General features: G+C 43.2%; 2 protein-coding genes, 1 non-coding gene and 2 pseudogenes across 4 annotated transcripts; 4 read left to right on the top strand and 1 right to left on the bottom strand.

Moving 5' to 3' along the window:
• Positions 5–1631, top strand: Gm19091 (predicted gene, 19091; annotated as a pseudogene).
• A 10198-nt stretch (positions 1632–11829) lies between these two features.
• Psg27 (pregnancy-specific glycoprotein 27) lies at positions 11830–22621 on the top strand. The gene is made up of 5 exons (NM_001037168.1): positions 11830–12072; positions 13805–14161; positions 17038–17397; positions 18436–18795; positions 22000–22621. Exons 1-5 carry the CDS (start codon positions 12009–12011, stop codon positions 22281–22283), a joined length of 1425 nt encoding a protein of 474 aa, NP_001032245.1. The 5' UTR covers positions 11830–12008; the 3' UTR covers positions 22284–22621.
• Positions 22622–29943: 7322 nt separating this feature from the next.
• On the bottom strand, positions 29944–30050 carry Gm26062. Its single transcript, XR_003946916.1, has one exon. It is a non-coding gene; the product is annotated as a U6 spliceosomal RNA (small nuclear RNA).
• A 16818-nt stretch (positions 30051–46868) lies between these two features.
• Positions 46869–59433, top strand: Psg25 (pregnancy-specific glycoprotein 25). 2 transcript variants are annotated; one of them, XR_881643.3, is made up of 6 exons: positions 46869–47150; positions 49303–49662; positions 52588–52947; positions 54170–54529; positions 57240–57416; positions 57690–57779. XR_881643.3 is itself a non-coding variant. In NM_054060.1 (5 exons), the coding sequence occupies exons 1-5, from the start codon at positions 47087–47089 to the stop codon at positions 57971–57973; spliced, it is 1428 nt and encodes a 475-aa protein (NP_473401.1). In that variant the 5' UTR covers positions 46908–47086; the 3' UTR covers positions 57974–59433. The 2 variants fall into 2 exon arrangements, 1 of the variants encoding a protein (NP_473401.1); NM_054060.1 differs by lacking the exon at positions 57240–57416 and having other exon boundaries at positions 46908–47150; positions 57690–59433.
• On the top strand, positions 67396–70225 carry Gm4880 (predicted pseudogene 4880; annotated as a pseudogene).

Below are 71573 nucleotides of genomic sequence, written 5' to 3'. Positions count from 1 at the left end.
GTGTAACCACCGCCTCTGCCTCTGGGGGTTGAAGTTTCTGAAGGAGGACTAATGCACTAAGGAGCCAAGAGCACTTCAGAAAGGGTTTCTGACTGCACTCCAGTGTTCCCCATCTGAAATGCTGCCAGCATCCAGTGAGTCTCCTAATGTGGAAAAAAAGCTGGGGGCGAGTGATGGTGAAGAGGAGAGACAGAAGCTGAGAGTGGATGCAAGGGCTGAGCCAGTATCTAAATGGCAACTGAAGAAGTGGATGAAACAAAAATAGTGGGACAAGCAAAGGGAACAGGACAAGGAAAAATGAAAAGAAAAACGCAAGAGAAAGGAATTAGAACAACGTCAGCTGGAGTCCAACTCAGATGGAAACGACAGAAAGTGTATTGGGAGCGATGTTGCTCGTAGCAGCCTCAGCCTGGTCATCGACTGTAGCTTTGATGACTTGATGGTGTTAAAGGATATTAAGAAACTTCATAAACAGATTCAATGATGTTATGCAGAAAACCACCAGGCATCTCATCCTGTGCAGTTTTACTTGACAAGCTGTGGAGGTCAATTGAAGAAGAACATGGATGAGAATGACCAATGATGGGCAACTGGAAGAATATTCACATCAAATCTGAGCACTATAGTGAACTCATAAAAAAAGAAGACCTGGTTTATCTGACATCAGACTCACCTAATGTACTGAAGGACTTAGATGAGTCAAAGGCCTACATGATTGGAGGACTAGTGGACCACAACCATCACAAGGAACTCACATTTAAACAAGCATCCAGTTACTGAATCGAACATGCCCAGCTCCTGCCTGGCTCCTGCCCAGCTCCTGTCACATCTGCTCTCGACCAGCAAGACCAGCAAGAATGACATGATCACCAGTTCTTCTAACAGCAGTTTATTCAGCAAGCTTCAGTCTTCATCTCTTTCCCCTGAACCCCGGGCCTCTCACTCTTATATACTCTCAGCCCCCATCCACTCACGGCAGGCCACGTCACCTCACCAGGCACACGGCTTCAGCCAATCAGGGCGGCAGGGGCGAGTCTCCACCAAATATAGACTTTTTTACACCACCATCTGCATCTGGCAGGCGCCATCTTTAAGGTGCGGCTCAGGCAGCCTAAGGGGGAGGCTACAGCCTCCTACAAGCTCCCTCTTGCAGATTTTGTGAAGATGAATAGTTGAAAAGTCCTGGCGGTTAACCATGTGTTTGAAATTATCCTGGAGTTCTTGGAAACAAGAGACTGGCAAGAGGCATTTTTTACAATCTTACCCCAACAGAAAGGGGCTGTTCCTGCACATAAGGCTTGCGAAAGTTCTTCTCAGGACCACCAGTCCCTGTCAGAAGGATGGGGCAGTGCCAGCGAGGAAGAGCACTGCAGGGCTGATCCTGACTCACTACACAAGGAGGAGCAGGGCCAGCAAAGCAGCCTGGTTCTGCAGTGAGCCATGTCCTACAGTAACTTCCCTTGTTCTCCTCTCACTTAAGAGAAACCAGACAGTGTGTTCAGTGCTTTGCAGAATGCTCAGACTGTGAGAACATTTTCTCTAGTCTATGTTGTGGAATTTTAAATCTATTTTAAGAGTTAAATAATAATGAAAAAAAAAACCCCTTTAAACGCTAAGAAAGGATAGTTTGGTTTCGTGTAAGAAGACTTAAAGATATGATTTCAAAATTGCTTTAAGCCTCAAATCAGTCATGGAGGATGTGGTATGCAAGTCTGCCTCTGTTCGTCATTCACTGGAACATATCCTTCAGGACGTGCCTTCTGACCCTTGAGCTTGGTTCTTTTATATTCCCACCTGTGTCTTTTAGTCTGATGTCTGTTTGGTGGAGCAGATATTCATAACTGTTCTCTGTGTCTTCTAGAATGTTGAACTTTGGAAGCTACACTTTTTTTCTGTAGTTTTGGCGTTTTTTCTAAGAAATACATTAATTCTAGGAGAACTACCAGTTATTTTCTGGGCTCAACAATTCATTCCTTTTGGACAATGGAGTCCATTCCTGTGCCTCCCTTGTGATACCTTCTTATGCTTCTGAAATAGTCACAAGAATAATCTTAAATCCTGTAATGACAATAACTTATTCAATTACACAATTAAGTTTTGCTGTCTAGATTATTATATAAGCTTTTTAATTGAAGGATCAATTTATCTTTACCTCAGTTTAAAACAAAACAAAAAAGTTATCCTTTTCATATATTTTCCATATGTATAACATATATTTCCATAATGTTATCTTTTAATGTGAATATTATACATCTGCCTCCAGCTAATATAAATGTGTTTCTGTAAATAACATATGCATGTAGGAAAATGTGCATGTAATAATATTTACAACTGTCCAAATCACATTTAGCCTTCGTGTCTTAATCCACAATGACAGGGCTGATATATTCTTTGTGGAATGGTTGTTTTGAATTCATTAGTTTGAATTCGTTAAATGGGAATTGAACACTGGTTTGGAAACTGATGGAGACAGAGCAGAGGGACACTACACTGTTAGGCTTCTGCACAGTATTTGCAGAGAAGTATTCAGATCACAAGCTCCTCACACATGTGCAGTGGAACTCCAGGGGCTCTCACTGGATTGCGACAAAATCAGTTTCTGGTCTTTTCTCTTTATGATATAATGTATGTGCTGTGTTAGCATCACACTTAGACAGAAGCTCATGACATTTGGTATTGATGGTCACTGCCTATTTTTGTTGCTTTATTCTTAGTTACCTATTGTAGCTATCTCTTTCAAAGTCAATAAATGAAATATGTAAATACTCATAGTATAGTTCTAAATGAACAAAGTTCATGTTGTTACTGTAAAAAACCAAAGGGGGGAAATACAACAAAAAAAAGTCAGTATTGAGCTTTGTTATGAAGCCTTGAATTTATGAATAGATACAGACATCACTTTCGAGGACAAGCCCACGGCACAAACAGTTCCCAATTGTCTCATGAGGTCTAGCTCTGTCTCTTCCATTTCTTCCTGCAGCTCTGATTTCCCCTGGATGACCCTGAATTGGTATTGGAGTGAGAGAAAGAGAAGGGGAGAGAGAGAGAGAGAGAGAGAGAGAGAGAGAGAGAGAGAGAGAGAGAGAGAGAGAGAGAGATATTTTCTTTCAGGTAAGAGAAAAATTCCAGGGGGAATGGTGAAATTAAGATCATGTGGGAGAGAACCTGGGGGAGCCATCTTGGTTCCCAGAACCCTCAGAGACTAGTCTGCACAGGTGAGAGTGTGGAATACAGAAGCTTACTGCTTCTGGGACAAGCAGAAGGCACACAGTTTCTGGGACAGGCAGAAGCCACACAGCTTCTGGGACAGGCCCTCATCTTCGGCCAGGAGGCAGGTCTGAACACACAACCATCAAAGAAAATGCAAAATGCAAAATGATCCTAACCCAAAACATCCAGGAAATCCAGGACACAATGAGAAGACCAAACCTACAGATAATAGGAGTAGATGAGAATGAAGATTTTCAACTTAAAAGGCCAGCTAATAGCTTCAACAAAATTATAGAAGATAACTTCCCAAACTTAAAGAAAGAGATGCTCATGAACAACAAGAATCCTACAGAACTCCAAATAGACTGGACCAGAAAAGAAATTCCTCCCGACACATAATAATCAGAATAACAAATGCACGAAATAAAGATAGAATATTAAAAGCAGTAAGGGCAAAAGGTCAAGTAACATATAAAGGCAGGCCTATTAGAATTACAACAGACTTCTCAACAGAGACTATGAAAGCCAGAAGATCCAAGAGAGATTCTATACAGACACTAAGAGAACACCAATGCCTGCCCAGGCTACTATACCCAGCCAAACTTCCAGTTACCAAAGATGGAGAAACCAAAGTATTCCATGACAAAACCAAATTCACACAATATCTTTCTATGAATCTAGCCCTACAAAGGATAATAACAGAAAGAAAAAAAACAATACAAGGACAAAACTATGCCCTAGAAAAAGCAAGAAAGTAGTCCTTCAACAAACCTAAAAGAAGACAGCCACAAGAACAAAATGCCAACTCTAACAACAAGTATAATAGGAAGCAACAATTACCTTTCCTTAATATCTCTTAATATCAATGGACTCAGTTCCCCAATAAAAAGACATAGACTAACAAACTGGCTACACAAACAGGACCCAACATTTTGCTGCTTACAGTTAACCCATCTCAGGGAAAAAGACAGATACTACCTCAGAGTGAAAGGCTGGAAAACAATTTTCCAAGCAAATGGTCTGAAGAAACAAGGTGGAGTAGCCATTCTAATATCGAATAAAATCAACTTCCAACCCAAAGTTATCAAAAAAGAGAAGGAGGGGCACTTCATACTCAGCAAAGGTAAAATCTTCCAAGAGGAACTCTCAATTCTGAATATCTATGCTCCAAATATAAGGGCAGCCACATTCATTAAAGAAACTTTAGCAAGGCTCAAATCACACATTGCACCTTACACAATAATAGTGGAAGAATTCAACACACCACTTTCATCAATGGACAGATCATGGAAACAGAAACTAAACAGTAATACAGTGAAACTAACAGAAGTTATGAAACAAATGGATCTGACAGATATCTACAGAACATTTTATCCTAAAAGAAAAGGATATACATTCTTTTCAGCATCTCATGGTACCTGCTCCAAAACTGACCATATAATTGGTCACAAAACAGGACACAACAGATACAAAAATATTGAAATTTTCTCATGCATCCTATCAGATCACCATGGACTAAGGCTGATCTTCAATAACAACATAAATAATAGAAAGCCAACATTCACATGGAAACTGAACAACACTCTACCCAATGATACCTTGGTCAAGGAAGGAATAAAAAGAAATTAAAGACTGTTTAGAGTTTAATGAACATGAAGCCACAACATACCCAAACTTATGGGACACAATGAAAGCATTTCTAGGAGGAAAACTCATAGCTCTGAATGCCTCCAAAAATAAACTAGAGAGAGCACACACTAGCAGCTTGACAACACACCTAAAAGCTCTAGAACAAAAGGAAGCACATTTACCCAAGAGGATTAGATGGCAGGAAATAATCAAACTCAGGGGCAAAATCAACCAAGTAGAAAGAAGAAGAACTATTCAAAGAATTAACCAAACAAGGAGCTGGTTCTTTGAGAAATTCAACAAGAGAGGTAAACCCTTATCCAGACTCACTAGAGGGCACAGACACAGCATCCTAATTAACAAAATCAGAAATGAAAAGGGAGACATAACAACAGATCCTGAAGAAATCCAAAACACCATCAGATCCTTCTACAAAAGGCTATACTCAACAAAACCAGAGAACCTGGATGAAATGGACAAATTTCTAGACAGATAACAGGTACCAAAGTTAAATCAGTATCAGGTAAATGATCTAAACAGTCCTATATTCCCTAAAGAAATAGATGCAGTCATTAATAGTCTCCCAACCAAAAAAAGCTCAGGACCAGATGGGTTTAATGTAGAGTTCTATCAGACCTTCAAAGAATATCTAATTCCAGTTCTTCATAAACCATTCCACAAAATAGAAGCAGAAGGTACTCTACCCAATTCATTCTATGAAGCCACAAATACTCTTAAACCTAAACCACAGAAAGTCCCAACAAAGATAGAGAACTTCAGACCAATTTCACTTATGAATATTGATGCAAAAATACTCAATAAAATTCTCAGTAACAGAAGCCAAGAACACATCAAAACAATCATCCATTCTGACCAAGTAGGTTTCATTCCAGGGATGCAGGCATGGTTTAATATATGGAAATCCATCAACGCAATTCACTATATAAACAAACACAAAGACAAAAATCACATGATCCTCTCCTTAGATACGGAGAAAGCATTTGACAAAATCCAATACCCATTCATGATAAAAGTCTTGAAAAAAATCAGGAAATTGAGGCCCATACCAAATATGATAAAAGCAATCTACAGCAAACCAGTAGCCAACATCAAAGTAAATGGAGAGATGCTGGAAGCAATCCCACTAAAATCAGGGACTAGTCAAGGCTGCCCACTTTCTTCTGTCCTATTCAACATAGTACTTGAAGTCCTAGCCAGAGCAATTCGAAAACAAAAGGAGATCAAGGCTATACAAATTGGAAAGGAAGAAGACAAAATATTATTCTTTGCAGATGATATTTTAGTATACATAAGTGACCCTAAAAATTCCACCAGAGGATTCCTAAACCTAATAAATAGCTTCAGTGAAGTAGCTGGATATAAAATTAACTCAAACAAGTCAATGGCCTTTCTCTACACAAAGGATAAACAGGCTGATAAAGAAATTAGGGAAACAACTCCCTTCACAATAGTCACAAATAGTATAAAATATCTTGGCGTGACACTAACTAAGGAAGTGAAATATCTGTAGGATAAGAACTTCAAGTCTCTGAAGAAAGAAATTAAAGAAGATCTCAGAAGATGGAAAGATCTCCCATGCTCATGTACTGTCAGCCTCAATATATTAAAAATGGCTATCTTGCCAAAAGCAATCTACAGATTCAATGCAATCCCCATCAAAATTCCAACTCAAATCTTCAACGAATTAGAAAGCACAATTTGCAAATTCATCTGAAATAACAAAAAACCTAGGATAGCAGAAACTCTTCTCAATGATAAAAGAACCTGTTGTGGAATCACCATGCCTGACCTAAAGCTGTACTACAGGGCAATTGTGATAAAACTGCATGGTACTGGTATAGCGACAGACAAGTAAACCAATGGAATAGAATTGAACACCCAGAAATGAACCCTAACACCTATGGTCACTTGATCTTTGACAAGGGAGCTAAAACCATCCAGTGGAAAAAAGACAGCATTTTCAACAAATGGTGTTGACACAACTGGTGGTTATCATGTAGAAGAATGCGAATTGATCCATTCCTATCTCCTTGTACTAAGGTCAAATCTAAGTGGATCAAGGAACTCCACATAAAACCAGAGACACTGAAACATATAGAGGAGAAAGTGGGGAAAAGCCTTGAAGATATGGGCACAGGGGAAAAATGCCTGAATAGAACAACAATGGCTTATGCTGTAAGACTGAGAATCAACAAATGGGAACTCATAAAATTGCAAAGCTTCTGGAAGGCAAAAGACACCGTCAATAATTCAAAAAGGCCACCAACCGATTGGGAAAGTATCTTTACCAATCCTAAATCAGATAGTGGACTAATATCCAATATATATAAAGAACTCAAGAAGGTGAACTCCAGAAAATCAAATAACCCCACTAATTAAATGGGGCTCGGAGCTAAACAAAGTATTCTCACCTGAGGAATACTGAATGGCTGAGAAGCTCCTGAAAATATATTCAGCATCCTTAATCATCAGGGAAATGCAAATCAAAACAACCCCGAGATTCCACCTCACACCAGTCAGAATGGCTAAGATCAAAAATTCGGGTGACAACAGATACTGGCGAGGATATGGAGAAAGAGGAACACTTCTCCATTGTTGGTGGGATTGCAAGTTTGTACAACCACTCTGGAAATCAGTCTGACAGTTGATCAGAAAATTGGACATAATAGTACTGGAGGATCCCCCAATACCTCTCCTGGGCATATATCCAGAATATGTTCCAACTCATTAGAAGGACACATGCTCCCCTATGTTCATACCAGCCTTATTTATAATAGCCAGAAGGTGGAAAGAACCCAGATGTCCCTTAACAGAGGAATGGATACAGAAAATGTTGTACATTTATACAATGGAGTACTACTCAGCTATTAAAAAGAATGAATTTATGAAATTCCTAGGCAAATGGATGGACCTTGTGGGCATCATCCTGAGTGAGGTAACACAATTAAAAAGAACTCACATGATATGTACTCACTGATAAGTGGATACTAGCCCAGAAACTTAGAATACCCAAGATACAAGATAAAATTTGCAAAACACATGAAACTCAAGAAGAACGAAGACCAAAGTGTGGACATTTTGCCTCTTTTTAATATTGGGAAGAAAAGACCCATGGAAGGAGTTACAGAGCCACAGTTTGGAGCTGAGACGAAAGGATGGACCATCTAGAGACTGGGATACCTGGGGATCCATCCCATAATCAGCCTCCAAATGCCGACACCAATGCATACACCAGCAAGATTTTGCTGAAAGGATCCAGATGTAGCTGTCTCTTGTGAGGCTATGCTGAGGCCTGGCAAAAACAGAAGTGCATGCTCACAGTCAGCTATTGGATGGATCACAGGGCCCCAATGGAGGAGCTAGAGAAAGTACCCAGGGAGCTAAAGGGGTCTGCAACCCTATAGGTGGAACAACAATATGAACTAACCAGTACCCCCCAGAGCTCGTGTCTCTAGCTGCATATGTAGCAGAAGTTGGCCTAGTCGGCTATCATTGGGAGAGAGGCCCCTTGGTCTTGCAATCTTTATATGCCTCAGTACCCAGGAACACCAGGGCCAAGAAGTGGGAGTGGGTGGGTAGGGGAGTGTGTGTGTGTGTGGGAGGGCCTGAAGGACTTTTGGGATAGCATTTGAAATTTAAATGAAGAAAATATCTAATTAAAAAAATACATAAAAAAGAATCATTTATCTTGGTAATGATATTGAGATGCAAAGTGTTGCTGTTTTCATGCTTAAGACAGTGAGAAAATTCTCAAAGTTAAAATACAAATAAAATTCAATTGAAGATAGCCATTAAAAAAAAAGAAGATGTGGATTTTCATTGTGTCATCTTCTCCTGCCTTCTTGTCCCCTCCATTCACTTTTATGATCCCCATGACCCTAAAGAATCACTCAGTACTTGGATCCATGCTCATGATTTTTAATACCAAATTCTCCCAGTTCCTTTTATTTATTTATTTTTTTCATCTGGCGATTGGCTTCTGTTCTGATTCTAGTAAAGCCAGAAGAGGCAGGGGAGACGATTGTGCCTGGGGGGGCCTGTCCTGAGTAAGGATGATATTGATGCTTTAAGACACCCTTGTATTTACTCTTGAGAATGTCAGTGGTGTTCACCAGAGCATCCCTGAGCTCAAATTATGCTAATTTGGAAGAGTGAAACCAACCAAATGTAGATTATCCTGAGTGGTCCTGGCTCTGAGTACTCCAGCATATGTGGTGGAGAGAGAGAGAGAGAGAGAGAGAGAGAGAGAGAGAGAGAGAGAGAGAGAGAGAGAGAGAGAGAGAGAGGACTTCTTTCTTCTTTGGAGACGGGGAACTTCCTGTGGTGTCTCCCTTCGGAGAAGGAGGACTTGACAATTTAACACAGTGTCCTTGTTAGTTTTAACTGTCACCTTGACACAGCCAGAAGTCACCTGATGGAAAAGTCTACACTGAATAATTTCCTTAACAGCTGTGCTGAGGACATGTTTGTGAGTGATTGTCTTAATTGATGCAGGAGGCCCAGGCCACTGTGGGCAGCAGCATCCCTAGCCAGATTTACCTTGGTGGTATAAGAGAGGTAGCTAAGCATGAATCAGAGAATGAGACAGCAAATGAGCCAGCAAGGTGCATGTTTTCTGCCTTGACTTCCTTCAGGGCTACACTATGACCCAGACCTGGACAGGAAATGCATGCTCTGCTCTCCTGAACTGCTTCTGTCCACAGTGTTTTTATCACAGTGAGAGAAAGAGACCTAGAGCAGTGTACAGGGAAGAGCAGTTAGCACTTCCATTTGAATCACTGTTCTGTTCCCTGTCCTCAGTAGGGGTCCCTCAGTATCCAGTTGCCTGGAGAAGGAGGAATTGAGACACCAGACATGGGCCAGTGAGTATAGGTGCACCCCCCTTTCCATTACTGTCTTCTTGCTTGAGTCTGAAGAGAAATGAACTATGACATCTCTCCATGTCATTTTGTGAGCTCAGGGCTCCTCCCAAGGGGTCTCATCCTATGGATGCACACTTCATCCAACTTTAGTCCATGACTTGCCAGGGAAAACCTGAAAGTCTGTCTAGTCTCACCCTACACTAGATGGAAAAAGGAATTCTGCAGAGCACAGTGAGCAGAATGAGGGTCCTTGCATCCTACCTGTGGAGAAAGGATCAGGGCAGATCATATTTGTGGTGTTGAAGCCACCTGCTGTATCCCTAGGCATGAGACTGCAGTTTTCCCAGAGAACTACAGGGAGCAATATCATGTTGCTCACTCAACACTAGGACCATTGTTTCCTTGAGCTAGGAGACCTTGCCTAGAAGACTGCTTTCCATTCCTGTCCCCACTAACCTTGATCTCCCTCCCTAGACCTTGCTCTGTTTCTTTTGTCTGAGAAGACCCCTCTCTCTAGGGAAAGTGAAAGTCTCCTCCCTCCTGTCATCTCCCATAGTATAAGACAGGATTGCTGGTGGGGAATCACCCAGACAAAGGGCAGAGCTGACCCAGGACGACCAGTGAGAACTGTGCTCAGCCAACACACAGCACAGCCAACCCATAATGCTGCAGGGTCACTGCTCATCTCCTTCTTTGACTCAGACTGGAGTGCACAGCTGTACAGGTGCCAGGCCATCAGCTAACTGTTCTGATGGCTTATGAGACCTCACAGGAAGGTCAGAGTCTCCAGGAGAGGGATAGAGTACTTAGTTACCCTTGATGATTCATGTCCTCAGAGAGTAACTCTAAAGATTCTACTCCTTGGAACAAATGGTAGCAGACCCTGCTGATCTGGACAGCCATCCTGCCTCAGTGTCAGACCCTTGTTCATATTTAAGGCTACGTTGTAGACACTGTAACATTTTCCCCTTATTGTGCTGTTGCTGGGAAACTGAGACACAGGGAACACAGTGGCCACATGAGCATCACACAGTCTACAGGTGACAGATGTGAAGCACAAGTTCTCTGTCTCTAGCCACGTATGCATTGTTCCCACCCTGGAACTTTCTCAGGTGTCTATGAATCATGGAGAAGCTGATGTTAATCTTGGTCATCAGCTGCTTAAGGGGACATCTTGTCCAAGAACTGAAAACAAATGAACAGTTAGAATCGACTCCAGAACTTTGTCATGAGTCTCTCAAGTATTTCTGAAGAAATCCACCACTCCACAGCCCATCTACTAGACAGGAAGTTGTGTCTTCTTGTGTGGGGCTCTCACTCAACACTCAGACAATTGTTTCCCTGAGTTATGACTTTGCCTAGGAGACTGTTTTCCATTCCTGTCCCTACTAACTTGGATCTCCCTCCTTAGATCCTGGTCTTTTTCTTGTGTCCCCGGACACCCCTTTCTCCTGGCATCCTATAATTCCTCTCCCTTCTTGCATCTCCCAAGGGGAAGACAGGACTTTTGCTGCAGGATCATCCAGACAAAGGGTATTGGTGACCCAGGAAGACCAGAGAGCAGTTTGGCTCAGCAAACACAGTTAAACCAACCCATAATGCTGGAAGGTTGCCTGCAAACTGTCCATAGGATAGAAGCCAACAGTCCTTTCCAGGACACACAGGTCACATCTTTCCCAACACCAAGAAGATGAATTCCTCACACAGCTGCTCCCTGGCCTCTGTCTTGTGTTAGGAACTTGACTGGTTTCATTAGTGATAAAGGGTTTATCTTCATTCCCAGTCATCACACAACTGGTCCCTTCCAAACTTCACTGGCACCTGTGTCACCTTCCTGCTGGGAAATCCCACCTTCCCAGAGTACTGAAGACACAGGGCTGACTGGGAGCTCATCTGGGTCTATGTGTCTCAGGGACACATAGGAAAGATAGAGGTTCCCTCTTTGATGCTGACAGACTCATGTCCAGGAGTCAGCAGATATCAGCGCCTGGATGAATCATTGTTCTCTGAGGGCATGTCGATACTTATCATCTGTGTTGCTCAAGGTTTTGTTGGAGAAGAAACATAAAGAGAGAAAATGTGAGGAAGATTTGGGGCAGCACTGAGAGTGGAAGTGACTGAGCAGTGTCGTGGTCACAGACCCCACCACACACAGCCCATAGGATTCTGGGAAGTGCTCCTGCCTGAGAGAAAACTCAGCTCAGAAGGAGGAAGGACAGCAGAAGCCAGGTGCCTTGCAGGAGCTGAAGGTCTCCTCAGAGAAAGGCCAGTACAGTGAGAAGAGATATGGAGGCATCCTCTGAGCTTCTCAGCAATGGGTGTACCCCCTGGCAAAGGGTTCTGCTCACAGGTATGTGTTCCAGCTATCTGATTGTGTGTGGGAAGGGAAACTCCGAAAACAAAAATATTCTGTATAGGAGATGTCTAGAGAAAACTTGGGTATCTATTTGTAGTTGAGGTGAGGAAAGTGTAGTGAGGGACAGAGGCTCAGCAGCAGGAAGGTCTGAGCAGACAGGAGCTGATGAGGGGAGAGAAAATCCTCAGATGCCCCTATTCAAATCAGTCACATTGGCTAGCATTGGAATCCCAATGGAACCCACCTTGACAGAGTGAATATCCAAATAGGAGTCAAACTTTGATGGTCCAGCTAGATGGCTCAGTCTGTGGTGACAGGCCATTCTATCCCTATCTGCAAGGATAATTAGTGGTTAGTGGAGACCCAGGGCAAGGGAGTGAGAGAGTGGGAAGGAAAGAAACAATAAGAATGAGCACAAGTCAATCTTACTGCTCAAGCTCTGAAAACTTTATTCAGTAGTGGCAACATAAGCATAAACAAGAGGAGGGTCCAAGGGAGGGGGGAAGAGCCTGGAGGCTCTCTGAAGGTCAGGTGGCCATCTTCAGCTCCTGGAACCAACAACACAGTGTCCTCTCTACCCACAAACATTCTTACTGTTATGACCACATATGTTCTCTCAGGATTGTTTATGTAAGCTAGAAAATATCCACAAGGCCATGGCTGAGGCCATGGTTCCCAGCACCATTCTGAATTCATTACTCTGCTCTCACAGGGTAGATGGAGATACAGGCTCCTTCAGGCTCTGCTCTGCACTCCACACAGCTGTGTGTCATGCACCCACAATGTGCACACTGAGACACAAGCCTTCAGAAACCCACACATACAATACATAATTATTAAATCACACTTTAACGTAATGATTGTCATTTGCTCCAAACCTAGGAACTGCGTAGATGAATCCATGCAGATATCCTCCCTTTCTCCTTTACTTCTTTCCTTTTTCCTTTCTTTTCTTCTTTCTTTCTTTCTTTCTTTCTTTCTTTCTTTCTTTCTTTCTTTCTTTCTTTCTTTCTTTCTTTCTTTCTTTCTTTCTTTCTTTCCTTTCTTCCTTCCTTCCTTCCTTCCTTCCTTCCTTCCTTCCTTCCTTCTTTCTTTCCTACTTCCTTCCTTCTTTCCTTCCTTTCTCCCCTCCTTCTTTCCTTCCTTCTACCTGCCTTCTTTCCTTCCTTCTTTCTTTCCTTCCTTTGTTCGTTCGTTCATTCATTCATTCGTTCGTTCCTTCCTTCCTGTTTCCTTTGTTTTTTCCCTTCTTTTTCACTCCCATTATTTTCTGAGTTCTTTTCAGCTACTGAGCATTCCAAAAAGATAATTTTAATGGCTGTCTTCACAAAGCCTTTTCTAGTGAACCAGAAATCAGAGTATTCAGAGGAGAGAGTCAATGGTTTAATAGAGCTGCAAATAGAATAGAAAACAATTCAGAAAATGAGGATTATGTGCAGGGGTGGAGGAGGAGGAGGAGGAGGAGGAAGAGGAGGAGGAGGAGGAAAAGGAGGAGGAGGACATTAGAGAGTTCATTCTCTTCACAACAGACACTCTTTATATGAAGAGTGATATGGGGACACCTGAGTAGAGGATTCCACAGAGCAGAAACGACACCCTCTGAGGCTCTGAGGGCATGGAGGTAATGCTGCTCATCTCCATTCATGTCACACCCCTACCCATAGGTATAAGGCGAGGGATGCTCACGCCTGCTCATGATTGGTGGCTTATTTCTCTTCCCTTCTAGCCTCCCTCTTTACCTGCTGGCTCCTCTCCACTACTGCCCGAGTCACCATCCATTCACCGCTCCAAGTGGTTGAAGGAGAAAATGTTCTTCTACGAGTTGACAATCTGCCCGAGAATCTTCTAGCCTTTTCCTGGTATAGAGGCCTGAAAAATTGGCAGCTTGCAATTGCACTACATTTACTGGACTATAACACAAGTATGACAGGGCCTGATCACAGTGATAGAGAGATATTGTACAGCAATGGATCCCTATGGATCCAAAATGTCACCAAGGAGGACACAGGATATTATACTCTTCGAACCATAAGCAAACATGGAGAACTGGTATCAAATACATCCACATTTCTTCAGGTGTACTGTAAGTAATTCTTTGTGAACTCTGGGTGCTGGGTTGGGTCCCTCCACTAGGCACATAGAAGTGTCAGGCCTGGCCTGTGTCTCCTTTCCCTCTGCATTGTGTCTCCATGTTGGGGCTTGAGCATTTAGTGCAGGACACACATGGAGGAGAACAAAGTCAATTGTGCAGAATCCTTCATTTGATTTTACATTGGAGAAATCTGGATGCAGGGTGGGCAAGTCAGCCAAGGACATCAGCCTCTGTCTAGACCCTTGGGTTCCTTCATAGGGAAACATCCTTGAAAAAGTCCTTGAGGAAAGAAAGAAGGTCCAGTGGAAGCTATGGGCATCTTACAGAGCTGAGTACAAGAAACCCCTTGCTCCACACCTCTGTTCCAGCCTCACCTCCTGTGGGACCTGAGAATCTTTGTGTTAGGGTTGGATCTTGACTTTCTGTCTGCAGAGAAGAGTGTTGTAGTCAATGTCTTGCTGCATGTGGAACCAACCAGTGTATTGCCATGAGAGCCAGGATTAGTCTGTGTATCCTGGTCACACTAGTGACCCAAAGGGAGACAACAGCAGGGCAGATTCCCAGTCCATTAACTCATTGTCCTGATGGGCTTAAGAGTCTTTCAGAAAGACCAGGGTCCCATGAGGGAGGGAGAGAAGACACAGATCCTACTGACAAATTCTTTTCTTTTGGGGTCAGTACATTCTCTCCTATAAGCAAATGGGACAGGCTGCAATGATGTGGACAGTTCCCCAGACATGAATTGCAGTTCCCATAGTGAAGAGCAGGCATAGCCTGGTGCCACTCAAGGAATACTAATAAACCTATATGCCTGAGTCAGGACCTCACCTTGTATCTTTTCTTTTATCTTTTGCCTGTATATCTGGAGGTCCCTGTCATAGTCTCCTCAGACCGTTTTGTTGCTTTCTGTACCTGCTACCCTGCTAGGGGTTCATGTTCACGTTCCAGACATGTATTTTCTCTGGGAATGAAAAGGTGTCCTATGGGAATTATGTAGACAGAGTTTTAAGGCATCTCAGAAAGGCCACTGTGCACAGGGATCACATGAGACACAGCTCAGCCAGCAGAGGAAGTGTGAACACTGTCTTAAAACCCTGTAATTGATGATGGAGCCCATAGCAATCATTCTAGAACCCAGGTCACCTCCTCTCACACACTCGCGCTGTGGGCTCCTGACCCACCTGCTCCTGGGCCTTTCTCCTCCTTCACCATCCTGCCTGGTGCCTGCAGTGAGAATGATCTGTCCCCGTCCTCACTCATCCTGCAGCTGGCCCCTTTGGATCCCTCATAGATATCTCTGTCACCTTCCTCCTGAAATCAAATCCCGTCTTTCCAGAGCACTGAGAACACAGGGCAGACTGTGTGCCCAGCTGGGATTCTGTGTTGCACAGAGAGTGCAGTGGCTCCCTCTTTGTTGCTGACTGACCCAGGATGAGAACACAACTGAGGGCCACCCCTGGGAGAGCTGCTGTTGTCTCAGTGCTCAGAGATGCTCAGAAGGTTGTTTGTCACTGTGTACTCTGGAGGGCTTAAACAGAAAGAGCCAAGAGGAGAGGGTTGGTGATTCAGAGAATTTACAGGGTAGAGAACACAGAGCCACCCACCCACAGCCCAATATGCTTCTGTCTGGGAGGAGCCTGAGGCTATATGAGGAACGGGCAATTTGGGCTGTACCAGATATGATACAGATAGAGGCCATATCAGGCCAGAATCCAGGAAAGTCCCCAGTTACTGTCTGCCAAGATTATACTCCCTGTCAGGCCCTCCTGATCATGGATGAGGAGCCCACACTTTACAAAGTGTGAGGAGAGAGGACTCAGCTATCCTTTGGAGTCTCCTCAGGAACTCAATGACCTGAGAGGAGTCTCAGGGTTTGTAGGAGAGAAGCCACAGTGGGACAGAGGTTCAGCAGCAGCAGGAGGCTCTTGGTGAAGAAGTACGGGCTGGGGGAGAGTGTTCTCCCCCACAGTTAATCAGCATGAGCACAGGGTTCTGAAGTCTGCTGCTCTCAGCTGTGAAGTCCCAATAAAATTCCACCTGGTGTTGATCAGTGACATGGCTCAGTGGATATCTGCATTTACTTCTTTGTCTGACAACCTTTGAAGCAGTGAATACAATTTGTCTTCTCACCTCCACCTAGGGAAGGTGTCCTGCTACCACCGCCACCCACTGAGAAACACACATACAGAGAGGCATGATCTCATGGGCGAGTGTTCACCTGTGCATGCATTCCCCCCCCCCCAGAATGTAACAAAAAAACAAAACAAAAACAAAACCAAAGGTAATGGACTTATTGAATACTGTACCGCAAACATATGAATGTGACCATTATCTTGCATGGTCCTGTGACATCATTCATTCATTCATTCATTCATTCCCCACAGATATTTGATGTGTTTTTAGGCAGCCTTTCTTTAAAAAAAGAAGACCACTACTGGGTCTCACAATTCTCTAGCCCTAGTGGACAGGAAGACAGACAAGTAAAGAAAGCTAGAAGGTGATCAGGTGTCAGAGTGAACCATTAAAGGAACAGAAATACAACAATAGAGTCAGAGAGTGAAGACAGAATGCTGGGGAAGGGGTCAGGAGGCAGTACTCCAACACCATCTACACTGAGTGTGAGCAGGGATCTCAGGGGAATGAAGCAGGACTGTGTAGACACCCAAGGAGAGAGCACCATACAGAGGAAATGACAAGTGAGGGACACGGAACACATGGAGGTAATGTGGTGACTGCCACCAAGTAGGGAAGGGAGACCCTCACTCACACACCTCAGCTGAGCTATGGACACAGCTGATCAGGACACAGGGTGCCATCTCAGTCAAATATGAAAGTCCTAATATCGATGGATCTCTCTTCCCTTCTAGCCTCTCATTTCACCTGTGGGCGCCCTTCCTTCCCTGCCAAGCTCACTATTGAATCAGTGCCGCCCAGAGTTGCTGAAGGAGGAAGTGTTTTTCTCCGTGTTCACAATCTTCCAGAGTATCTTCAATTATTTTTTTGGTACAAAGGGGTGATTATGACTAACAAGGTTGAGATTGTCAGACACAGAACACTCAAGAATTTAAGCGATCCAGGCCCTGCCCACAGCGGTAGAGAGACAGTGTTCAGCAATGGATCCCTGCTGCTCCAGAATGTCACCTGGAAAGACACTGGATTCTACACCCTACAAACTCTGAATCGATATCGGAAAATGGAACTAGCACACATTTACCTTCAGGTTGACAGTAAGTGATTCTCTGTGATCATTCAGTGCTGGTTGGGGCTTCTACCAGGAGCACTGTCACTGCTGGCATGTGACTACCTCCTGTCTGCACTTTTATCCCTATATTGGGGTTTGACTACTCTATGCAGGACACACATGTAGGAGAGAAATGCCCATGGGTCAGACTCTGCTTTCTGACATCCACTTGTATCTCAGAGGACCTAAGATGCCAGACTGCTCTGTCTGTTGAGGCTCTTGCAATGCACACAAGGAAAGTGTGGAGTCCATTCAGAATAGTGCGCACTGGCAAGCTCTGGTCCTGGTTGTCTATCCCAGGCTTGACTAAAAATGTCCTGGGTTCCATTTTTCTAGGACATTACCCTTACTTCTGCTCTGTGCAGAGAGTGAACAATGGTTTTTGGCTATCTTTATCAATCCAGTGTGCTTATTATCACTAAACAGCAGAGTTTCATAAAAAAAAAAACCAACACAAAACAAAACAAAAAACAACAGAAGAAATCAAAGTATCCCAGCATAGTTTTAGACAGAATGGAAGGGTGCTGCTTCCTGCCTGTCTCTTCACACCTTGCTCATCCTTATCTTATAGCAAATGGGATTATGAGTCTAGGGATGTAAATGCTCACAGTGGACTGGTTCCTCCCAGTTAAAAGATTTGCTATAGACCTGCCCAGCAGTCATTCTGGTATTTGTATTTTTAGTTGAGGCTCCCTGTTTCAAATGACTCTGGCTTGTATCAAGTTGACATAAATCATGACAGTATAATTCCTGGGCCTTCTAAGAAGAGCAGCCTGCCCCAAGCCCTTACCCAGCCCTAGTCCTGGGGCCTGCAGGCAGAGCAGGAAGAACATGTATAAGGTGAGGTCAGAGGTTGAGTGCAGGTACAAAGAAATGAGAAAAGTCAGAAAGTGAGCAGGTTGGATAGACGCCCCCACAGACCTGTCTAGGCTGAGTGAAGAATCCATCTGTTTAGAATACATGTCACCATCTTTCCACCAAGCACAATGATCCCATGTGATAATTTTTTTCCTTTTCCTTCCAGCCTCCCTTTCCCCATGCTGTGACACTCTTGACTCTGCCCAACTCAGGATCGATCCAGTGACTCGGCATGCTACTGAAGGGGAAAGTGTTCTTTTCCAGGTCTATAATCTGCCAAAAGATCCACAAGCCTTTTCCTGGTACAAAGGCGTAGATAGCAATCCATACTTCAAAACTGTAGAATATAGCAAAGCAAGGTATTCCATGCTCATTGGCCAATCATACAGCAGAAGAGAGATTGGGTACCTTAATGGATCCCTGCTGCTCCAGGATTTGACTGAGAAAGACTCTGGCTTGTACACACTAATAACAATAGACAGCAATGTGAAAGTTGAAACCTTGCACGTGCAAATCAACGTCCACAGTAAGTGACTCTCTATGGCTTCCTACTGCTGGGTGTGGCTTACCCTATTTCATAATTGTACTCTAAGAAGTGGGCTATGCCTGCTCTCTCCACCACTGCATTGTGTTCTCACATTGGCATTTGGGCACTTACAGCTGGGTACACATGGGGTGGTCCAACAGCATTAGATCAGAACCTGTCACCTGTCTTTTAATAGAGAAGTACCCATCCTGTGCTGGATAAACTCAGCCCAAGAATGTCAGACTCTGCCCTGACCCTTGGGCCTCTTACCATGCCCATATCTCTGATATAGACTCCATGTGTGTTAGATAAGCCTTAGTTGAGGAAGCTGTGGTGTCCCACACAGAGCACCAGGAGGCCTGGAAGCAAATCTCTGTGAGTTTAGATTGCAGGTGACAATGGGAAATGTTTATGTTATTGGTTGGCTTTAGATTCCTGTTAGAGCAGACATGGTACAAGGTTGATATGGCATGTGTCACCATCCAGTGCACTGTCATGAGAGCCACAGTTATGATAGTTCCCCTGGACATCTTTCACAGAGACACATCCAGGAATGCACTGCTGGAGAGGACAATCTGGGCTCCAGGGCATTAACTAGCTGTTTGGATGGCCTTATGAGACTTTGCAGGAAGGCCAGAGTCTCAAAGGTGATGGACAATGGACACAGGTCCTCCTGGCACGTGTTCTTTCTCTGTTGTGTATCTCCTGGAATTCTCTCCTGCAGGTTAACAATTTAAGTGTTGCTAACTGGAGAGCACCAAGAATGAGGGGCAATTCTGTTCCTGCACACTAGATGGTGAAGTAATTTAGCACAGGACTTGAGAGTCTGCCCAGTCTCCTGAGGCTCTTTACATGCTCAGAATGGCAGAAAACTCAGAAAAGTAACTTGGGAAACCATTCACTTGGGGTGTAGCCTGGCTCCATTCCTCACCCTACAGATGTTGTATTCTCATGGGCAGTCTTTCAGACCTACTAAGCACATTACTCTGTCAGAGCATAGTGTGTTAACATGTTCCCAGCTCTCCCTGGTATGTCCCATAGGGAATCACCTAGACAGAGGACATCTGCCTCCCAGGAAGGACATGGGCAGACCCTGGATGAGGCTCAGGTAACACAGGATGCTGAGAGTCCCTCTGAAATTCTTCTTAGGTTTATGGGGTGACTGTCCTCACTCTGGGGTCTAGGTGACCTCTTGCTTCAAAGTCACAAGAAACTCTCCACATAATTGCTCCTGTGTCTCATGACAATGTACCCTGACTGATGACTCTAGTGAGCATGGGTCTGTCCCTTTCCTAGACATCAGTCAGCAGGTCCCTTTTCAGTCCTTACAGACATCTTTGTCACCTTCCTGCAGGTAGTACATTCCACAGCACTGAGAAAGAAGGGCAGCTTAGGATCCTGTGCCGTAAAGGACACATTGGTAGAACACAGCAAGGGCAGTCTTGTGTTGAGCTGTTGCTGCCCAGGGTGCAGAGATGATTATCAGTCTTGTGCTTGCCATCATTCATGATAGCAGTCAGCATCACCCTGGGAAACCCTCCAGCCTGGGTGGAGGCTGAACTCAAAGGGAGGAAGACTGCAGAGCTTGTGGGGCAGTGCTGGAGTAAATGCTGTTCACCTCAGAGGGAGGGCAGTGCAGCTGCTGCAGCCATGATGACCCACTGTGTACTTCTCTGCAATGCTTACAGCCCTTGATATTGTCCTCTGCTCACTGGTGAGGAGGACAGTGCCTGACTGTGTGGGAGGAGGGGAACTCAGAGGCTTGCTGGAATCTCCTAAGGCAGAGGATGAGGAAGGGTCTCTCAAGTGACCACCGACCTCTATCTAGGTGCTATAACCTGTCCATAAGCATACACTCAGCATGGTGTACACCTGCTTCTTCACACAGCTCCAAACATGTCTATTCCATACACCTTTGTGTGATGATTCCAGCTGGAGTTTTAACCAGTGTCAGTAGTTCCAAATATGAGAATTTCATTAGCATCTTGACATTCAAGATCTTTGGATATTTGCCTATCTACCCACAGGTATTCAAGCCTGTTTAGGGACTGGACCTTCTCAAAATATCAAATTAGATTTTTTTTCTAACAAAGCTCTAGGTGTAATGGGATGTAAGACAGATCAGGAAGGCCTGAAGTGAAGTCAGGTATTGACTGGACCAGAATGGTGGTTGAGATGTAAAAACCTGGGGTCTCTATTGGAAGAAAAAAAATTGAGAAAAAGTTTCCCTATAACTCACATCTTCTAAGGGGGAGCAGGCTTGTGGAGACAGTGAGGGTGGAGACACAGGAGGATAAAGTTCCCCACAGAGGAAGGAACATACAGTTAGGCCCACCGAGGGCATTGAGGTCATTTGTTCAATCCCTGTGACTTGAGCAGACACTCCCACCATCCTCCACTGAGTGATGGATCTAAGCTTCTCTGGTCACATGACCCTGTCTTTTCACCAAAAACAAAGATCTCAATATTGATGGATTTGTCTCTTTGCCTTGTTTCTTCCTTTCAGTCTGTAGTCCCATTCCTCACTACTGAATCAGTAAAAGGAGCATCAGGAAGCCAAGGATCCAGACTCCACTCTAGGTGTCCAAAGACAGCTTCTCCTCAGGGTAGCATTGAACTTCCTGTGAGAGCTGACAGGGAACAAGGCTTTGCTGAGTGTCCATGTCCCACAGGGTGTAGGATCAGCTGTTTACCACCATGACAGCTGCATTCATGTGGGTCACCTGTGCACCTCCTTCTCATGAGTCTCAACAGACAGGTACCAGGACAGAAGCCAACTGTTCTGATGGACTTAGGATACTCATATGAAAATAATGTATCCAAGGGTTGGGACAGAAGTGACAGTTCCCCAGGCACCTCCCTACCCTCAGGAATCCAGCCTAGGGTAAGTGGAACAAATGCTGTTGATGCAAGCAGCTTCCCCACCCCAAGGTCAGAACATTGCTCACACCTAATGGTAACTCATAGTCAGTGCAATGATCATGTACAGAGTGTCCTACTTCAGGTAAACTGAGGCACATCAACCTCATTGGCTGAGTCAGGATCATACAGTTTGTAGGTTGCAGATGCAAAGCACAAGATATATCTATAGTCACAGCTCCAATTTCTCCTTCCTAAATGCTTTATTCAATGTGATCTATAGAGGGGCTGTTTGAGATGTCTAAAAGATGAATGTCATTTGGTCCCCCCTCTGTTTCTTTGCAGAGCTTGTGACACAGCCTGTTGTGAGAGTCACAGACAGCACAGTTAGAGTACAGAGCCCAGTGGTCTTCACTTGCTTCTCAGACAACACTGGGGTCTCCATCCGTTGGCTCTTCAACAATCAGAGTCTTCAGCTCACAGAGAGGATGAGCCTGTCTCCATCAAAGTGCCAACTCAGGATACATACTGTGAGGAAGGAGGATGCTGGAGAGTACCAATGTGAGGCCTTCAACCCAGCCAACTCAAAGACCAGTCTTCCAGTCAACCTGGCCGTGATGAATGAGTGACCCCTCATCTCATGCTATATCAGGGTGGGGGCATTTCTATATTGAGATGCCCACATCTACCCACCCCTGCCAGTTACAGATTTCCATTCATTTGTATGGCCAGTTGGCCATCTCTCCCATCCCTCCCCGACCTGATCCTGAACCCCTCCATTTTCTCCCATATCCCCTCTCCTACCCAGTTCCCTCCCTCCATATGCTCCCCCCTTCTTATGGGATTTATGTATACACCCTTGGCTTTCCAACTTGTTTAGCTTCTTTGGGTCAGTGCAGTGTAGTGTGTGAATCTTGTATTTTTTGGCTAATATCTACTTATAAGTGAATACATACCATGCATGCCATTTTGGTACTGGGTTATTTCATTCAGTATGTTATTCTCAAGTTCCATCCATGTGTCTTCAAATTAATGATGCCTTTATTTTTAATAGTTCCATAGTATCCCATGGAATAGTTCCATGGAGCATATGGTAGCACAATGTCTGTGTCAATTCTTTCAAACTGCTGGTACCCTCCTCACACTGTTCTGCTCCCTACTGTTGCACAGTGCAGCCCAAGGGCAACGAGTTCCATTTTTTGCTAATGAACATTGAGTTTCATGCTTTTGCTGAACCAAAAGGGAGAACTGAGGTTGACAGTTGTCTTAGTCAGTGTTTACTGCTGTGAACAAACACTGGGACCTTGCAAGTCTTAGAAAGGACAACATTCAATTGTGGCTTTCTTACAGGTCACAGATTCAGTTCATTATCATTCAGGCAGAAGCATGACAGTATCCATGGAGGCATGTTGCAGCAGAGCTGAGAGTTCTACATCTTTATCTGGAGGCTGCTAGCAGTATACTCACTTCCAGGAAGCTAGGGATAGGGTATTAAAGTCCAAAACTACAGTAACATACCTACTCCAAAAAGGCCACACGCCCAGTAGTGCCACTCCTTGGGACAAACATATGTAAAACATCACATTCCACTCCTTGTTCGTCATAGGCTTGTCTATATATATCAGTGTTTGGGGGAAATACCTAAACATCGCATAATAAAAAGTACATTTATTTCAACTTCCCAAGTCCCCATAGTCTATAGTAGTCTGAACAAATGTTAAAAGTCCAAAGTTCAAAATTTTCTTTTATGATTCATCTCATCACTTAACTTTAATCCAGAAAGCAAACCAGGAAACCAGCTGGGCATATTCCAAACACTGCATCTTAATGTCTGATATCAAAGTGGTTTTCATGTGTGCACTCCTTTTTAATCTGTGTTTTTCAAACAACCTTCTTTCTCCTGGACTGCTTGGACTCCTTGTTAGCAGCTTTCTTCAACGATAGCCAATGGATGTTACATCTCGAACATCTTGGGGTCTCCAAAGCACCTTCAATGTTAGAGCTTCTTGTTTCAATATCTGGGATCTACACATGGTCTTCTGGGCTCCTTCCAATGGCTAGTATCACTTCTCCAGTTTTGTTTTCTGTAGCAATCTAAGCTCAGTTTCATCTACTCCACTGCTGTTGCTCTTCTTGGTGATCATCCTATTGTACTGACATCTCCAATTCACTGGTGTCTTTCCCTGCAAGTAGGCTTCATCAATAGCCTCTTATAATCGCTCTTCATGGTGCCAAGCCTCAAATCCTTTGAATGATCCATCAGTCCTGGGCTGTGGACTGCAACTGAGGCTCTATCTTCAGCAATGACCTTCTCTGACCTTTCACAGTGACAAGTCTCAGATGCTCTTCATGACCCCTTCATGCTTTTCAAAACCAGTACCACCTGGGTGACTCTTACCTATAACCAATTACATCTGCAGCACGTGGTACAACCTCAACTATCTCTGGAACATAGCTTCTTTGTGCTCCTAGTAAACACTTTCCTGAAGATTTCAGCTCAGTGATCAGCTCAGTATCTTCTTAATGACTGCTGATTTCTTAGCTCCTGGTAACTAGCATCAATTGTCTCAGTTGTCCCTTCTACTTTTCACACTAAAGCCAGGGCCACATGGCCCAAGCTACTATGTTTTGCTGCTTCCTGGGCCCCCCTCATTCTATTACCAGCTTTCTCTTTTCTGATCCCCTCTCTGCCTAAGCTTGACTTTCCTGGCATTGGCTCTGTAGATTGACCTTGAACTCAGAGATCTGCATGGCTCACTTCTCCTGTAATGCTGAGATTAAAGGTGTGTATCACCATGCCAGGATTTAAGCTTTTCTTTACCTATAACCTGCTTTGTTTCATTCTGGCCTTGGAGTCAATAATCTGTTTGCATTTGTGTCCTGTGTTTGAAGGTGTTTGACTATTCCTGAATATAAACTTAGCTGGGTAGGATTTTGTTCCCAAATATCTTAATCTGTTATCTCCTAGAACATAGAGTTTAATTCCATTTCAAATGGTGCCCTTTTAATAAATGAACCATAGATTTTTATAGTTTTTCTCTGTCAGCTTCCTATGCTTGTTGAAAATGCTCTTCATGATATGAAACCAGTTAACAAAGTCTATGATGGGCATTTCTGATTTTTTCTTTGTCAATGAAATTAATCTAAGTCTCTTCACCTTAGCATCAGTCAGACTCCTTATACAAGGTTAACAAGTAGTCATATTCTTCTCCAAAAATATCACAAAACAATCTTTACACCATGTAATGAAATTCTTCTCTCAATCCTCTCGGTCCAGGTCAGTATAGTTCAAATTACTACCATTTTCCGTATACCTACTAGGATAGCCCATTAGTTCCCATTTAAATCATTCCACTGCTTTCCAAATCCAAAGTCCCCAAATCCACATTCTTCAAAGTATGGCCAGTCCTATCATAGCAATACCCCACTCCTGGTCTTAGGGTTTTACTGCTGTGAACAGACACCATGACCAATGCCAGTCTTATGAATGAGAATATTTTATTGTGGTAGGCTTACAGGTTAGAGATTCAGTCCATCATCATTCAGACAGGAGCATGGCAGTATCCAGGTAGGCATGGTGCAGCAGAGGTGAGAGTTCTACATCTTCATCTGAAGGGTGATAGCCAAATACTCACCTCCAGGCAGCTAGGGCTAGCATATTAAATTCTACATCCACACTGATACACCTACTCCAACAAGTCCAAACCTCCAATAGTGCTACTCCCTGGCTTAAGTATGTACAAACCATCCCAACAGCCATGAACTCACAAAGTTTGTTATAGACACCAATCAACACCTCCTGGGTCTGCAAACATTTTCCAAGGCACACTGCATACCAATGGATCACTGCTGTTACAGTTCACCATCTAGATGGATGCATGAAATTTTGAGCCTCCTTTTTTTCTTTACATTTAAAAAATGTTTTGTATATTTTATTTACGTCACAGAGTTCTTTTTTAAAAAAAATTTTATTAGATATTTTCTTCATTTACATTTCAAATGCTATCCCAAAAGTCCCCTATACCCTCCCTTTGTCATGCTCCCCAACCTACCCACTCCTGCCTCTTGGCCCTGGCATTTTCCTGTACTGGGCCATATGATCTTCGCAAGACCAAGGGCCTCTCCTCCCAATGATGGCTGACTAAGACATATTCTGCTACATATTCAGCTGGAGACATAAGCTCTGGAGGTACTGGTTAGTTCATATTATTGTTCCTCCTATAGGGTTACAGACCCCTTCATCTCTTTGGGTACTTTCTATAGCTCCTCCATTGGGGGCCCTGCGTTCCATCCAATAGATGACTGTGAACATCCACTTCTGTATTTGCCAGGTACTGGCAGAACCTCACAGGAGACAGCTCTTTCAGCCTCCTGTCATCAGGCTCTTGTTGGCATCTACCTAGTGTCTGGATTTGGTGTCTTTGGGGTGGATCCCCAATTGGGGCATTCTCTGGATGGTAATTCCTTCAGGTTCTGCTTTGAACTATGTCTCTTAACTCCATCCATGGGTATTTTATTCCCCATTCTAAGAAGGAATGAAGTATGCACACTTTGGTCTTATTCTTGAGTTTAATGTGTTTTGCAAATTAAACTTGGGCATTTCCAGGCTAATATACTCTTATCAGTGAGTGCATATCATGTGTGTTCTTTTGTGATTGGGTTACCTCTCTCAGGATGCTATCCTCCAGATCCATCCATTAGCATAAGAATTTCATAAACTTATTGTTTTCAATAGCTGAGTAGTATTCCATTGTGTAAATATATCACATTTTCTGTATCCATTCCTCTGTTGAGGGACATCTGGGTTCTTTCCAGCTTCTGGCTATTATGAATAAGGCTGCTATGAACATAGTCGAGCATGTGTCCTTATTAAATATTGCAACATCTTCAGAATATATGGCCAATGTAAGAACTAAATAGGGGCCTAAGGGAAGAGAGGGTGGAAAGACCCATGCCCCACCAGAATTTTACCCATTCTCTGGTAAGGTATATGTGGGAGGGCTGCCAGACTCTTTCCACTCAGCCCCGGATGGGCATCCATGCCTCTGACCCATTCTGCAGTAAACCCATCTGGTTCTGGGCTCTTTTTGTTTGGGAGATTATTAATGACTGCTTCTATTTCTTTAGTGGAAATGGGGCTGTTTATATTGTTAATTTGATCCTGATTAACTTTAATAGGTACCTGGTATCTATCTAGGAAATTGTCCATTTCATCCAGGTTTTCCAGTTTTGTTGAGTATAGCATTTTGTAGTAAGATCTGATGATGTTTTGGATTTCCTTATGTTCTATTGTTATGTATCCTTTTTCATTTCTGATTTTGTTAATTGGGATACTGTTCCTGTGCCTTCTAGTTAGTCTGGCTAAAGGGTTATCTATCTTGTTGATTTTCTCATAGAAACAGCCCCTGGTTTGGTTGTTTCTTTGTATAGTTCTTTTTGTTTCCACTTGGTTGATTTCAGCCCTAAGTTTGATTTTTCCTGCTGTCTACTCCTCTTGGGTTAATTTGCTTCCTTTTTTCTAGAGCTTTTAGGTGTGTTGTCAAGCTGCTAGTGTATGCTCTCTCTAGTTTCTTTTTGGAGGCACTCAGAGCTTTGAGTTTTCCTCCTAGGAATGCTTCATTGTGCCCCATAAGTTTGGGTATGTTGTGGCTTCATTTTTATTAAACTCTAAAAAGTCTTTAATTTATTTCTTTATTTCTTCCTTGACCAAGGTATCACTGAGTAGAGTGTTTTTCTGTTTCCATGTCAATGTTGGCTTTGTATCATTTATGTTGTTATTGAAGATCAGCCTTAGTCAGTGGTGATATAATAGAATTCATGGGATAAATTCAATATTTTTGTATATGTTGAGGCCTGTTTTGTGACCAGTATATGGTCAATTTTGGAGAAAGTACCATGAGGTGCTGAGAATAAGGTATATCCTTTTGTTTTAGGATAAACTGTTCTGTAGATATCTGTAAATCCATTTGTATCATAACTTATAGTAGTTTCAATATGTCTCTCTTTGGTTTCTGTTTCCAGGATCTCTCCAATGATGAGAATGGGGTGTTGAAGTCTCCCACTATTATTGTGTAAGGTGCCATGTGTGCTTTAAGCTTTACCAAAGTTTCCTTAATGAATGTGGCTGCCCTTACATTTGGAGCATAGATATTCAGAATTGAGAGTTCATCTTGGAAGATTTTACTTTTGATGAGTATGAAGTGCCCATCCTTTTTTTTTCTGTTAACTTTGGGTTTGAAGTCGATTTTATTCAATATTAGAATGGCTTCTCCAGCTTGTTTTTTTTGTATTGTTTGCTTGGAAAATTATTTTTCAGCCTTTTGCTCCTAGGTAGTGTCTGTCTTTGTCCCTGAGGTGGGTTTCTTGTATGCAGCAAAATATTGGGTCCTGTTTATGTAGCCAGTCTGTTAATTTATTTCTTTTAATTTGTGAATTGAGTCCATTGATATTAAGAGATACTAAGGAAAATTAACTGTTGCTTCCTGTTATTTTTGTTGTTAGAGTTGGGATTCTGATCTTACGCCTGTCTTCTTTTAGGTTTGTTGAATTATTACTTTCTTACTTTTCTAGAGCATAATTTCCCTCCTTGTGTTTGAGTATTCAATTTATTATCCTTTGAAGGGCTGGATTTGTGGAAAGATATTGTATAAATTTGGTTTTGTCGAGGAATACTTTGGTTTCTGCATGTATGGTAATTTAGAGTTTTGCTGGGTATAGTACCCTGAGGTGGCATTTGTGTTCTCTTAGGGTCTGCATAAAATCTTCCCAGGATCTTCTGGCTTTCATAGTCTCTGGTGAGAAGTCTGGTGTAATTCTAATAGGTTTGCCTTTATATGTTACTTGACCTTTTCCTCTTACTGCTTTTAATATTCTATTTTTATTTAGTGCATTTGTTGGTCTGATTCTTATGTGTCAAGAGGAATTTCCTTTCTGGTCCAGTCTATTAGAAGTTCTGTAGGCTTCTTGTATGTTCATGGGCATCTCTTTCTTTAGGTTAGGGAAGTTGTTTTCTTCTATAATTTTGTTGAAGATATTTACTGACCCTTTAAGTTGAAAATCTTCATTCTCATCTATACCTATTATCCTCAGGTTTGGTCTTCTCATTGTATCCTGGATATCCTGGATGTTTTGAGTTAGGATCTTTTGGCATTTTGCATTTTCTTTGATTGTTGTGCCCATGTTTTCTATGGATTCTTCTGTATGTGAAATTCTCTCTTCCATCTCTTGTATTCTGTTGCTGATGATTGCATCTATGTTTATTGATTTCTTTCCTAGAATTTCTATCTCCAGAGTTGTCTCCCTTTGGGTTTTCTTTAGTGTTTCTACTTCCATTTTTAGATCTTGATGGTTCAGTTCAATTCCATCACCTGTTTGGTTGTGTTTTCCTGTAATTCTTTAATGGATTTTTTGTTTCCTCTTTAAGGATTTCTACCTGTTTAGCAGTGTTTTCCTGTAATTCTTTGAGTGATATTTGTGCTTCTTCTTTAAGGACTTCTACCTGTTTAAAAGTGTACTCCTGTATTTCTTTAAGTGAATTATTAATGTCTTTCTTAAAATCCTCTACCAGCATGATGAGATATGTTCTTAAATCTGAATCTTGCTTTTTGGGTTTGATGGGATATCCAGGCCTCTGTGGTGAGCACACTGGGTGTGCCAAGTGTTCTTGGTTTCTGTTAGTAAGATTCTTATGTTTGCCTTTTGCCTTGTGGTAATCTCTGGTGTTAGATGTTCTAGCTGTCTCTGGCTGGAGCTTATCCTCCTGTAATTCTTTAGCCTCTGTTAGCACTCCTGGGATTCTAACTCTCTCCTGAGTCCCAGTGGTCAGAGTACTCTTTGTAGGCAAGCTCTCCTCTTGCAGGGAAGTTGCCCAGAGGTTTGGAGTTCAGATCCACCTCCTGGCTGAAGATGAAGGCCCATAGGAACCCTGTCCAAGAAGCTCTGCTGCTTCTGCGGTCCACGTGCTCTCCTGCGTGGACTCGTCTCTGAGAGACCTTGGATACAAGATGGTGCTCTCACCTTAGTCCGGGTGTCAGACCCCTCTCCGGAGGCCGACTCTCCTCAGTGATCCTAAGTTCCTGGGTTTGCTAGGGTGCCTGCAGCATGGAGAGTCCTCTGGGGATCCACAGTGGGACAGTCTGCCGAGTTTGCTCCCCAGGTTGCAAGTGGCTGGCACAGACCATAACAAACACCAGCGGCTGATTAATGTGGTTTCATTTGTCCCTCTTCCTGCTGGTGCAAGCCCCTCCAGGTTGTTTTGGAACACCAGTGATCCCAGATCCTGGGTGTGCTAAAAATAGGGAATGCTTCACAAACTTGCGTGTCATCTTTGCGCAGGGGCCGTACTAATTTTCTTTGTATTGTCCCAATTTTAGTATATGTGCTGCTGAAACGAGCACCATTTTGAGCCTCCTAATTAGTAATGTTGAGTTTGAACATCAACAAACATGTTCATGTTTCCCCACATAAACAGTCAGTGTTTTCGTGTGACCTTGCATGCCTAGTGGATTTGCATCATTTTGGTACAGAATGGTTTACTTCCTGTAGTAAAATTAATATTATTAATATTCCCTGTGATGGGTTACTACCTGTCTCAGTGAAAAATGTTCCTGAAAGAAAGACATAGTCAAGTAACCTTCATTTGTTTATTTGGAGAAGAAAGTGTTTATTTCATCTTATATCTTACAGTATACTTCCAATGGAAGTCAGGACAGGAAATCTAAGATGAATTTGGAGGCAGGCACTGAAGAAGAGGTCATGAAGGAATAGAATTACTATCTTGTGCAGACTGATTTCTTATTTCTGTTGTTCAGGGTTGGCACTTGCAATAGTAAATCATCAGTCAAGAAAATACTCAGTGATCATTTGCCTACTAGACAATCTGTTGGGGTTATTCTCTCAACTAAAGTTTCTTTTCTTCAGTTTGACTCCTATTAGGCTATATTTTGTTGGGAGCAACCTTGTTTGAACATTAACTGCCTTGTCAGCTATAAGTGTTTAGTGGTATAAAGTCTTGACCTCTGTGGAAAAGTACTAGCCCAGTTGAGAACAAATAGCTATAGGTCTTGTGTTTAAGTGCCTAGCAACCCATTCTGTTCTGTTCTTTCTGCTGAACTTTTTACCCAGCCAACATCCTGCTTTTGAGAACAGGTGCATTCCCTAGAGACAAAGCAACCCTACTCCACCCACTTCACCCCATATTCTGCTTCTATGAGTATATAACCTGTGTGAGAATAATAAAAATTTGTCAGCTTGATCAGACTTCATGACTTTCTGTCTATTCTTTGCGTCTTTTGTCTGACCATTCTCTTCCAGGTGGTCCCCCAGTCCCTGTTGACTGTAGCATGGGCCAGGACAATATTTGATAAAAAACAAAGAATGAACAAAAGAAAGAAAGAAAGAAAGAAAGAAAGAAAGAAAGGAAGGAAGGAAGAAAGAAGGAGCAAGAGAAAGGAAGAAAGAAAGAAAGAAAGAAAGAAAGGAAGGAAGGAAGGAAGGAAGGAAGGAAGGAAGATTTTCTTAAAGAAAGAACAAGCTCTTGATTTTGTTGATTCTTTGTATAGTTTTTTTTTTTCTTTCTATCTGGTTCATTTCATCCCTGAGTTTGATTATTTCCTGCCGTCTACTCCTCTTGGGTATATTTGCTTCTTTTTGTTCTAGAGTTTTCAGGTGTGCTGTTAAGCTGCTAGTGTATGCTCTCTCCACTTTCTTTTTAGGAGCACTCAGACCTATGAGTTTTCCTCTTAGCACTGTTTCATTGTGTCCCATAAGTTTGAGTATGTTGCACCTTCATTTTCATTAATTTCTAAAAAGTTTAATTTCTTTATTTCTTCCTTGACCAAGATATCATTGAGTAGAGTGTTGTTCAGCTTCCATGTGTATTTGGGCTTTCTGTTGTTTTTGTCATTACTGAAGACCACTTTTAGTCTGTGGTGATCTGATAGGATGCATGGGATTATTTCAATCTACTTGTATCAGTTGAAGCCTGTTTTGTGACCAATTACATGATCAATTTTGGAGAAGATACCATGAGGTGCTGAGAAGGTATATTCTTTTGTTTTAGGATGAAATGTTGTATAGATATCTGTTAAAACCAGTTGGTCATTCATTTCTGTAAGTTTTACTGTGTCTCTGTTTACTTTTTTTTTCTGTGGTCTGTCCATTGATGAGAGTGGTGTGTTGATGTCTCCCATTATTATTGTGTGGGTAATGAGTACTTTGAGCTTTGGTAAAGTTTCTTTTATGACTGTCGGTGCTCTTGCAGTTGTAGTATAGATGTTCAGGATTCTTTTTGGTAGATTTTGTTCCTTTGATGAATATGAAGTGCACTTCCTCATCTTTTTTTATAACTTTTGGTTGAAAGTTGATTTTATTCGGTATTAAAATGGCTACTACAGTTTGTTTCTTGGTGCCATTTGCTTGGAAAATTGTTTTCCAGGCCTTTATTCTGAAGCAGTATCTGTCTTTGATTCTGTAGTGTGTTTCCAGTATGCAGCAAAATGCTGGGTCCTGTTTAGGTATTCAGTCTGTTAATCTATGTCTTTTTATTGGGGCATTGAGTCTGTTGATGGTAATAGATCTTAAGGAATAGTGATTGTTGCTTTCTGTTATTTCTAATGTTATTTTTATGTTTGTATGGCTATCTTCTTTTGGGTTTGTTTAATGAAGATTACTTCCTTGGTTTTTCTAGGGTGTGGTTTCCCTCTTTGTGTGGGTGTTTTCCATTTATTATCCTTTGTAGGGCTGGTTATGTGGGTAGATATCATTTAAATTTGGTTTTGTCATGGAATATCTTGGTTTCTTTATCTATAGTAATTGAGAGTTTTCTTGGGTATAATAGCAAGGCTGCCATTTCTGTTCTCTCAGGGTCTGTCTGACATTTTCCCAGGATCTACTAGCTTTCATAGTCTCAGGTGAGAAGTCTGGTATAATTCCAATAGGTCTGCCTTTATATGTTACTTAACTTTTTTCTCTTACTGTTTTTAATATTCTTTCTTTGTTTTGAACATTTGGTGTTTTGACTTTTTTATGAGTATGTTAGTTTGCTTTTATTATTAGCAAATGGTAAGATAACAGCAGGAATTGCTTAAGACACATTTCTTTTTGACTTACTGGTAAATGTTTTATTTGGATACATGTTTTATATACCTGCATACTTGAAGTCACAGGAAAATTTCTCCTGCAGAGCAGGTCATGGGGCTGGCAGGATGGCTCAGTGGTGAAGAACACTGACTGCTCTTCCAAAAGGTTGTGAGTTCAAATTCCAGCCACAACATGGTGGCTAACAATCAACTGCAAAGTTATCTTAAGCCCTCTTCTTGTGCGTCTGAACTCAGCTACCATATACTTAAGTATAATAATAAATAGATCTTTGGGCTAGAGCAAGTAGGGATTGAGTGAGAAGAGTTGACAGAGTGGGCAGAGTTCATACAACTTCAATACTCAACAACCACACGAAGGCTTACAACCATCTATACAGCTACAGTGTAGTCACATCCATATAATAAATAAATCCTTAAAAAAAAAGAAAAAAGAAAATGTGTTTTCTTTAAAAAAAGAGGTCATGAGGGAAGAAAAGTATAGAAGTTCTGGGCTAGTACTAGTGTTACCTCTTCAGCTTGTCTAAATTCAGGAAAGTGACTGGAGAACAGAGAAGACATAATCTAATAAGCTTAGGAGCTGAAGAGTTTCACAACTGTAGATATCTTTACCTTTTCTTTCTTTCTTTTTCTTTCTTTCTTTCTTTCTTTCTTTCTTTCTTTCTTTCTTTCTTTCTTTCTTTCTTTCTTTCTTTCTTCCTTCCTTCCTTCCTTCCTTTCTTTCTTTCTTTCTTTCTTTCTTTCTTTCTTTCTTTCTTTCTTTTTTTTTGAATCAACATTATGAATTTGTTGCCTATCTGAAGAAATACTCAGTGGAAGGAAGAGTCAAATGAAGAAGTGGTGCCTACAGAGATCAGGACATTTAACAGCCCAGGATGCTGCTTGATGCCTCTTGATCTGCCATGATTCATGATCCACCCTGGATATGGAACTCCTTCACGAGAAAACATTTAACTATATTCAGAAGGCTGAGGTAAGAGAATCCTGAGTTTGACATCAACCTGAACTACATAGAAAGATCCAATATCAAAAATCAAACAAATAAGACATAAGAAACCCTATAACCTTCAGGCAACCAGTGGAGGCTCAAATCTACATGCAACTTTTGATATGTATTCATAAACATTGCATGGTTGATTTAACTGTAAACTTGACTGGATTTACAATCACTGTGGAAACCCACCTCTGGGTATGCTTCCAGAAAGATTTAACATAAGGGAGAAGACCTACCCCAAATGTGGGCAACAGTATCCTAGGGGCTGGGGACCCAGATGCCATAAATGGAAAAGTGAGCAGAGAGTGAGCAGTTGGCTCAACCTGCTTCCTACAGATGCAGCAGGACAGCCACTTTACCTTCCCTGGAATCCCCCTCAAGCCAGAAGCAAAATCAATGTTTCTTTTCTTTAAGTTGTTTCTTGTGTTGGTTTTCTTGGCAATGAGGAAATCAACAAAATCCTGTGTTTTTCTGAGATTTCTGAGTTTCCATCAGATTCTCAGAGGAATCTGTTACCTACCTAAAGTTAAGTGTCACATAATGGGAAACTAAGAGGGTGACAGTCTTTGCATGAACTGCCATTTATACCTTAACTGGAAGTTGAACCACAGTGTTACCTGAGGGAAAGTGCCATAAGCCATGGGAGGATAATGTTAATTGCTGCATGCTGTGAGCTTGACCTGCTATCAAAGGAACAAGGAGGCTTTTGTTCTGTAGCAGAGAAAAGAGGGATGGGCCAGAGGAAAAGCTAAAGAGAGGAAGCTGGGAAAGAGATCACTCAGTGTCTGTCAGTCACTCTAATAACTGTGGGATTTATTCTGATTATGATAGGACAATAGTATTGACCAAACAAGATGTTTTGATTGCCAGAGGAAGTATGCAAAGTACATGAGGACACCAGGCTGTCTCTGACAAATGTTCTTTCCCAGTAGAAAAAGAAGACCCCAGAAACTGGACACAGAGCTTAGTATCCCAGGACTGCTGGATAAATACTCTTAGTTCACTAGTCAATAGATATATTTGGAAATGATTAATAAGGAATGTACTGTGTTCTTATTCAAGCTATCATGAGGGATATTGATTTAATTCTTTCTGGAGAAGTTGAATAAATTTATTATCCTCCCTCCCTCCCTCCCTCCCTCCCTCCCTCCTTTCTTTCTTTCTTTCTTTCTTTCTTTCTTTCTTTCTTTCTTCCTTTCTTCAAACTCCATATTTTATTCCCCCTCCCATTTTCTCCCTCTGACTCTTCCACATCCCATATCTCATCCCCACCCCCTGTCTCCACGTGGACGTCCCCACACCCCATTCCACCTGACATCTAAACTCCCTGGGGATTCTAGTCTATTGAGGGTTAGGTGCCTCATCTCTGAATGAACACAGACCCGGCAGACCTCTATTGTATATCAAATTAAATGGAGACATACTTGAAGCAACTCCACTGAAATCAGGAATATACCCAAAAAGTACCCCACCATAACCCCACTGTTGGTAATACACCCAAATGATGCCCCACCATAACACAGGGACACTTGTTCCACTATGTTCATAGCGGCCTTATTTGTGATAGCCAGAAGCTGGAAACATCCCAGAAGTCCCATGAGAGAAGAATGGATACAATAAATGTGGTTCATTTACACAATGGAATACTACTCAGCTATTAAGAACAAGGACATCCTGAGTTTTACAGCCAAATGATGGAACTAGAAAAATATCATCCTGAGTGAGGTAACTCAGATCCAAAAGGATATGCATGGTATATACTCACTAATTAGTGGATGTTAGCAAAAAAAAAAAAAAAAAAAAAAAAAGGACAGAATACACAAGATACAGTCCATAGAACTCACAAAGATCAACAAGCTGAAGTACCTGAGTGGGGATGTCTCAGTCCCACTTGGGAGAGAGAAGAAAGCAATCACATGTAGGAAGGGAAGTAAGGATGAGAGGGAGAGATAGAGTTGGAGGGGTTGGTTCGGTGAATCTGATTTGGCATAGGGTGAGGGAAAAGTAATGAAGAAACCTTGAGGGCCAGCAGAAAGGATGAAAACAGTCTACCTCAAGAGATAGGAGGTTAGGGGGACCCTCCAGAAAGCACCAGAGTCCTGGGAAGTAGGAGATTTGCAGGACTCAATGAGAGGGATCTTAGATGAAATGCCTGACAGTAGGGAGAGGGAACTTATAGAGCCCACCTCCAGCAGGAAGACAAGACATCAAGTTAGGGACCGGGTTGCCATCCCACAGTCATAACTCTCACCCATCATTATTCCTGTCTGAAAAAATTACAGGGATGGACATGGAGAGGAGCCTGAGGAAAAGAAGGTCCAGAGCTAGGTCCAAAGTGGTGTTTTGACTATTAGGTGATGGGAGGAATTTCTTTCCTGGTCCAGTCTATTTGGAGTTCTGTAGGCTTCTTGTATGTTTATGGCCATCGCTATCTTTAGGTTAGGGAAGTTTTCTTCTATACTTTGTTGAAGATATTTACTTGCCTTTTAAGTTGGGAATCTTCACTGTCATCTTTTGGTTTTCTCATTGTGTTTTGGATTTCCTGGATGTTTTGGGCTAGGAGTTTTGCATTATCTTTGACTGTTGTGTAAATGTTTTAAAATCTTCTGCACCTCAGATTCTATTTTCTATCTCTTGTATTATTCTGTTGGTGATGCTTGCATTTATGACTCCTATTCTCTTTTGTGTTTTTTTTCATCTGCCATGTTGTCTTCCTTTGTGATTTCTTTATTGATTCTATTTCCATTTTTAGGTCTTGGATGGTTTTGTTCAATTCTTACACCTGATGTTTGTGTTTTTCTGTAATTATTTAAGGGATTTTTTTGTTTTCTCTTTAAGGTCTTCTAGCTATTTACGTGTGTTCTCTATTTCTTTATGGATTTATTTAAGCCTTTCTTAGTGTCCTCTCTCATCATCATGAGATGTGACTTTAAATCAGAGTTTTGCTTTTCTGATGTGTTAGGGAATGCAGGACTCACTGTGGTAAGAGAACTGGATTCTGATGATGCCAAGTAGCCTTGTTTCTGATGCTTAAGTTCTTGCCATTGTCGCTGGCCATCTGTGGAGAGCCGTGAGCAATTGCCATCACGAGCCTCCACTGTGCCTAACTGGTAAACAAGTAATGTGCGCAGGTGCAAGAGTAAATTTGTGCCAAGTCACTGTCCATCCCGGAGCGTAGTCGTGGGGTGATGAGTGTGCAGCTAATCAGGAGCTGACACGTCACATGGAGGGGTATATAAGCAGCATCATTTTCCTTGTTCGTTGTTCTTCTTTTGCCTCTGCAGTCAATGCTCTCCCAATAAATGTGTGCAGAAGGATCCTGTTGCAGCATCGTTCTTCCTGGCCAGTTGAGCGCGTGCAAGAAATGGTGCCGAAACCCGGGACGAGAAACATCTTCAGGCACGAGTGAAGACCCCCTGCTACAGGGAGGATTCAGAACTGCATCGCGGGGAAGGAGTGGTTGATAAAGGTTCCCGTAAAACAGACTGTTGAGAAGGATACGGCGTGGATTCAGAACTCTTCAGCTGGGGAACGGTGGTAATGAAGTGTTCCCGTAACACAGACTGTTGAGAAGGATTCAACTCCGTGGATTCAGAACTCTTCAGCTGGGGAACAGGGGTACCCGTAAGTAAAAGGAAATTAATGTGAGTCTCTGAGAGGTATGCTTTCTTACACAGTAGGTCCGGTAATTGTTGTTGGGGTTGTGTTGCTTGCTTTCTTTCTTAGCCTTGATATTATGCTATTGCCTTAATTATTCATCACCCTGGACACGAGTGTATCTGCTGGGGGTAGCTCGGCAGACACATAAGATCATAAAGCAAGTGTAGATAAACTTGTGGATCGACCTTGGGGCTAAGAACCTCACGTAGATAGGTGAGTACCTCAAGGATGCTTTATCCAGGACAAGAAATGTGAGCTAGCTGTTAAGGAAGGGCAATGACTTTTGCAGGAGCACCAGGGAAGCATATCAGAAACAGAGAGAAATGAAAAAGAAGGCACGCGCAGAAAAATAAGTAAAAAAAAAAAAAAAGTTATTTTAGAGCTCTCCTAGGGACAGAAGAAAAACAGGAGACATCCTGCTCTGGCTCCTATGGAGATATTTTTAGCTTTGGATAGGATATTTGTGTCCCTTTGAGACCCCAAGTTTTATTCCCTGTCTGTCTATTGTCTGTTTTTGGTGTATGATTATTGTTTTGTGTTTTATGTTGAAAACTTTATCTGCTGGCTGTCCATCCTTTAACTTGTTTGAAAAGCAGCCTCAATTTGCACAGTAGAAAGTGATAAAAGCACTGTGGCTGGGAGTCAGGTACAGCTGAAAAAGCCCTGCTGAGGGCCGATTGCAAATGGACTCTTACAGGGGCAGGCAGCTGCATATAGACGGACCTTCTGTTCGGGGATTTGGAGAGAGATTAGATTCTCCTTGCTGGGATGTCCTATTTTCACTGATCAAGCTGAATTTGCATGGGATAGAGATATGCTGCTTGATCGAGGTTGATTTGCACAACAACAGACAGGATATCCAGTGCAGGTATTTGAGCAGGTGAATCAGATTGCCATAAGGGTGTGGAAATCATTGCCCACCGGTGTTGACAGTGTTGTAGAACTCCAGAGAGACAATAAGGCACTGAATCAGGTGAGAGAGGAGCGCTCTCAATTGGTTTGGGAGAGAGGGTCTGTTTGTGTTTCCTCAGGATCATCGACAACAGCTGCAGGTCCCGGAGAGGCTGACCAGAGCAATTCAGGGCAGGTGGAGCTGTGAGGACGTGGATGTTCCTGTGGCTGGAGGTGCTCCTGCTAGTGAAAACTGAAGAGCTCTGTGTTCCTGAAACCTATGCCTTTGACGAATTTGGGTGTTTCCTCAATTCTTTACATCTAACGCCAGATTTTAAGCCTTAATGGAACTCGAATAGCATCCATCATTGTTGGCAATTTTACCTCTGCTTTTTCTTACTTTAAGGAATGGGTGGGGGTAATTTTGTTTGCTGCTGCCATCTGCTGTGTGCTTGTGTCCATGCTCTGGTTGGTCTGCAAGCTCAGAACCCAAAACAAAACAAAACCGTGACAAGGTCATTATCACTCAAGCACTTGCAGCCATTGAACAAGGGGCCTCCCCTGAAATTTGGCTATCCATGCTTAAGAATTAATTGACATCTGAGTTCTCTGCTCTTGCGCTCCTTGGTTCTGTGGAAAATGAGAGAGATACAACAATTCAAGCTCGCCTTAGGCCATACTCAGCTCTTGCACCCCTAGAGGCTAGACTCATTGCAAGGGACGAGTGAGTAGGTCGTTGACTCTTATGGATTGTTGGGCTAAGCACCGCATAGGAGTCGCTCAGAGGTTTGGGCACTCCTAGAAGACAAGTCGATTTGCATGAGGGTTGAGTGTCCAAGTGTCCTTCCCTTAGGAAAAACGGCAGGGGAGCAGGTCAGGGTTGTTCTGGGTAAAAGCCTGTGAGCCTAAGAGCTAATCCTGTACATGGCCCCTATTTCTGCACACTAGGTATTCGACCTCTATCTTCATCCATTAAAGAGTGGCTTGCGTTTTAATAAAATAAAATGGGGGAGATGTGGATAGCCATGAGCAATTGCCATCACGAGCCTCCGCTGTGCCTAACTGGTAAACAAGTAATGTGCGCAGGTGCAAGAGTAAATTCATGCCAAGTCACTGCCCATCCCGGGGCGTAGTAGTGGGGTGATGAGTGAGCAGCTAATCAGGAGCTGACACGTCACATGGAGGGGTATATAAGCAGCATCATTTTCCTTGTTCGTTGTTCTTCTTTTGCCTATGCAATCAATGCTCTCCCAATAAACGTGTGCAGAAGGATCCTGTTGCAGCATTGTTCTTCCTGGTCAGTTGAGCGCGTGCAAGAGCCATCTGGATATCTCTGGTGTTAGCTAGTCTTGCTGTCTCTGAGTGTGGCTTGTCACTCCTGCAAACCTCTGTATTCCTAGGAGACCAGTTCTCTTTGGGAGGAATTTGAGTATGGAGAGTTGTGGCTCAGGTTCAGCACCAAGTTGCAGACTAAAACCAGGAGGATCTTGTCCTTGGATGTATCTTGGTTCCTGTGCCCTGATAGATCTGAGCAGGTCCCTTGGAACAGAAGTGATAGTCTTTCCTGTGCTCACAGGTCTGCTAATACTAGTGGGAGACCAGCTTTCTCCCAGAAGTATTTGAGTATGAGGCATTGTGGCACAGGATCAGCTCTGGGTTTTGCCTTTATATTTTAATATGCTTTAGGCAGCACAACAGTTGGACATCTGCCCAACCTCCATGCTCTAAGAATCTATATCCTACTGATAACTCTGAGCTACTTGTCACTAAATTATATGTTCCATCTTGGCTGCTCTTGACCCAGTCAATCTACCCTCTGAGCTGTGTTCTTCTGGATCGTTTACATGGTACTCAGTTTCTTACTCCTCCTGTGGCATGGCAGCTCTCTCTCCTTCCTGGTCCAGATCCCTGGATACCTAAAACCCTTCACGTCTCTTCTCCCTAGCTATTGGCTAGTTACTTGGCATCTTTTTTTTACCAACGAGAATTAACTGAGTGCAGGTTTTGAGAAGCTTCTTGCTGACCCTTTTGTGCAAACAATTTTGATTGTTGAGGTAAGCATTAGAATACAAGCAGCTTCATCCTGTCAGAAATTTGTGCCACTTTTGAGTAATTTATCTGAAGACAGATCCAGTGTAGACAAACTGAAATATCAGAATGTGTTATTCTCTTCAGGGCAGCATGTGTGTGTTGTTTGTGTTTGTGTGTGTGTGTGTGTGTGAGAGAGAGAGAGAGAGAGAGAGAGAGGGAGAGGGAGAGGGAGAGGGAGGGAGAGAGGGGGAGAGAGGGAGAGAGAGAGAGAGAGTCTGTGTGCATACATGTCTCTGTGTGTAGCTCTGCCATAGAATCAGTATTTCCACAGATTGTGTGGCTCTCACGATAAATGCATCCTGAGAAATCTCCCTGGGTCCAAAAATCTGGTTGCAGAAACAGTGGAATCTTACTAGAAGGGGGACAACCAGGAAGTCCTGGCTCTGCATAAGTTTCCTAGAAAACTGACTCCAGCGACCTTGAATTAATGAATGCAGTTTTGGGATCTGAGCTTTCAGAGTTAACAGAGCAGAAATATGCACTATCTGTCTGAATATCCTAGCTCAGGGAACCAGAGAGTGCACTTGTATGAGAGCCACAGGTTGGATAGGTCACTGGGCATGTCCTTCTGAGTCCCAAAATGGAGAGCACAGCTGTGCATTTGCCTAGGCAATCATCCAACTCTTCTGATGGCTTATGAGTTTTTACAGGGATGCTAGTGTCCCCATGAGATGGACAGAGGACATAGGTGCTCTTCATGATTCATGTCCTGAGGGAATAAGTCTAACAAATTCTCCCTTTCAGGAAAATGGTAACCTATGCTGCTGATCTGGACAGCCATAGTGACCCAATGTAGGCTGTTTCTCATATTTAAGGCTACCTTGTAGACACTGCAACATTTGTTTTTCAAGTGTGCTGTTGCTGGGAAACTAAGACACAGGGAACACTGTGTCTACATGAGCCTCACATAGGCCACAGGTGACAGATATGAAGCACAAGTTCTCTGTCTCTATCCATGTATCCAGTATACCCATCCTGGAAGCCTTGCTGATGTTAATATTGTTCATTAAATGCTTAAGGGGGCATATTCTCCAAGAACTGAAAACAAATGGATACTCAGATGTGATTCCAGAGCTAAGCCACTGTCTTTGAAAAATTTTTTGTAGCATTTCATGACTCCTGAGCCCATGTACTAGACAGGCAATCATGAGACCTCTGCTGTCCAACAGTCACTCTGCCTGGAACACAATGGATATGGTTTTGCTTCCCTGTCCCATTAGATACTGCATGTACTACATGGCTCTCTTGGCTAACCCATCTCTTTTTCATCACCTGATTGTGCTCTTTAGAGAAATCATCCTTGCAAGGATTGGCTTTAGGTCCTGGGTTTTAGTAACAATGCTCTCGTATTGAGAAAGTTTGAATCCCCAATCCCTATCCAGGATATGCCAAACACACGAGCCCTTAGAGCCATAGTTCCAGCCTGTGCTTGGTATCTACCTTTTGCCAGTCAGATCTGCTTCTGAAAACACTTATCCTGGATGGCTCAAAAGATGGCTGTATGGTTAAGAGCAGTGGATGATCTTACAGAGATGCTAAGTTAAGTTCCTAGCACACCCATAGCCACTCATAGCCATCTGTCACTCCATTTTCAGAGGAGACATTGCCCCTTTCTGCTCTCTGTTTGTACCAGGAATGCAGTGGTGTATAGATATGCATATTGCTAATATAACTGTACACATATAATCTTAGAATAAAGCAAACAGCCACCTCTGTATCATGAATTATATCTACTTGGTACTCATGTGTGGAGTATAGGGCATTTCAGGTGAAGGAAGAAAGTGGTTTTCTTTCAAGCCTGTGCCTGACTCTCATACCCTTCATTCTTCCATTCTTCTGAGGCTCATTCTTTGTCTTTTGTGGTCCTGTGCCTTATGCTTGTCACCATGGAACCCTTTGCAAGGTTGGCACATGTCATGATGGTCTAGCTTGGGTAATAAAGTGAATTCCATTCCTGATTACTATCTCAAGTGAGATTTCTGACCACAATCAAGCCCTGAGGACAGGCTGTGGATGTTTCTAAAGGAAGTTCAGTGTGCAGTCTTCTTATATCTGATCTCTAGGGCAGCCTTGGAAAGCAAAGTCTTTGAGGGTGCTGGCCCAGGCTCATCAGTGAAGATCAGTGTAGCTGGAGAGATTCAGCTTCATGGTGCAAGGGAGACAGTGAATCACTGAGAACCAGGAGAGACAGTGGGGTTATGACTCCAGGTCTTAGGTCTGTACTATTAAGCTCTGCAGCTCAACTCCTATGGGACAAAGACTTTCTCCCACACAGCACAGGAGACTCCAGGATCAGCAGTGGAGATCAGTGTAGCTGGAGGGGTAAAGCTTCATGGTGCAAGGGAGACAGTGAATCTCTGAGAACCAGGAGAGACACTCGGGCTATGACTCCAGGTCTTAGGTCTGTACTATAAAGCTCTGCAGCTCAACTCCTATGGGGCAAAGACTGTTTCTCATACACAGCACATGAGACTCACCATGTCTGAGTACTCAGGTCCTTCTGCCTGATTCTCCAAGGACATGGATCAGGGGTGGAGTTTACAGAGAATAAAAGTGAATGAATGAGGCCTCTGTAGGCATCAGAGGCCTCACAAGGGTCTTGTTCTTTCTGATGGCTGCACAGCACTGCTATGCAATGACACCATCAGAAGTGACAATTCTAACCCCAGGGAATGTGAAGATAGTAGCCTTAAAGCATGAACCTGAGACTCAGAATAAACCTACCTGTGAAGGGAAAATGGTCACAGCCTCTCAGTAGGTGGGAAGCTAAAGTTAAGGATAGCAGGACTCTCACTTATTCATGTCCCAGTTGACACAGGTCCCTAGGAATGTAAAACCTGGGACCCAGTAAGTGTTATCTACAGTGACTCACTCATCCTGATCATTAACTGTGAGGATAACAGTGTTAATCATATTAATTATTAAATGTCTTAATTACTTTCATCGCATTCTTTCTACAATTATCTAAATACAGAGGGACAGAAGCAGTTCACTTTGTCGCTCCTGGGTTCATGACACAGACCTTCTGTACCCTATGAAGACCAGGACATCCTGGTCTAGCCAAAGCACATGAGACAGGCCTAGAATTGAGCTAGGATGGGCTGGAGGGACTTTTCTTATCTAGAGATGCTTAGGGTGATAAAGTGCAGGAGACCCTGGGAGTCAGACTTAATGAACACATGGGTATTTAGTGTGGTTCTTCTTTGTGTATGCTGGTGAGGGAACAGGGCTCATGCTTGCCACATGAGTACTCTACTACAAAGCTGCACCCTAGCTCTGACTGGGACCTGTTTAACTGAGGTTATAGAGCAGATACTGTAGCCTTCTAGATACCAGGATTTCCCCTTCCCTCTGCTGACATCACTTGTGGCTTTATTCTGTTTGCTCCAATGGCTCAGATGTCCTGCTGATATTCCTCTCAGACATTCATTACCATCCAGGGTCAAACCTCAACCTCTCCTGCCACACAGCCTCTCACCATCTTGCACATTAGTCTTGGATTAACAGCTGAAAGCCCCAGTCTTGCTCCCAAGAACACTTTATTCCCAGAAACACCACTACTACTAATGGGTCCTATATTTCCCTTGTCTAGAACTTGACCATTGGCCTCAATAGGACCACAGGGAAAGAAACTTACAGGTGTTGGTAAGTGGATTATTGAAATGTCAGCATTGAGCTTTGGGATGAAGCCTTGGCTTTATGAATAGATACAGACATTACTTCCCAAGGCAAGCCCACAGTCACAAACAGTTACCAATAGTCTCATGAGGTCTAGCTCTGTCTCTGTCTCCTCCATTTCTTTTTGCATCTCTGATTTCTCCTGGATGACTCTGAATTGGTGTTGGAGAGAGACATGGGGGAGAGAGAGAGAGAGAGAGAGAGAGAGAGAGAGAGAGAGAGAGAGAGAGAGAGAGAAAGATAGAGAGATTTTCTTTCAGGTAAGTGGAAAATTCCAGGGGGAAAGGCAAGCTTAACATCATGTGAGTTTTCTTTCTGTCCTCTGCCCATGCCTTCCTGTCCATCCATTTGCTTCCATAATCCCATGACCCAGAGGATCACTCCCATGACCCGGAGGATCACTCAGAACTTGGAATCATTCTCAAGGTTTTTACCTCAAAATTTCCCAGCTCCTTTTTTGTTTCAGCTGGTGATTGGCTTCTGCTCTGAGTTCAGTGGAGTCAGAAGAGACAGGGGATGAATGTGCCTTGGAGGCCTGTCCCTTGTCAGGATGATATTTATGCTTTTAAGATGCCTTTTTGCTTACTATTAAGAATGTCACCAGTGTTAACCAGAGCATCCCTGAGCTCAGATTATGTGACCTTTGAAGAGTAAACCAAATGTGGATAACCTTGACTGGTGTCCTGGCTGAGTGTTCAGCTGTGTGGGGCTGTGGACATCAGCACATATGATGTCTGAATGGAGAGAGAAGGACACTCATTTGTAGAATAGGAAACTTCCTGTGGTGTCTCCCTTTGGAGAAGGACTTGACAGTTTAATACAGTGTCCTTGTTAGTTTTAACTGTCACCTTGACACAGCCAGAAGTCACCTGGGGGAAAATTCTACACTGAATAATTTCCTTATCTGCTCTGGCTGGGGATATGTCTGAAAGCAATTGTCTTAACTGATGCAGGAAGCCCAGGGCACTGTGGGCAGCACCATGCATAGGCAGATGGTCCTTGGTTGCATAAGAGAGCTAGCTAAGCATGATCCAGAGAATGATCCAGCAAATGATCCAGCAAGCAGCATGTTTTCTGCCTTGACTTCCTTCAGGGCTACACTATCGTTGAGGCCAACCAGCGGCTCACATGTCCAGGTTCAAGCCTGGAAGGCACCTTGGAATCTGGAAGAAAAGAGGGAATCTAGGCAACGAAAGAAAGGATGGAACCAAGACAATAGTTTGATCAAGATTCAAGTTCAATATTGGGGAACATGTGCTTATAAAAAGGGGGCCCATTCCCACCGAATCATCCTTGTAGTCCAGCTGCAGGTGACCACGTGTAGGCTCAGGAATAGCTAGGTGGCAGGTAGCAGCGGTGGCAGTGGTAGAACAATAGGGTGGCAGGCTCCACCCCAGGTGATTTCCTAGTGACAACAAGTCAAGCCTGCTCAGCCTGTTTTCAGGCTGTGGGGGGAGGTTACACACTATGTCCCAGACCTGGACAGGAAGTGCATGCTCTGCTCTCCTGAACTGCTTCTGTTCACAGTGTTTTTATCACAGTGAGATAAAGAGACCTATATCACTGTACAGGGAAGGGCAGTTGGCACTTCCATTTGAATCACTGTTCTGTTTCCTGTCCTCAGTAGGGGTCCCTCAGTATCCATTGGGCCAGGAGAAGGAAGGATTGAGACCCTAGACATGGGCCAGTGAGTACAGGTGCACCCCATTTCCATTACTGTCCTCTTGCTTGAGTCTGAAGAGAAATGAACCATGCTTTTCCACTTACATTTTTGGGTACAAAGCTCTTCCTGAAAGGACCTATCCTCTGGAGGCACACCACTTCATCCAACTTTAGTCTTGGATTTCCCAGGGAGAATATGGAAGCCTGCCTAGACTCATCCCACCCTAGATGGAATCATGAGATCTGCAAAGCACATGAGCAGGATGATGGTCCCTGCATCCCACCTTGCTGAAGGGACCAGGGCAGGTCATATTGTGGTGTTTACCCCCCTGCTCTAGCCCTGGAAATGAGCCTTCAGTTCTCCCAGAAAACTCTATTCTGAGGTATCAGGTTCCACACCTAACTCTCAATTGTTTCCTTGAGCTTTGACCTTGCCTAGGAGTCTGCTTTCCATTCCTGTCCCCACTAACCTTGATCTCTCTCCCTAGACCCTGCTCTGTTTCCTGTGTCTATGCCCCCGCCCCTTGCTGGGCATCCTGAAATTCCCCTCCCTCCTGGCATCTCCCAAGGGGAAGTCAGGACTTTTGCTGCAGAATCACCCAGACAAAGGGCATAGGTGACCCAGGAAGACCAAAGAGCAGTTTGGCTCAGCCAACACACAGTTCAACCAACCCATAATTCTGGAAGGTTACCTGAAGCAGTCAGTAGGAAGAGGAGCCCACAGTCCTTTCCAGGACATACAGGTCACCTCTTCCCCAACACCAAGAACATAAATCTCATCACACAGCTGCTTCAGGAACTCAGTCTTGAGTCAGGAACTTAACTGGTGACATTAGTAATAAAGGGTTTATCTTCATCCTCAGTTGTCACACAACTCTGGTTTCTTCCAACACTCACAGTAATATTTGTCACCATCCTGTTGGGAAATCCCACCTTCCCAGAGCACTGAGGACACAGGGCAGACTGGGTGCTCAGCTGGGTCTGTGTGTCACAGGGACACATAGGAAAGATGAAGGCTCCCTCTCTGATGCTGACAGACACATGTCCAGGAGTCAGCAGATGTCAGCCCTTGGATGAGTTGTTATTCTCTGAGGGCTTGTCGATGCTTATCAGCCTTGTTACTCAAGGTTTTGTTGGAGAAGAAACATAAAGAGAGAAAATGTGAGAAAGATGTGGGGCAGCACTGAGAGTGGAAGTGACTGAGCAGTGCTTTGGACACAGATCCCACAGCCTGTAGGATTCTTGGAAGTGCTCCTGCCTGAGAGAAATTCCACTTAGAAGAAAGAAGGAAATCGGAGACCAGGTGCCTTGCAGGAGCTGAAGGTCTTTTCAGTGAAAGGACAGTACAGTGAGACTAAATATGGTGGTGTCCTTTGAACTTTTCAGCAAAGTGTGTACCTCCTGGCAGAGGGTCCTGCTCACAGGTAAGTGTTTCAACTATCTGATTGTATGGGAAGGGTAACTCAGAAGCCCAATGTCTTCTGTAGAGGAGATGTTTAGAGAAGACTTGGGTGTCTGTAGTTGCAGTGCAGAAGATACATTGAGGGACAGAGGCTCAGCAGCAGGAGCTCTGAGCAGACAGGAGCTGATGAGGGGAGGATAATCCTCAGGTACCCCTGTTCAAAATCAGTCACATTGGCTGCCATGATCTGAAGCCCTTGTTTCCAACCCTGACATGCTGATTTTCCAAATTGAAATTAAACCTGGGAGGGGCAATGAGATGGCTCAGTGTGTGGAGACATGCCAGTCTGAATTCATTCCTCAGCTCTCATAGGGTAGATGGAGATACAGGGTACTGCAGGGTCTTCTCTGCCCTCTATACACATGTGTGTCATGTACCTGCAATGTGCACACTGAGACACGTGCCTTCCCAAACCCACATATACAATACAGAAATATAAATCACACTTGAATGTAATGATAGCCATTTGTAACAAACCTGGGCACTATGTAGATAAATTCATGGAGATATCCTTCCTTCCTTCCTTTCCTTCCTTCCTTCCTTCCTTCCTTCCTTCCTTCCTTCCTTCCTTCCTACTTTCCTTCCTTCCTGTTTCCTTTGGTTTTTTTTTTCCTTCCTTTTTACCCCCATTATTTTCTGAGATCTTTTAAGGAGCTGAACATTCCAAAAAGATAATTCTAATCACTGTTTTCACAAAGCCTTTAAAAAAAAACCAAAAAATGTTTTTATTAGACATTTTCTTTATTTACATTTCAAATGTCATACCCTTTCTAGGTTTCCCCTGAGAAAACTCCCTACCCCCTTCCCCTTCCCTCTGCTCCCCAACCCACCCTCTACTGCTTCCTGTACTTGGCATTCCCCTATTCTTGGGAATAGAACCTTCTCAGGACCAAGTTCCTCTTCTTCCATTGATGACCAACTAGGCTATCCTCTGCTACATATTCAGCTAGAGCCATGAATCCCACCATGTGTTTTCTTTGCTTGGTAGTTTAGTCCCAGGAAGCTCTGGGGGTACTGGCTAGTTCCTATTGTTGTTCCTCCTATGTAGCTGTAAACCCCTTCTGCTCCTTGGGTACTTTCTCTATCTCCTTCATCAGGGACCCTGTGCTCTGTCCAATGGATGGCTGTGAACATCCACTTCTGTATTTGTCATGCACTGGCAGAGCCTTTCAGGAGACAGCTATATCAGGCTCCTGTCATCAAGGTCTTGATGGCATCCATCATAGTGTCTGGGTTTGTTGTTGTATATCAGATGGATCTCCAGGTGGAACAATCTCTGGATGGTCATTCCTTCAGTATCTGCTCCAAACTTTGTCTCTGTAACTCCTTCCATGGGTATTTGGTTCCCCCTTCTAAGAAGGATCAAAGTATCTACACCACAGAGCCTTTTCTAGTGATCCAGAAGTCACAATATCTAGAGTATAGCCTCCAGCAGCTACATGAATTGAGTTCTTGAAATGAAAGCTGGGGATGTATGGGATGGACAGAGAGAGAACTAACGATCCAAGACAAAGTTCTCTGATCAAGGCCCAATGTTTATGAGTCTGATCTTATAAGGGGGGAGGGGACCCATCCCCTACTATGCCAGGATCTTGTTGCTTTGTCAAGATCTCATCAGAAAAACAGGTTCAGCCTCTCAGCAGGTAGTGGCTTCTTAGAAGAAGGAGCAGATGTAGCAGGACAATAGATTTTACCTAGTTTGGAAGACTCCACCCTAGGTGGGCTAGCTGACTGTGAGAAACACAAGGTCTGAATCAGCCAGATCAAGGCTGGGGGGAAGGGCACACCAGAGAATAGATTCAATGGTTTAATAGAACTGTAACTAGAACAAAACACAATCCAGAAAGTGAGGATTGTGTGCAGGAGAGGAGGAGGGATAGGAGGAAGCAGAGGAGGATGAAAGAGAGCTCATTCTCATCACAGCACACACTCTTTAGATGAAGAGTGATATGGGGACAACTGAGTAGAGGATTTCACAGAGAAGAAATGATACCCTCTGAAGGCATGGAGGTTATGGTGCACATCTCTATTATGGGCATACCACTACCCATAGGCATAAGCTGAGGGATGCTCAAACATACTCATGATTGGTGACTTATTTCTCCTCCCTCTAGCCTCCATCTTAACCTACTGGCTCCTGCCCACCACTGCCAGAGTCATCATCCATTCTTTACCACTCCAAGTGGTTGAAGGAGAAAATGTTCTTCTACATGTTTACAATCTGCCAGAGAATCTTCTAGGCCTTGCCTGGTACAGAGGGTTGCTAAATTTGAAACTTGGAATTGCACTGTATTCACTACAATATAATGTAAGTGTGACTGGACCTGAGCACAGCGGTAGAGAGACATTGCACAGAAATGGGTCTCTGTGGATCCAAAATGTCACCCAGGAGGACACAGGATATTACACTCTTCGTACCATAAGTAAAAATGGAAAACTGGAATCAAATACATCCATGTTCCTTCAGGTGTACTGTAAGTAATTCTTTGTGAAGTCTGAGTGCTGGGTTGGGTCCCTCCACTAGACACACAGAAGTGTCAGGCCTGGCCTGTGTCTCCTTTCCCTCAGCATTGTGTCTCCATGTTGGGGCTTGAACATTTAGTGCAGGACACACATGGTGGAGAACAATGTCAGGTGTGCAGAATCCCTCATTTAACTTCATCTTGGAGAAACCTGGATACAGGGTGGGCAAGTCAGCCAAGGACATCAGCCTCTGTCTAGATCTTGGGGTCCTTCATAGGAAACCTTCCTCGAGAAAGTCCTTGAGGAAAGAAAGAAGGGCCTGTGGAAGCCATGGGCATCTTACAGAGCTGAGTACCAGAAACTCCTGACTCCACACCTCTGTTCCAGCCTCCTGTGGGCCCTGAGAAGCTTTGTGCTAGGGTTAGATCTTGACTTTCTGTCTGCAGAGAAGAGTGCTTGTTGTAGTCAATGTCTTGCTCCATGTGGAACCAAACCGTGTACTGCCATGAGAGCCATGATCAGGCTATGTCTCCTGGTCATCCTAGTGACCCAGAGGGAGACCACATCAGGGAAGATCCCCAGGCCATTAACCGATTGTCCTAATGGGTTCATGAGACTTCCAAGAAGGTCAGGGTTCCATCAGTGAAGGAGAGACTACACAGGTCAAACTGAAAAGGTCTTTTCTGTTGAGGCCAGTATAGTCTCTCCTATAAGGAAATAGAACAGGCTGTACTGTTGTGGACAGTTCTCCAGACATGAGCTGCAGTTACCACAGTGAAGAACAGGCATAGCCTGTTGACACTCAAGGAATACTAATAAACCAATATGCCTGAATCAGGACCTTTCCTTTTATGGTGGCTTTTATCTCTTCCTTGTAGACCAGCAGGTCACTGTCATAGTCTCCTCAGACCTCTTAGCTGCTTCCTGTGTCTACTGCCCTGCCAGGGGATAATGTTCATATTCCAGACATGTATTTTCTCTGGGGATTAAGGGTGTCCCAGGGGAATCACCTATACAGAGGTTCAAGGTATCTCAGAAATGCCAGGGTGCACATGGGTGGACCTACCTCACAGCTCATCAGGAAGAGGAAGTGTGAGCACCATCTTGAAACCATGCATGGGATGATGAAGCCTAGAGTAGTCCTTCTAAGACCCAGGTCACCTCCTCCCACACACTCAGGCTGTGGGCTCCTGACCCATCTGCTCCTGGGTCTTTCTTCTTTCTCAGAATCCTGACTGTTGCCTGCAGTGAGAATGATCTGTCCCCTTCCCCAGTCACCATGGATCTGGTCCCTTTGGGTCCCTCACACACATCTGTCACTTTCCTCCTGAAAGCAAATTCCATTGTTCCAGAGCAATGAGAACACAGGGCAGACTGGGTGCCCAGCTGGGTTTCTGTCACAGAGAGTGTAGAGGCTTCTTCTTTGTTGCTGACTGACCCAGGATGAGAGTACTACTGAGGGCCACCCATGGGGAGCTGCTCTTGTTTCAGGGCCCAGTGATACTCAGAAGGTTGTTTGTCACTGTGTAATATGGAGGGATGAAACAGGAAGAGCCAAGAGGAGAGGGTACGTTGGTCATCCTGAGAGTGTATAGGGCAGAGAACACAGAGCAACCCACAGCCTATGGTCCTCTGTAAGATGCTTCTGTCTGGGAGGAGGCTGAGGCCATAGGAGGAGTGAGGTGGGCTGGACCAGATTTGCTACAAACAGAGGACAGATCAGGCCAGTGTCCAGGGAGTCCCCCTGTGTACTCTTTGCAAAGGTTGTACCACCTGTCAGCCCCTCCTGATCATGGGTGAGGAGCCATTTACAGACTGTGAGAGGAGAGGACTCTTCTATTCTCTGGAGTCTCCTAAGGAGCTCATTGACCTGAGAGGAGTCTCAGGGTTTGTAGGAGAGAAGCCACAGTGGGACAGAGGTTCAGCAGCAGCAGCAGCAGCAGCAGCAGCAGCAGCAGCAGCAGCAGCAGCAGCAGCAGGAGTCTCTGCAGAAGCAGGGGAGGGGAGAGTGTTTTCACCCACAGTTAATGAGCATGAGCACAGTGTTCTCAAAACTGATGTTCTTAGCTTTGAAGTCCCAAATAAGAAACTAAGCTCCAGTTGATCAGTGACATAGCTCAGTGGATATGGGCCTTTACTTCATTGTCTGGCAGCCTTAGAAGCAGTGAATACAAGTTGTTTCCTGAACCCCACCTAGGAATTGTGCCCTCCACTCACCAACACACAATGAGAAACACTTTTACAGAAAGGTGTGAGCTTGTAAGCAGGGACACACACACACACACACACACACACACACACACACACACACACACACACACAAAGTGTAATAAAAAATCAAAGGCAATGGAATTATTGACCACTGTACTGCAAATATATGAGTGTGACTATGAGCAGGCATGGTCCTGAGACATCATTCACTCATTCCATCATTCCTTGGCTCCCCACAGCTATCTGATGTGTTTTTAGGCAACATTTGTTTAAAAAATATAAGAACACTACCAGGTCTTACAATTCTCTAGCCCTAGTGGACAGCAAGACAGACCAGCGAAGAAAGCTAGAAGGTGAATCATATGTTGGGGGCAACCATTAAAGAAATAGAAACATAACAAAAGCTTCAGAGAGTAAAGACAGGTGTGCTGGGGAAGGGGTCAGGAGGAAGCACACTAACACCATCTATACTGAGTGGGATCAAAGATCTCAAGACAGTGAGGCAGGGCCGTGTACACACCCGAAGAGAGAGCACCATAGAGAGGAAATTACAAGCAAGGGACATGGAGAGCATGAAGGTAATGTGGTGAACTCCACCAAGTATAGCAGGGAGACCCTCACCCACACATCTCAGCCGAGCAATAGACACAGCTGCTCAGGACACAGGGCACCCCTGTTGTCAAACACAAAAGTCCTAATATTGATGGATCTCTCTTCCCTTCTAGCCTCTACTTTCATCTGTGGACACCCTTTCTTCCCTGCCAAGCTCACTATTGAATCAGTGCCACCCAGCGTTGCTGCAGGGGGAAGCGTTCTTCTCCGTGTTCACAATCTTCCAGAGCATCTTCAATCGCTATTCTGGTACAAAGGACTGATTGTATTTAACAAGGTTGAGATTGCTCGATACAGAACAGCCAAGAATTCAAGTGAGCCAGGTCATGCTCACAGTGGTAGAGAGACAGTGTACAGCAATGGATCCCTGCTGCTTCAGGATGTCACCTGGAAAGACACAGGATTCTATACCCTACGAACTCTGAATAGATATCGGAAAATGAAATTAGCACACATTTACCTTCAGGTGGACAGTAAGTGATTCTCTGTGATTGTGGGGCTTCTACCAGAGCACTGTTACTGCTGGCATGTGAATACCTCCTCTCTGCACTTTTATCCCCACATTGGGTTTTGACCACTATATGCAGGACACAACATGTAGAAGAGAAATGTCCATGGGTCAGGCTATGTCTTCTGATTCCCCCTTGTATCTCAGAGGACCTAAGATGCCAGACTGCTCTGTCTGTTGAGACTCTTGCAATGCACACAAGGAAAGTGTGGAGTCCATACAAAATGGTGAAAACCAGGAAGCTATGCCCCCCCCAGTTGTCTGTCCCAGGCTTGATTAAAAATGTCCTGGGTTCCATTTTTCCAGGACTTGACACTTAACTCCTGCTCTGTGCAGACAATGAACAATGGTTTTTGGCTGTCAATATCCATTCTGTGTATTAATTATCACTAAACAGTAGAGTTTCTTTAAATAGAAAAAAAAACAGAAAAAAAAAAATAAAAATCAAGCCAGCACAGCATATTTGTAGGCAGAATGGAAGGGTTCTGCTTCCTGCCTGTCTCCTCACACCGTGCTCATCCTCGTTTTATAGCACATGGGACCATGAGCTCAGGAGTGGAAATGCACACAGTGAACTGGTCCCTTTCAGGTCAATCACCAGCTAAAAGATGTGCTATAGACCTGCCCAGTGGCCATTCTGGTATTTCTATTTTCAGTTGAGGCTCCCTGTTTCAAATGACTCTGGCTTGTGTCAAGTTGACAAAGCCTGGCAGCATAATCCTGGGTCTGATAAGAAGAGCAGCCTGCTCCAAGCCCTCACCCAACCCTAGTCCTGGGGGCTGCAGGTAGATCAGGAAGAACATGTAGAAAGTGAGGTCAGAAGCTGAGTGCAGGTACAAAGGAAATGAGAAAAGTCAGGAAGTGAATATGCAGGGTGTGCAGAGACCAAGGTCAGAGGGAGGCCTCATCTCAAAGCCCAGTGTGCATGAGTGTGTGTAGTGTCTGACCCAGGGCAGTGAGGGGAAGCCATGTAGACACAGAGGAGAGAACTCCATGCAGAGGAAATGACAGATTCCATGTCACTGAGGGAATGGAGGCCATGTTGCTGATTTCTACCAGGTGGGTTAGACACACCCTTACATGCCTGTCTATGCTGAATGAAGAATTCATCTGCTTAGAATGCAGGTCACCATCTTTCCACCTAGCACAATGATCCCTTGTGATGATTTTTCTCCTTTCCCTTCCAGCCCCCCTTTCCTTGTGCTGTGATACTCTTGACTTTGCCCAACTCAGCATCGATCCAGTGCCACGGTATGCTGTCGAAGGGGGAAGTGTTCTTCTCCAGGTCCATAATCTGCCAGAAGATCTGCAAACCTTTTCCTGGTACAAAGGTGTGCATAACACTCATGGCTTTAAAATTGCAGAATATAGCATAGCGACGAAGTCCATCATCAGCGGCCGTGCACACAGCAGAAGAGAGATAGGGTACACCGATGGATCCCTGCTGCTCCAGGATGTCACTGAGAAAGACTCTGGCTTGTACACACTAATAGCAATAGACAGCAATGTGAGAGTTGTAAGAGCACACGTCCAAGTCAACGTCCACAGTAAGTGACTCTCTATGGCTTCCTACTGCTGAGTGTGACTTATTATACTTAATAATTGATCTCTAAAGAGTGGGTTGTCCTTGCTTTCTCCCTCACTGCATTGTGTACTTAGATTGACATTTGGGCATGTACTGAAGGGCACACATTGGGTGGACCAACAGTATTAGATCAGAACCTGTCAACTGTCTATTCACGCAGAGTTACATATCCTGTGTTGGGTAACTTAGTCTAAGAATATCAGACTCATCCCTGACCTGGGCCTCTTACCATGCCCATGGCCATAATATAGACTCTGTGAGGGTCAGATTAGCCCTAGCTGAGGAAGCCATGGAGTCTCCACAGAGTGTATCAGGAAGCCATGGCTGAAAATCTCTGTGGTCGTTAAACTCCAGGTGACACTGGGAAATGTTTTTGTCTTTGCTTGGCTTTGGATTCTTGTAAGAGCTGACATGGTAAAAGGCTGTCATGGCATGTGTCACCACTCAGTGCACTGTCATAAGAGCCACAGTTATGATAGTTACTCTCGATATCTTCAGAAACTTGGCCAGGAACACATAGCTGGAATAATCTGGGTCCCCAGGACATTATCTAGCTGTTTGGATGTACTTAAGATACTTCACAGGAAGGTCTGTGTCTCCAAATGATGGACAAAGGACACAGGTCCTTTTAGCAAGTGTTAGTCCTCTGATGTCCACCTCCTGGAATTTTCTCCTACAAGCAAAAAAATTCAGAGTTTCTAACTTGAGAGCATCCAGGATGAGGTATAATACGTTCCTTCTCAGTAGATGGTGAAGTAACTCAGCCCAAGACTTCAGAGTCTGCCCAGTCTCCTGAGGATTTTCCATGTTCAGAATGGCAGAAAACTCAGAAAAGTAATTCCAGGAACCATGCATTTAGGATGTAGCCTGGCTTCATCCCTGACCCTACAGACCTCGGTACTCTTAGTCAGTCTTTCAGACCTACTAAGCACATTTCTCTGTCAAAGGATCCTGTGTTACCAGATTCTCAGCTCTTCCTGGTATATCCCATAGGGAATTGCCTAGACAGAACACAGCTGCCTCCCAGGAAGGGCATGGGCAGACCCTAGGTGAAGGTCAGCCAGCAGAGCATGCTGAGAGTCCCTCTGAAACTCTCCCCAGGTTTATGGGATCATTGTCCTTTCACTAGCTTTTAGGTGACCTACTGTTTCATGCCCACATGAAACTCCCCACACACTTGCTTCTGGGTCTCATGACATTGCACCCTGACTGGTGACTCCAGTGAGCATGGGTCTGTCCCTTTCCTGTACATAAATCAGCATGTTCCTTCCCAGTCCTCACAGGCATCTCTGTCACCTTCCTGAAGTAAGTGGATCCCACCTTAGCATTGAGAACAAATGGAAGCTTATGATCCTGTGTCATAAATGGCAGTTTGGGATAACACAGAAAGGGCAGTCCTGTGGTGAGCTGTTACTGCCCCAGGGTGCAGAGATAATTATCAGCTTTGGTTTGTCCCCATCCCTGACAGTAGTCAGTATCACCCTGGGAAGGGCTCATGCCTGGGCAGAGGCTGTGCTTAGAGGGATGAAGACTGCAGTGCTTGTGGGCAGTGCTGGAGCAAATGCTGTTCTCCACAGAGGGAGGGCAGAGCAGGCAGCTGCAATCACGGTGGCCCACTGTGTACTTTTCTGCAATGCTTGCACCCTGTGGTAGTGGCTCCTTCTCACTGGCGAGGAGAACAGTGCTTGACTGTGGGAGGAGGGGAGCTCAGAGACTTGCTGGAATCTCCTAAGGTGAATGAATGAGAAAGGATCCCTCAAGTTGACCTCCAACCTCCATCTTGGTACTGTGATCTGTCCATAAGCATACACAAAAGATGGTGTACACCAGCACCTGTACACACCCATACTCTTGCCCACTCCATACTCATCCATGTGGTAATGTTTGCTGGAGGTTTAACCAGTGTCAGTAGGTCCAAATATGAGAATTTCATTAGTACCTGGACATCCAAGATCTTTGGATTTTTGACCACAGGCATCTAAGCCTGTTCAGGCACTGGACCTTCTCAAAATATCAAATTAGATTTTTTTCTAACAAGGTTCTAGGTGTAATGGGCTGGATATCAGACCAGGAAGGCCATCTGGAAGGGATGTCAGGTGCTACCTGGACCATAATGGAGATTGGGAGTTAAAATTCTGGGGTCACTAGAGGAAGAAGTCAGAGAAATTTGCCTGCACCACACTTCTTCTGAGTAAGAACATGAGCATAGATTTCCCCACAGAGGAAGTAAAACACAGTTAGGTCCACCGAGGGCATGGAGGTCATTTCTTCACTCCCTCTGACTTTGCAGACACTCCCACCCAACTCTGCTGAGTGATGGATTTAAGATTCTCTGGTCACAGGACCTCATCTTTTCACAAAAGACAAAAGTCTCAATTTTGATGGATTTGTCTCTTTCAATTCTATCTTCCGTTTCAGTCTCTGTTCCACCTCCCTCCATGGTCCAGCTCACTACTAAATCAGTAAGAGGAGCATCAGGAAGCCAAGGATCCAGACTCAACTCTAGTTGTCCTCAGAGAGCTTCTCCTCAGGGCTAGCATTGGACTTCCTATCAGAGCTGACAGGGAACAAAGCTTGGCTGAGTGTCCATGTCCCACAGGGTGTAGGATCAGCTGTTTCTCACTATGACAGCTTCAGTCATATAGGTCACCTGTGCACCTCCCTCTTCTGAGTTTCCATAGACAGGTGCCACGACAGAAGCCAACAGCTCTGATGGACTTAGATGCATCAGATGAAAATAATATCCCCAAGGGAAGGGACAGAGGTGACAGTTCTCCAGACACCTCCTTATTCTCAGGAATCCAGCCTGGAACAGATGCTGCTGATCTGAGCAGCTCCCCCATCCCCAGGTGAGAACATTGCTCACAACGAATTTTAACTCATAGGCAGTGCAATGATCATGCACAGTTGCCCTAATACAGGGAAACTGAGGCACATCAACTTCAGTGGCTGAATCAGTGTCACACAGCCCATGGGTTGCACATACAAAGCACAAGATATGAGTGTAGTCACAGCTCTAATTTCTCCTCCCTAGAAGATTTATTATGTGTGAGATATAGAGGGGCAGGTTGAGCTTTCTGAAAGATGAATGACATTTGGTCCCCTCCTCTATTCCTTTGCAGAGCTTGTGACACAGCCTGTTGTGAGAGTCACGGACACTACAGTTCGAGTACAGAGCTCAGTTGTCTTCACTTGCTTCTCAGACAACACCAGGATCTCCATCCGTTGGCTCTTCAACAATCAGAATCTGCAGCTCACAGAGAGGATGACCCTGTCCCCATCAAAGTGCCAACTCAGGATACATACTGTGAGGAAGGAGGATGCTGGAGAGTATCAATGTGAGGCCTTCAACCCAGTCAGCTCAAAGACCAGTCTCCCAGTCAGCCTGGCCGTGATGAATGAGTGACCCCTCCTCTCATGCTATAGCAGGGTGGGGCATTTCTGTATTGAGATACCCACAACTCCCCACCACTGCCTGTTACAGATTTCCATTCATTCTCATGGTTAGCTGATCATCTCTCCCATCCCTCCCTACACCTGATCCTGAATCCCTCCGTTTTCTCCCACATCACCTCTCCTACCCAATTCCCTCCCTCCATCTGCCTCCTACAACTATTTTTCCCCCTATTATGTGAGATTCAAGCATACTCCCTTGGCCTTCCAACTTGTTTATCTTGTTTGGGTCTGTGTAGTGTAGTGTAGTGTAGTGTAGTGTAGTGTAGTGTAGTGTAGTGTAGTGTTTGTATCTCGTATTTTATGGCTAATATCCACTTATAAGTGAGTACATACCATTCATGCCATTTTGGGACTGTGTTACCTCTCTCAGGATATTATTCTCAAGTTCTATTCATTTGCCTTTAAATTAATGATGTCTTTGTATTTAATAGTTGCATAGTACTCCATGGAGCATATGGCACCACATTGTCTGTGTACATTCTTTCAAACTCCTGGTACCCTCCACACACTGCTCTGCTTACTATTGTTGCACAGTGCTGCCTAAAGGGAAAATGTTCCATTTGTTCTTAATGGAAATAGAGTTCCAAGAATTGCTGAACCAAAGAGAGTAACTGAGATTGACAGTTGTGTTAGTTAGCATTTTACTACTGTGCACAGATACCATGAACAATGCAAGTCTTGGACAACATTCAATTGTGGCTGGCTCACAGGTCAGAGATTACATCCATTATCACCCAGAGCATGGCAGCATCCAGGAAGGCATGGTGCAGCACAGCTGAGAGTTCTACATCTTTATTTGAAGGCTGCTAGCTGTATACTCACTTCCAGGCAGCTAAGGCTGGGGTATTAAAGTCCACACCCACAGTGACCACCTACTTCAACAAATCCACACCTTGGGACAAGCATATATAAACCATCACATTCCACTCCCTGGCCCTAATAGGCTTGTCTAAATATATGAATGTATGGGGACAATCCCTAAACATAGCATAATAAAAGTATAATTATTCCAACTTCCCAAGTCCCCATAATCTATAGTAATCTGAACAAATGTTAAAAGTCCAAATTTCAAAGTTTCTTCTGAGATTCATGTCTTGGCAACTAGGGCTAGTTTATTCAATTCCACACTCACAGTGACACACCTACTCCAAGAAGGCCAGATCTACAATATTGCTATTTCCTGGCCTAAGCTTATTAACCATCCCAACAGCCATAGACTCACACAGTTTGTCATAGACACCAATAAACACCTCCTGGGTCTGTACACAGTGTCTGAGACACACTGCATACCAATGGATTGCTGCTCTTACAGAACACCATCTAGATGGATGTACGATATTTTGAGCCTCTTAATATGAAATGCTGAGGTTGAACTTGAACAAACATGCTTATCCCCTCATAAACAGTCAATGGTGTCATGTGTCCTTGTTTGCTACATGGGTTTGTTTCATTTTTACACAGAATGGTTTACTTCCTGTAGTAAAACCAATATTATTAATATTCCCTGTGAAGGGCTACTACCTGTCTCAGTGATTTATATTCCTGAAAAAAAGATACACTCAAATAACCTTCTTTTTTTTTAATTGTAGAAGAAAGAGTTTATTTCATCTTATATTTTAGAGTGTACTATGAGTGGGATTCAGGACAGGAAATCAAACATGAACTTGGAGGCAGGTGCTGAAGAAGAGGTCATGAAGGAATAGTGTTACTATCTTATGCAGACTGATTCCTTATTTCAGTTGTTCAGGGATGGCACTTGCAATAGTAAATCATCACTCAAGAAAATACTCAATGTTCTTTTGTCTATTAGAAAATCTAATGGAGATATTTTCTCAACTGAAGTTTCCTTTTCCCTGAACTGCAGGACTAAACAGCAAGAGTTTTGAGGGATGGAGTAAGAATGGAAGGGACAGGAGAGAAAAAGAAAGGAGTCAAGACAAAAATCGGATCAAGTCTCATTTGTTCTTGGGAACAGAGGGCTTATAATGGTGCAAATCGCAAATGGTCTTTGTCCAGGTGCACAGGACAAACTGGTTTTATGACTTGGTAACACATTGACATCAATGGAATGACCCCATTGTAAAATGCCTGGAAAGTCCCCTACTATAAAATGTCCCAAATCAATTATGGGAACAGAAGCAAGATATTAGGAGGAACATAAGAGTTATAAAATGATGGCCCAGGGACAAGATGGAGGATGAGATGCCTGGGTCTTTTGGGCCCTAACTGGTAGCCCTTTTTTGTATACAGAAACAAGGCATACTTAGGATGGCAATGCCTTAATCAGCTTGACCCTAGATACTCCAAGGGGACTGTGTCTGTCTTAGGTCAGAGAAATTGCAAGGACAGTCACATGCAGAATTGTCTTAACTGTTATGGGGGGGGGGAACTCCATCATCTTGGTGGGGTTCCCTGTCTTAGGTTGCCATTCATGCTATGGACAGCTTCCTCCTCTCAGTTGCCCATCACTGGCTAGCCAGCCCATTGCACTGGAAAGATGAAGAACCAAGCATGAGCTGGGTTATTTTAAGGGCCATTGGTTAGAATGTTATTGAAACCATTTCCTAGATCTGACACAGCAAGCTGGTGGTAATGAATGTGCAAGGGTTGGGCCATCATTGCAGCTATTTGTCCCTAAATAAAAGTCATAATTCTATTAAAAAGAAAAGGTCCTAGCGGTAGTAGAATTAGTAAGCCAAGCACTGGGTCAAGTAAGGGGAGAAGGTAGGGCAGAATTCCATTCCAGGTATTCCACATGGGGTTATCAGAGTTCCTTATGCTTCTTCTTCCAGTACCTGCAAGATTCTTTCAGAATACCAAGGTCCTGTATTATTCACAGGCAATAAGACAAAAGCCAGTTGATAGACCACCACAACAGACATGCCAGATTTTAATACGTTAACACAGTTGGAAAGAGTACAACCAATACGACTTAAATACAACATTAAATACTATGGAAGAAAAAGTAATTTTAACATGGCCAATCAATAACAGATTTAGAGCTTTAACACATGCACTAATGTTTGTTTGAAATCCAGATTCTGTCCCAATTTTATCTATTGCTAACATATCATCATAGAGAACTGCAGCTAACTTTCAAATGTCTATAAAAATGTCCGGAACCAGCCTTCCAAATGAAGATTTTTTTAAGCAGAATTTTTATTAGATATTTTCTTCATTTACATTTCAAATGCTATCCCGAAAGTCCCCTATACCCTCCCCCAGCCCTGCTCCCCAAACCACCCACTTCTGCTTCCTGATCCTGGTATTCCCCTGTACTGGGTGGACTGGGGCATATAGTCTTTGCAAGACCAAGGGCCTCTCCTCCCAATGATGGCCAACTAGGCCATATTCTGCTACATATGCAGCTAGAGAAACGAGCTCTGGGGGTACTGGTTAGTTCATATCATTGTTCCTCCTATAGGGTTACAGACCCCTTCAGCTCCTTGGGTACTTTCTCTAACTCCTCCCTTGGGAGCCCTGTGTTCCATCCAATAGATGACTGTGGGCATCCACTTCTGTATTTGCCAGGCACTGGCATAGCCTCACAAGAGACAGCTATACAAATGAAGAATGCTATTTCCAATATTGGATTAATTTCTAGACCAGCCCATGATTGAGTCAGAATAACTGGTTACATTAAAGGAAAGATAAGAGTCATTATAACTCTTTTTGATTAAGTTTTTGAAGGTGATTTCCAGTCTCTATGTTCTCTGTCCCACAAGATCTAAAAGCTTGAAGCAAGGCAGCTTGTCCAATCTGGGATATAGGCAAGCAAGCAAAGGTGGGTCAGGAACTTATATCCAGTATAGCTTCCTAGTCACCGTTGTCAGAGTATTCTGAAAGCTCATGTCAGCATCATTCTTTTCTCAGCATCAGCATGTCTCACCAATCACTCTGGAAGCTAGCATGCTCCTTCAGCATCCTGAGGAAAAATCACAAACATGCCCTCTTCCCCATACTAAATACCTGATCAGGGCCATACCATGCATCACTATGTGGATCTTTGTATTTCACTGAGACATGAGTATGCCTAGTTGTAGTGTGCCATAGACACTCAGAGAATTCCTTGGAATCCAAATTTTAAAAATTTTAAAATAAAAAGAACATAATTTAAATAAATTTGTGGCGTATGGATATGTAACTCCCCCTTTTATTTTATGACAATATTGTTTTAAAGTTTCACAATACTTGTTTCTCAATACTTTGTCCTTGAGAATTATAAGGAAACCTAGCAATATGGGTAATGTTAAATTGTCAACAAACATTTCAAATGCTTGACTATAATAGCCAGTTCTATTATCTGTTTTAATCTGATTTGGAACACCAAGCATAGAAAAGCAATGACTAACTATATTTTTAGTTGCTTCTCCTGTTAAAACAGTTGCAACTGGAAAGCTTGAGAAGGTGTCAGTTGTCACATGTACATATTTTAATTTTCCAAAATCAGAAATATGAGTAACATCCATATGGCACAATTGATCAGGTGTAAATCTTCGAGGATTAACACCATTATGCGATACAGGTAGAAATTAAGGACATTCAGGACAAATCTTTACAATTTAACTTGCACATTCTCTAAAAACACCAAATTGTTGTCTCAAGCTATTACTATTTTGATGATGTAAAGAATGAGATTGTTTGGCTAATTGTTCCTGTGTAAGGCCTATAAACTTCCTGGCATACAAATCTGCTGTGGCATTTCCCTCGCTAAGGGGTTCTGGCAATCCAGTGTGAGCTCTTAAATGATCTACAAAATAAGGAACTATACATTCTCTTAAATTGACTTGTGTTTGCATAAATAATTGCAAAATTTTGAGAATTATCAGTATCTAGAAAAGGAACAGTTTCAAGCAATTGCAAACCATAAGCTATATATTGGCTATCAGTATACAAATTAAAAGCTTGATTTTTCAGCATTTCAAAAATAATGTGTACAGCACATAATTCAATTATTTGTGCTGAAGCAGGGGAAAACTCAAGAGAATGGACATGTGATCCAATCACATATGCTACCTTTCCATTAGATGAGCCATCTGTAAACAAAGTAAGTATACTTCTATGCGTAAATTTGCAGGGAATACAAAAGCATGCATAGAGGCAAATTTAACACCTTGTCTTTTGGATAATGATTATCAATTTTACCAAAAAAATTTGCACATGCAATAGGTAAAATACCCATATTTTGCAATAACCAATTTAATTGCTGTTTGGAATAAGGAATAAATATTTCATCAAGTTTTTTCCCACAATATTTTGGTGATTCTATCCCACAATTCTGTATTAACACAGCAACAGCTTCATAATAAGGTGTTAAAACTTTCTTTGGGGACGAAGAAAGATGAATCCACATTAATGGTCCCTTTGGCCAAAGGTGAGGTCTTAGCTGATTAACATCTCCTAAAAGCTTTTGAAAAAAATTTTGAAGTAAGTAAATCATCCTTTCTTTCTCGAATATTCTGTGCTACAATTTGTCTAGCATATAAATGAGGCTCCAAATACTGAAAAAGATATTACCTTTGAATCTTAGAGCAACAACTACTCTAAAATTTTAAAGCCCTTTGTATAAGAGCAAAGTCTTGTAGTAATAAAGCTAATAAAATAGCATCTATATATGAATAATATACACTGAAAGATTCCCATGTCCTAACTTCTTATATTGACGCAACGGTAAATTTTTTACATAATGTAGTGCTATTAGCCATTCCTTGAAGCAAACCTTCCCAATGATATCAATTCATGGGCTCTTTAAAATTACAAAATGATTAAAAGCAAACCCTTTAAAATCATCAGGATGCAAAGGAATAAAGAACAATCCTTCAATCCATAATAATTCTATGTGGAATAGGCAGGCCAGATTCTAATGCCTCTACAAGTTTCATAGCCTCACTAACCTTTCTTAAATCTTATGTTTGAAATTTGTTTTGCACAACACCTTGATAGAGCTCTAATAATGCTGTTTTGGCCTAAGAGTAATTCCTAGGCCCCCAGAGGAAAAGTGAGAGTCACAACAACAAACAAGCAAGCAAGCAAGCAAACAAACAAACAAAAACTTTAAAAGGAACTCCTGCTTGAGGGTCTCCAAAAATTCTACTAGCTGGTTTTAGCAGACTATCCATAAATTCCTGAAACAGTTCATCAGGAGCTTGTTTGATACCAGATAGACTCCTACTGGAATCTCCTTTCCAATATTGGGGGGGTGGGAGTTAAATTACTTCTACCACTATATTCCATAAAGCTTGTGTAAAAAGGGGAAGCAGGCCCATACTGGCCACAGCTGTTTTTTGCCATGGACCGGCCCGAGTCGGCCTCTCTCAATCTGTGGGAAATTTCAGGGTGCCCATTACAGGCAGGCAAGATGTCAGGGAGAAATGAATGATAAACAGACACAGACACGAGGGAGTGCTGTATCTGGATGTAATTTTTCACAAAGCAAACACCAGTCTTATATAATACAGAAAACAAAGGAGTAGGGTGTCACAGCAGGAAAGGTTCATTAAAGTATTTGACACAAAACAGAGGAATGCCTTAAAGGACTGGCAGGAACCAGGCAATGTTTACAGTCAAGATAAAACAGCCTTGTCTAGAGTCAGCTATTGACAGGTAAGGATTTCACACCCTAGTCACAATTTATGCTACTCCTTTGAGCCTTGTGAAAGCTAACACCAGGGGGTTCTGCTCTAGCAGACCTTATTGTGAATAATGCAATACTGCAACCCCCCTTTTTCCTAGGCCTTGGTAAATACTTGCATATGAGAGTAACTTCACTGTTATTTTAAGTGTCTGTAGGGAATCTCCATTTGTCAGAAGAATTCACCAACTTTCTTCTAATATGTAATGTAGTCTGCTCTACCTGGCTGTAATGAAGATTCTAAGTGTACTTTGCTAAGCTTGCCCTGAGATTTCTAACTGTTATCCAGTAAGGAAGCATTCAAGACCCTCCACAATATTGCAGGGACAAATCTGGGGCATCTAGCTATGGGAATACCAAGGTTCCAAGAGACTAAGTTTCCGTGAAATTTGGCCTCATGACTGCTTCCAGGCTTTTAGGCTTGCTAAGCGAGTCACTACTGGAGTGGTTGTAGCAGTTTTTAACTTTTATTACTCTAGCAGCCATCTTAATTACAAATATGGGTTAAAAATCCTGAGCCTGTGATTGAACTGCCAACTGCAGCCAATGGAACACTGGGAGTTTAACTGTAATTTTAAAGTTTCTCTTGTAGCACCAGAGTACAACCACAATTTTAAAAGTGTAAACAATCCATTCTCTTTAAAACCAACACCAATAGCATTACTTTCATGTTACAAAGTTTTTAAGGGTCTCCCTACATCTGAACTGCAGTTAGTGAGGCTGGGTCATTCTGAGATGGTGGCCCAAAGTACTCTAGAAATTCAGAAAACAAAACTCAACCTCCAAAATTCAGTTTCTCCAAAAACACCAAGTGAATCACCCAGATGCTACAAAGTTTGGCTGCTTGTTCCTGCACAGGAATGCAAGATGGTGCAGCCTCCAATACCTCAAAGAGACAGACATTTCCCTAAATCCTATCTTTTAAAAGTCTGGATTTTTAAGATAAGAATTACATAGGATATTACTCAATTTAAAAATATTTTTAAAGACCTGTTTCCATGGGTTGGCTCATGCTACATGCTGTAGTTCTGAATTACTCCAGCCTGGTGTTAGTTTTAAGCTAACTTTATGTTACCAATGTTACAAATTTTTAATCATACCCAATATCTTATAAACCAATAATCTATATCCAAGACATGCAGAACATGTTTATACTTTAAAAACCAGTCAGAAACAACAATGAAATGACCACATACATTTACTTATTAAAACCAGACAAAATTCTTAATTTTTCTAGTTGTAATTTCAAGAGAGGAGCTCCTTGTCACCTGCTGAGCCCAATAATCACAAGCACAGAGACCTTTCTAGGAAAAAACAGCCATTGGTTTGCTTCCCATAGAACTTGAGAAGCTGCTGGCCCCTTTGAGAGTGGCTTTTACAGATAACCAGCTCCTAGCAGGGCTTCTCCAGCTGTGATAGACTCCTAACTACAGGTGCAGGGCTCTAGAGGCCAATTGAGACTGTTCTTTCTTTCTTTCTTTCCCTCCCTGCCTCCCTCCCTGCCTCCCTCCCTCCCTCCCTCCCTGCCTCCCTCCCTCCCTCCCTCTCTCTCTCTCTTTCTTTCTTTCTCTCCCTCTTTCTTTCTTTCTTTCTTTCTTTCTTTCTTTCTTTCTTTCTTTCTTTCTTTCTTTCTTTCTTTCTTTCTTTCTGTTTAAAAAAATGAGTTAAAACTAAACCAAGGGCTGAACAACCAGCAGGTAAAGTTTTAACATTTTTTTCTCTTGAACGTGAAACACATAAACAACAATCAATCAAACCACAAAATGAAAACACGGATGTAGCATAAAACAGTCAGTTTTAATGGACATGTGTAGCCTCACTCAGCCTTGAAGCAGGCTGATCCAGACTTTGACCTTGCTGCCACTAAGAAGGAGGTTACCTAGGGTGGAGCCTTCCCACCTAGATTGCTCTATTGTTCTGTCTCTGGCCACTGCTCTCCTCCAAGACACTGCTACCTGCTGAGAGGCCCCTGAGATATTGCAGAGGAACATCCTATCCTGCATGTCACCTGCAGGCTGGCTCCAGACACCAAGAATGTACTGGCTGGGGTGTGGGGTGGGGTAAGAGGGTGAGGGGGTGGGTGTGGGGGGAATGGGCCTTCCCCCTTATAAGCACAGTCTCATAGTAAACTTGCAGGCCTTGAACAGAAACGTGTCTTGGTTTCCATTAATTTCTCTCGCAGTCTAAGCCTCTTTCAGCCCCAGCCTGCCTCCCAGGTGTACCTGGTTCATGTAGGCCGAGGGCCAGCATACAACAGACATGGATGGATTGGTACGCCAAGGACAGACAATAGACAGAGAGAAGAGAGGATTAGACATCCCCAAGGGACCCAGATATCCTACCTAAGATACTCAGATCCAAACATTCCTCTAGTAGGAGCCAGAGTTTAGGCAGGATGTCTCCCAATTTCCTCCTGTCCTTAGAAGAGCTCTGCAACAGTTTATGTTCATTTACTTTCTCATTTGCTAAAGCATCCCCAGATAGTTGGAGAGGACTTCTTTTCTCAAACCCATTCTCTCATGTGTCAGGTGTAAACTATCTCTAGTCTGGGTCCAAAGACTAAAAGCACCTATGAGGATTACCTTTGCTTTTCTAGATTTTAGCATAGCTCTAAACACATACACACAACACATTTCATCATTACCTTGTCCTTTTATAAGGTTTATTTACTGCTGCCCCAAATCTTTGTAATAATCTTGGAAAGTGCTACCCACACATCCCCATCTTTTAAGACCAATAGGGGAGCCTGCCTGGAGTGAGGCTGACCATGGCTGCAGCCCTGTGCGCTCCTCCCTCTGCATCTCCCTCTGGCGGCCGCGGAGTGTACAGTGGCCTCTAGTTCTCGCACCATGGAGAAAGAGCTCCAGCTGCGAGAATCTCGGCTTGCAGCTCCCTGCGGCAAGGCTGCCCAGCGAGGACTCACTGTCCAGTGAATGTGTTAAGAACCATTGACATTTGAAGATCATCAGAAGTGAAGATAAAACATCTCAAAAACTATAATTGCTTCCACTTCTCATTCAGAGAACTCGGTGCATAGCAAATCAGCTTCTGCTATATCATCAGATTCCATTTCAACTTCTGTAGACAACTTTTCTCGTGATTTGAGGGTCCTGAGGGAGTCAAAGAAGTTAGCAGAAATGGAGGAACCAGCCCTGCTTCCAGGAAAGAGCATTAAAGATATGGCCAAAGATGTGACTTACATATGTCCATTCACTGGTGCTGTACGAGGAACGCTGACTGTCACAAATTACAGATTATATTTCACGAGCATGGAGAAGGACCCCCTATTTGTTCTAGATGCTTCTCTTGGAGTGATAAGTAGAGTAGAAAAGATTGGTGGTGCATCTAGCAGAGGTGAAAACTCTTATGGCCTTGAAACTGTGTGCAAGGATATCAGGAACTTACGATTTGCTCATAAACCGGAGGGGCGAACAAGAAGATCCATATTTGAGAATCTAATGAAATATGCATTTCCTGTGTCTAATGGCTTGCCTCTTTTTGCTTTTGAGTATAAAGAAGTATTCCCCGAAAATAGGTGGAAACTGTATGACCCTCTTCTAGAGTACAGAAGTCAGGGAATTCCAAAAGAATGCTGGAGAATAACAAAGATAAATGAACTCTATGAACTCTGTGACACATATTCTGCCCTCTTGGTTGTGCCAGCAAACATTCCTGATGAGAAGCTAAAGAGAGTGGCATCCTTTAGATCACGGGGCTGGATCTCAGTTGCATCCTGGATTCATCCTGAAAGTCAAGCCACAGTCACTCGCTGCAGCCAGCCCATGGTTGGAGTGAGTGGGAAGCAAAGCAAAGAGGATGAAAAGTACCTTCAGGCTATCATGGACTCCAATGCCCAGTCTCACAAAATATTTACATTTGATGCTCAGCCAAGTCTCAGTGCTGTTGCCAATAAGGCAAAGGGGAGAGGTTATGAAAGTAAAGATGCCTATCAAAATGCAGAACTCATTTTTCTGGATATTCATAATATCGATGTTATGAGAGAATCATTACGGAAGCTTAAGGAGACTGTGTACCCCAACATTGAAGAAACTCACTGGTTGTCTAACTTAGAATCTACACACTGGCTGGAACACATTAAGCTCATTCTTACAGGGGCTCTTAGGATTGCTGGCAAGGTCGAGTCTGGGAAGACGTCTGTGGTGGTAAACTGCATTGATGGATGGGATCGCACAGCTCAGCTCACTTCCCTGGCCATGGTCATGTTGAATGGATACTACCGAACCATACGAGGATTTGAAGTCCTTGTGGAGGAAGAATGGCTGAGCTTTGGACATAGATTCCAACTAAGAGTTGGCCATGGAGATAAGAACCATGCTGATGCAGACAGATCACCTGTTTTCCTTTAGTTTATTGACTGTGTCTGGCAAATGACAAGACAGTTCCCTACTGCATTTGAATTCAATGAGTATTTCCTCATTACCATCCTGGACCACTTGTACAGCTCTTTATTTGGAACATTCCTTTGTACTTGCCAAAAGAGCAGAGCTTCAACGAAAAGTAGAGGAACTTCAGAGAGAAGTTTCCAACCACTCAACCTCCTCTTCAGAGAGAGCCAGCTCTCCTGCACAGTGTGTGACTCCTGTCCAAACTGTTGTGTGAAAGGACTAGGCCCGGGGCCTCATTGCCAGGAACCTTATGGGTAGAAAGCCTTCTGTGTTTAAAACCCATCTATTGGAGAATCCTTCAGATGCTGTATTTATTTCAAATCTCTCTTAGATGAGTTTAGAAACATAGCAGTGCAAGTGACAATGAAGATGATCTCATTCATAATTAAAGTATGACACTAATCTTAAGTCACCCAAAGAATACTAAAGTACTGCAGTCCTGTATTCACACTGGGAGCAAGTTTTTCATTTAAAAATGTCTTAAAACCCTGAGCACCTGGTCAGATCTCCAGGAGGTGAGAAAATCAAGGCCACCTGCTGTTGCACCTGAGAGCACTTGCTTTGAGGTTTGTGTCAGATCCAAATATTCCTTTCTCAGTTTCCCCAAGTTTTGTGATATTTAAGATAGTAAAAAGCATTGTCTTGAGATTATTATGGCATAGTAGTAGGTTTTTGCTGCTGACATTGTAATTAGCATATTTTCAAGAGCCATTAGGAAATAATGCCTTATATATGTGCTTTGTGGGGTTGAAGGGACAAAGTAGTAGCTGTCATCTAGGAACTCAAAAAATATTCCATAATCCTCAGCCTAATTTCCATTTGTACATTGATCACAAACATCACAGAAGACATTTTAAAACCTTACTGTTACTCTACACTATCTTAATGCTATTTGGCAAGTTTTAAGATAGTATTTTAAAAACTTAGAAGTCTGACTTTATGTGCTGTTTAAATCTCACATGGACACTTTACCAAAGAGCACTCTGCATGTGAGTTAGTCTCTGTGCCAGCAAGTAAAGCCTTGCTTCTCTGGTCACCTGAGTCCAGTGCTGGTGGGAACAGTTGACTCCTGGTGTCTGTTTCAATCTGTACAAGAGCCATATGTAATGTACTGTAACAAATGAGCTTCTTACCACTTGGTCTTTTAATTAAATGACTTCAAACTAAAAAAAAAAAGGACCAATGGTACCTTTAAGAGGGAACCATAGACAAATCTCTTTTACAAAATCAAAAAATGCAAGTAAGTCATGTATTTTAAACTTTATCCTTCATGCCTTTAAAGCCTTTTTCAAACCTTCCCCAAAGAGTTCATGGCTACTAAGTGCCTGTCCCATGATCACTGAGGAATCACCAGGATCCCTAGTCAAGGAGGCAAGATTGTCTGAACAGAAACACCAGTGTTCTTCACTGAAGGCCTCATCCTCAAGCCCCATGTTAGGCACCAGTTGCCCGGACCTGCAGGACTAAGCAGCAAGGGTTTCAAGGGAGAGAGTGAGAATGGAAGGGACAGGAGACAAAAAGAAAGGAGACAAGACAAAAATCTGATCTAGTCTCATTTACTGTTGGTAAACAGAGGGCTTATAAAACTGCAAACCACAAACAGTACTGGCCAATGTGCACAGGACATACTAGTTTTATCACTTGGTAACACTTTGACATCAATAGAATGTCCCCATCATAAAATGTCCATAAAACCAACTATTGTTAAATGTCCTGAGTGCTCCTGTCGTAAAATGTTCTGGGTCAATTATGGGAACAGAAGCAAGATAGTAGAAGAAACAAAAGAGTGTTAGTTAGTTTCAGGGACAAGCTGGAGGCTAAGATGCCGTGGGCTTTTGGACCCGAACATCCTTTTTCAATTTGACTCCTGCTAGACTATATTTGATTAAAAAAAAAAGAAAGAACAAACAAACAAAAGAAAGAAAGAAAGAAAGAAGCAGAGAACAAAAGAAAGAAAGAAGGTAGGAAGGAAAAAAAGAAGGAAGGAAGGAAGGAATGAAGGGGAAGGAAGGAGTGAAGGAAGGAGAGAGAGAGAGAGAGAGAGAGAGAGAGAGAGGGAGAGAGAGAGAGAGAGAGAGAGAGAGAGAGAGAGAGAGAGAGAGAGAGAGAGAGAGAGAGAGAGAGAGAGAGAGAGAGAGATTTTCTTAAAGAACCAGCTCCTGGTTTTGTTGATTCTTTGTATAGTTCTTTTTTGTTTGTACTTGGTTCATTTCATCCCTGAGTTTGATTATTTACTGCCTTCTACTCCTCTGGACTGTGTTTGCTTGTTTTTGTTCAAGAGCTTTCAGGTGTGCTGTTAAGCTGCTAGTGTATGCTCTCTCCACTTTCTTTTTGGAGGCACTCAGACCTATGAAATTTCCTCTTAGCACTGCTTTCATTGCGTCCCATAAGTTTGGGTATATTGCACCTTCATTTTTATTACATTCTAAAAAGACTTTAATTTACTTCTACCTTGACCAAGTAATCATTGAGAAGAGTGTTGTTCAGCTTCCATATGTTTGTGGGCTTCCATC

This window comes from Mus musculus, chromosome 7 (genome assembly GCF_000001635.26).
Source record: "Mus musculus strain C57BL/6J chromosome 7, GRCm38.p6 C57BL/6J".
Classification (NCBI taxonomy): Eukaryota; Metazoa; Chordata; class Mammalia; order Rodentia; family Muridae; genus Mus; species Mus musculus.
The sequence above is the reverse complement of the archived record's forward strand: the minus strand, read 5'-3'. Positions and strand labels throughout refer to the sequence as shown.

Bases quoted from the DNA above. Each gene is read 5' to 3' on its own strand.
- Psg27 (NM_001037168.1), top strand. From the start codon at position 12,009: ATGGAGGCATCCTCTGAGCTTCTCAGCAATGGGTGTACCCCCTGGCAA. The intron at 14,162-17,037 runs GTAAGTAATTCT...CTTCCCTTCTAG, and splicing joins CACATTTCTTCAGGTGTACT to CCTCTCATTTCACCTGTGGG. The intron at 18,796-21,999 runs GTAAGTGACTCT...GTTTCTTTGCAG, and splicing joins CGTGCAAATCAACGTCCACA to AGCTTGTGACACAGCCTGTT.
- Psg25 (NM_054060.1), top strand. From the start codon at position 47,087: ATGGTGGTGTCCTTTGAACTTTTCAGCAAAGTGTGTACCTCCTGGCAG. The intron at 49,663-52,587 runs GTAAGTAATTCT...CTTCCCTTCTAG, and splicing joins CATGTTCCTTCAGGTGTACT to CCTCTACTTTCATCTGTGGA. The intron at 54,530-57,689 runs GTAAGTGACTCT...ATTCCTTTGCAG, and splicing joins CGTCCAAGTCAACGTCCACA to AGCTTGTGACACAGCCTGTT.